Below are 53,796 nucleotides of genomic sequence, written 5' to 3'. Positions count from 1 at the left end.
ATGTGGCTCCTCCGTGGAAACAGTTACACAAATGATGCTGATGGTCTGGTTCCTGAATCTACACACCCACATGTTTTTTTCTTCCCTTCCAGGCTCATGGGGAGGGTGGTGGAGCCAGCTGCAGGGGAAGACAGGACACCTCTGGACGAGCGTCCAGCTTATCGCAGCGCCAGTGGAAACAGTTCAGGAGAGTATGTGTTGCAGCTTTGTAGAGTGACCCCATCTTTTCCCTCACGGTAGGATGGCTTGGGGCAAATAAGCGCAGTATATCTGAAACCTATATTACTGATTATCTTTCTGTGGAAATATACGCCATTTATATAAAAACTACATAACAACTATAACCCAAAAAGGTGCTGATAACAATCCCACTTTTGTGCGGCCTCTGATTATCTGACTGCATGTTGTGTGGGTCGTAAGAGTAGAGCAGTTCTCACTCATGCGGATGACGACTGTAATTTGGCTGGAATGAGAAATCGCTGAGATGGCAAATCCTGCCTGTCTTGGGAAGGTCAAAGCATTCCCGTGTCACTGACAAATGAGCTGTATTTCAGGTCGCCGCACTCTGGCGTTCTGCTCGGTTGTCTTTAAACATAAAAAAGAAGTGAGTGTATACACACACACACACACACACACACACACACACACACACACACACACACACACACACACACACACACAGAGTCAACCTAAAGTTTCAACACACTGAGGAGACTATATATACTCTGGAAAGAAATATGAATTAAAAACCCAGGATGTGTGTCACCGTAGATATATTCACAAAAATCACCAAATACAGTTGTTAATACATACTCATTTCAGTATACAAAGTGTTGGAAGATTAGATTTAAAAAAACTCAAATGTGATTGTCTCACACTTTAGTCTTTAAATTATTGCACTGATGTCTCACGTCTCCATTTCAGGTTCAGTAAACAGACCAAATGCCTGCTTGTAGTCGTGATGTTTTAAGCTATTTTTCTCTTTATTTGACATTAAAACGTTTTCAGTCAGCACGTTGTGCAATTTTTTTGCCATATTATTTGTATAGTTTGTTTTTAATTAAATTAAAAGAGAGTATTGTTTAATTATGCTATTTATAAAAATGCCACACTGCCATCTTGTGGTCATATTTTATACAAAGATAATTTAGTGTTATCTGCTTGCAATTTTTTTAGTTTTGGCATTTAATTATTATTATTAAGGAAGTGACTGTTCCTTTTTTGTGTGAGTATTACACAATACATCAGTAGTGAATCGAGGGGCTCTTGAATTACAAATGTTCAGCTGAGGAGGAAATTGAAGCCACTTGATGAAAAAAAGTTCTGTTGGAATAGAAAAACTTGGTGTTCATCTATAATGTATGAGTCCGTTTTACTCTGTGGAAACGAATTAAATGTCTTACTTCTCTCATTCCAAATCACTGGGGGGAAATGCATGTCTATATTAAATCTATATTAAACCTTTCAAATTTATTACAACTTGTTACCAAGCAGCATATTATCAATTGTTGCAGGTTAAATTTTATTTCTAGATGCAAAGACAACCAACAAACAAATTCTGCAGACATTTTGTCTGAAATGTAAAGTTAGAAAACACAAAAACTAGTTGGTCAGACCTCGAATCTACATTAGAATAATTAATTTTTATTAAAAAGTTGTTTTCAATGTTTTCAAAAAGCAACGCATCGGAAACTCAATTTCGTCGGTCCAGGGTAATGACTTGTGCTGTTCCCCGTGACTCATGGTTACACACACACACACACACACACACACACACACACACACACACACCACACACACACACACACACACACACACACACGCACGCACACGTAGAGAGAGAATCGGCCATCAGGGGGCGCTCTTCCACAGCTATTTAAATGAAGTCTCTATAACGTGCTTACGCTACGCTATAAGTTATTTAAGAGCACGGCTCTTTCATAATATAGTCGAATATAAAAATTATTGTATTCACTTTGGAAACCACAACTACGCAGCAAAGAAAGTACAATTTTGGCAACGTGACTTTCACAATAAAACGCGTTGGTGACAACGTTAGGTGACAACAACACATCCAGGAAGCTGCATCATCTGCATCCTTCACTTTCACCTAGTTGGAGCTGCTGACCGATGAGGAATATTTACTGAGCTCGAAAGAGGATGTGATTTAATCACATTACTGCCTGATCAGCCCGGTCTGAGTCATGCTGCTGGACTCCTCCTGGTCTATAAATGAATCACAGATCCACTAAATCGGTTGCTATTTGCGGGTCATTACGATGAAATTTTGAACAAACAACAGGTTGTGCACAGGCCATTCCTCTGAAAGTACTTTTATTCAGCCAAATGGCTGTTGGGAATTGTAGAGTTCTAAAAGGACTGGGACTTATTTATTTATGGAAACAAACCAGAAATGTAAAATAATATAAGCCTTATTTCCGGAATCTGATCCATCTTTTTCTGTTCAATGTAAGCAATCCATCTTATTGTTGTCAATAATGTTTATTTAGAAACCACTAATGCAGCTCCTTCTCCAAGTAAATGAAATGTCAATGTTTGTCCGGTTCACACGTTCCCTCCTCACTGGACAGAGGAGCTTTATTGTGCAGCTAATAGAAATCTTGTGATTTCATGGTTTCCAGGTCTCATGATTGTACAACATTAGATAAAACCCATGACATGGCTGAAAGCTCTCCTCTCCATTCCTCTCCATTCCTCTCCATTCCTCTCCATTCCTCTCCATTCCTCTCCTCTCCTCTCCTCTTAACAGGATTAAAAAAGGAATTAGACAGGAAACACTCCTCATGAATGAAAACATTATGTCACTTATTGTAATGTTGAATAAGCCTGTGTTAAAATGCAGTATAGTATCATATGTGTGTCATTCATATGACAAATATTTCCACGAGTATTTAATGAATATAACGAAAGTTCCACCATGATTGGTTCACCTTTCACTAACAAATTGCAGCTTTTTGGGTGAGATAAATATTTTGTTTTTCTTAACTGAACCTGATAAATGTGTTGAATCTTACGACGTGTGAATGAGAATAGGGAACCTACTCGATCTAAATCCGGCTATTACTAGATCAGGTGGTCTATCTTGAGTCGTGGGCGGGGCCTGGTTTATTATGGGAGGGGATTCGGTGACGTCACGGGAGCCAGCGCCCTTGCGCATCAAGTTGAACCTCGGGCTCGCTCACCGAGAAGGAGCTCGAGACGTCAGTCGAACATGGCGTTGGACGGTCTCGGTGTCGGCGGTCTCCATCGGAAAACTGCTGCGTCCGCGGCCACGGCACCCGTCTGAGTGGACGAGGCGCGACGTCCGAAGCTTGCTTGAATATTTTGCTGCGTTTCACCCTGTGTTTGAGTTTTAATATATGCCGAGGAAAGAGCAACCGTGACCAGCGGAGTTGACAGCCGGTGTTTTGTAGCGATCCATCTTGGACAATTTGGCCACAATATGCGCCAACCTGTTTAGCTAACAGCGCTTTTACTTACGCAGCCGGAACAATTTAGCTATCGATCTGTCACGAGCTGCTATTCCTGTTTACCCCGCGTGCACTTAAAGCTGTTAGACAATCCATACGCGCGCGACATGTGTCAGTGGATCGCTGTTTAACAAATCGACCCAGTTTAGCCAGCCTTCTTGGATCAACTCTTATGCTGAGTTAATATTGGTTCCTGGGGGGCTTTACAGCGTTAGTCAAAGCAGGACAATGTCAGATAACCAGAGCTGGAACTCCTCCGGTTCCGAGGAAGACATGGAGCCTCTGGAGGAGCCTGGACATCATGTTGGGATGGCGGACCTGAGCGGAGTCCTCAGTAAGGTAAGTCACCTTTGGCAGAATGGCCAATCTTTTCTGCCTACTCGACGGGGAAGAAACCTGTTTTCTCACCTGGGGCATATGAGGCAATCTGGCCTCATTTATGACAGATCGAAGCGTGCTGAATATGGGAGGCTCCATTTCCTCAAGCTAAGCTCGGTCATGGAAACGTTAAGGAATAAAAGGGAAGGAAATGCTGCATGTCCTGTGTCAGATATTCATATACGGTTATTTTATGCAGACTTCGCGAATGTGTCAAGATGAATGAAATGAAACTTAATGACTGTGTATTAATATTGCGCCTCTGCTGTGCCCTTATCTATAATGGCAGTTGTCCATGACAATATTTACACATTTATATCAGTAGGAAATAGCAGGCAGTCCTGTTATCAAGCATTTTTAGATCAGTTGGACACCAAAGGATTAAATTCGACATCCTCAACATTCACAATGTTACTTTTAGGGACAAATATCCCTTTGCACAGATATGACAGTGGAACAAAACAAATACTGTTTGTTGGCTTATTACAGTAACAACACTCAAGCTATTGTTGTTTGTTGTTCTGTTGTCAAACAGGCAACACTTTAGTCTGCTTTTAGAATTTGCCCCAGAAACCCATTTTGCCATATGCTTCGGCTCATTTGTGAAGGACTTTGTTTTGGTTGAAATGACGACTGTTTTAATGACTTAAGCTACTCGCAGGCTATTGTGGTATTAATCTCCAGGCCCGTTCTGTGAACAGATTGTGTGCTGACCTGCTAACGAAGCATTTTCCAAGACTAAGCAACTCCGTATTCACAAAAGCCCACACGCGTCATCATCTGCTGGAAGTTTAGGACAGAGATTTTCCAGATGAGGGTTTAATTCTCATAGTTTGCAGCAGGAGAATAAATAAAAACATGAATGTGTGTTAAAATGCCCTGTTTTCAAATGTTGAGTCTTGTACTACAACACTGACTTTTAAAAATGATTTTTCAGTGGACAAATTACATCCATGGATGGCAGGACCGTTGGGTTGTCTTGAAAAACAACACCCTGAGCTACTACAAGTCTCAGGATGAGACCGAATATGGCTGCCGTGGTTCCCTCTGTCTTACCAAAGCCGTTATTACTGTGAGTAAGACTGAAATTCTTTCATTCAGAACGACTCTCCCTGTATAACAATGTCTAATCGTGCTGTGCTAGTTTTAAATGGTTTTTAAATGTGGATTCATGCAAGATCTTGTGAGACTGAATGTTGTTGTATGTGTAACATGGCTGTGTTTGCTAATAGGATGTATTACTGTAATGTAACCTGCTTAAGCAACCTGCTACATTACTGTCAAAAACACCAAATGTACACTTCCACCTCCAAAAATGTTCCGATTTGACATTTAGAAATAGACTTAGAGGTGAGTAAAAAGTGATTTCCTGTTCAAAAGTCGGTGGAGGCTGGTGAACTGGTAGAAACTGTGAATTCATGATAAATGATCTCTATTTATATTACTACACAGTTCACTTTTTGCAAGCCAGCACTCATAAACTCTGCCTGCATAGTGGGTGACATCCATTTTCACACTCCAACAGAGGAGCTATCTGGAACAATTTGGTGTTTCATGAGGTTCCCAAGGACATTTGTAATAATTGCTGATAGGGTCCGGTGTCAAACCACAAGGTTTCCAAACAATGGAAGACCATTCTGCCATCCTGATGATCCAACTATGCACTTTACAACCCTCACTGAGGAAATCAACACCATTGTGAGAATCCTTCTATAGATCTATATTGCAAAGAGAGCAAAAGTCATGAAATGCAAAGGTAAAGATCTTCCTCTGCTTACATGAACCTACCCACCTCTTTTTCTCACTTTCTCCCGTGACCTCTTGCACAGTTTTGAGGAACTTGGCTTCTTATTCTGCATATTAAGATCTCTATGTGTTTCAGATGTCAGCCATCAGACATATGCTTCTTTTTAATTCTCAAAGCAAATATTTAACTGCCTGGATGCTGGAGAGTCCTTGAAGACCTTATACCATAAAGAAATAGAAACAACAACTTTTCAGATGTCTTGTTCAACTGTTTTTTTTTTATTTATTTATTTTGCTAAGAACTCCAGATTATATCCCAAGTTGTGCTTAAGGGAATCTGGCCTGTCAGGTGACTTTTCCAGCTTGTTGTGTCGTAACTGTTTACTTAACTCTGCTGTCATGAGACTTGTAATGCAGGGTTGTTGCCGAGGGCAGAACACAAAATGCAGCATGCAAGTCCGTAACAAGATTATATTTGCACATAGTCTCCCAGCAAACTTTAAACAATGTCCTCTTGAAAATTCAAAATGCTGCCAGACACTAAAGTGCAAAAATCTCAAGGCAACTGTTGGGTTTTTGACATTGTGTCCATGGGAGCAGTTCAGTCATTGACAGCAGGTCTGACTCTTTCTCCAACCAGTAGCAGGAGAATGAGAAAGTTAATGTTCACAGGTGGGATGGAGCTGGCTTTGCTATTGGCCGTATTTGTTCAGCTTCATCTCTTCACAGTCTGTGTAAATATTAACCTCCATGTGCTCCTCTGCTGTCATCACCTTTCATTCCAGTGGAAATATGCCGCAACAATTCAGGGCATAAACAACAAAGAGATAGAATTGGTGACGGATTCTTTTTCCAGACTGAACATCTCTTTCTGTCCTCTTATTTCTCTCCACATTGTTTATATTAGTGCTCAGATGCACCACAATACAAATCATTTTTTTATTGAATTATACATTGATTATTATAATATCTGCCACAGACTATAACTGCATTATGTGTTTACAAAGTCTGTTATGCTGTCAATGTTGATCATAGGGTCATTATGAAAGATTGGAAAACTTCAAGAAGCTTGTCATTCTGCTATAATCTGGTGGGCTTGTGGAAAGTCGCTATATTTATAATGATTTTGGCTACTAGTTTGTGTCATTGACACTGGTCATTAGAGCAGCCCAAATGTTGCACATTGTGGTATTTCATTCTTTTGAGTTTTTCAAGGTTGCAGCTTTTGATTCAGCACTTTTCCCCACCTTGGTATCATCATCAGAGTGAACCTCTCGTAGGGGGAAAAGGGCAGCAAAAGTGCCATAGTAGTTCAAATAAAGACCGTCTGACCTGGGTCACTGTCTGCAGGAAGGAAATGAGACTCTTCCTCAGAGAGTGTAACTTCCTTTAACCTGTGTAATGAGGCAACGTGTTAGAGAATTAATAGAATGTTAGAGAATCCTGTTAATGTTCCTGATGTCGCCATTTTATCCACCACTTATTCTTCTTGTTGCTATTTTCCTGGGACTTCTTACTTGCTTTCCACTGTGATGCTGGACCCAATAGATATTCCCGTGATCACATGATTGCAGTTTCCTTTTCACTTTCATGTATTCACAATCACTTTCTCTCCGTTCCGTGATTGCAGACACATCCCTCAGTTTAAAAGGGTTTGGAAGGGGAAACACCTGCAGGGTTCTTTTTGAAACCGAGCAGGAAGTTTGACTTTGAAGAGTGTTTTGCTTACCTTTTCAGATTAGAGATACATTTTATTTTAGTTTCATCCAGTTACTCCACAGAGGTGCTGATCCAGATTCTACTTCAGTTTTGTACTTTATCTTTTACCTCTATTCTGGACTGAGGTGGTCATGTCAGGCTGTGAAGTCCTAGGTTGCCATGACAACCTTCTTGTGATAGATGATTGTTTGCTGTAGCCTTGGAACAGAGCAACCCCCCTCAGCTCCAAGGCATCATTCTGTTTTTCTACACTCTCCTAGCAAACAATTTGCACATGTTTCTTGAACAGATTTTAGAGTTTGGATTCATTTGTCTATGGAAGAGTCATGGCTTCCCTGTTGTTCAGGTGTTGGATGACACACAGAGTGAAAACTCTGGATAGACTCAATATAAACCATTGTTTTACACTGCCAAGCCATCTTACTGGAGTACGTCCTTACTGCTTTAGCTCGGGCGGTCTCACACACAATTGTTTATGTTGGATTATGACGTTGGTGGTGCATATTTGCTTGTTTTATATATAATTTAGTATGCTGTTTTTCCCCCCTATTTAGCTATAAATACTTCTGACCCATAAACTCCTTCAATGAATACCAGAATGGTGATGATGCATTGTTGCATGTGCTGTTGTTCTGAGGAGATGATTGCACTTTCTGTGCATTGCAGATAAAGGGAGAAAGCTATGCGTTAATCGTAATATGGCCACCGCTGCAGAGACTTCTCCTTTGTGTGGCTTAGCTGTAGCCCTTTTTTTAAAATATTCATTTTCCGTTTCCGTTCCGGTAAGAGTTTAGCATTTATCTGACTTGTTGGTGAGTGGGTACAATCTCTGCCCTCTGGAGCATGTCTCTTTCAAACAGATCTGACTGAGTTACTCACGTGTGAGCCCGTGCTATTGCTTTGAATATCAGGCCTGTTGAAATCACAGGTCAAATAAGCTCCAGCTACAGGCACAGAGTCACTCACTCAGTCTATTTTAGGTGATGAGGTAACCAGTCCTTCTTAAGGCCATGTAGATGAGTTTTTAACAGGTTTACTGGTGGTTGGAGACGTGCAGGTCCTGATTTCTGACATTCAAACGCAGCTTTAGATACTTTGGAGAGCATATATGACCACACAGTCCTGTGAGTTGTCCTAAAAAGGCAAGTTGTCTGCTTTTTCTCCTCCTATGGGACAGTGTCTTAAAATGTAGCATGTGGTGCCTGCTACACTCCCATTTGTCCCTGGTGTCTGTGAGATGAATTCAGGAGATCAGTTTGAAGCAAAGAAAACCACAGGATAACCACGTTTGCAGCTGCTATCTCAAAAACAGATAGTTGCCCAGTAATGGAGGACAGGTTAATGGGTGGCTGCATCCCCACCATTTTATTTTGATGATTAGTACAGACATTGTTGCCCTCCTCTTAAATCAAAATGTTCAAATTATTTGCATAAAGTATTTACCCAATTTCAATTCCATTTTCATTTTTATTGCAATTAGTAACCATTTTCTTCATTATTTGGGTTTCTTCTTCATAGCCTCACGAGTTTGACGAGTGCCGAATGGACATCAGCGTAAACGACAGTGTGTGGTACCTCAGAGCGCAGGACCCAGATCACAGACAGCAGTGGATCGACGCCATTGAACTGCACAGGGTGAGTCGTGTACGCAGGATCTGGGAGGAAAACAGAGACAAAAGCCTTTTCCATGCAGAGAGACTTAGCTTGGCTGCTAGATGTGCTTTAAAAGCTATATCAGACAGCCAGTGAAGTGGCAACATTGCTTAATTGACTTTCTGTGAAGAGCGGTACCCATGTAATCCCGGTTTGTAGTCAAGAACTTCTTACTTTGTGCTGCTGCTGCTGCTGCAAAAAAAAATCACTTAAAGATTTAATTATAGACTCAGCCCACCAACACTATAGTATCAGCAAACAGATGTATTGATTGACAGAGATGATCTAAGGCAGAGCCACTCTGTAAAGCAGCCATAGCTGTGAGTCTATCACGGATGAGAGCCCCCCCTCTTTACATTCCTGCCAAAAGAGGATGGCTCAAGGTTTCACTTTGGGGAAATCCCCCTACTTGCTTATCCCAGAAGCATAGTGACTCAAACAGATCGACAGACTTCTGCTCATCCACACACGGCCGCTGCTCCACCCACAATGATTCATCACTGAATAGTTTTCTTCTTAGAGGGCCGTGCTTCCTTCCCTAACCCACGCCACCCATAGCATATAGCAGACCACCGTCTCCAGGGGAACAAAATATACCACAGTCAACATCTTGGTTTACCACAGCATCGTTATATGAAACCAACACTTGTTTCTAGGATACATAAAGTATCTAAGTGTTGCATCTGATGCATTGAAAATGTGATCTGACAACCATGTGAGTGGCACTAATGTAGCGGCTATCTTAAATTGTTGATAACTGCTGAGTTTATACCTGTATCTTCTGATGCTATCAAAGAGGGTCACTGCAGAAAAACCCTATTCTGAGTGGTCTTTTGTTTTGTCATCAGTTTTAGCAGCCATCACCCAGTCAGATAGGGCTATCTGTCAGCAGGGTAGCCGTAAGTTGGCTAAAGGGCAGGCAGCTCCGGCTGAAAAAACCATGTGAACACAGGCAGAGTAACTCCTGGTCGCTGACCGACAGTTACCCCCGCCGTCAGTCACGTGTGCGTCTGTTCAGGGCCCTCTACTGATGGAAAGCAGGAGTGGCTCTTAAAGGGAAACACGTTCTATTTGTGCGGGGCTCCAGCGCCTCTCAGTGTTGTGCTACCTTCTCCCAGCTGATTGGATTTATTTTGAGGGCTACGCAGCTACGTAAGAGGAGAAGGGATCCAGTTAGGATTACCAGAAGTAGGCTGATGATTCACTTGTGTTGCCATGGTGAAGGAACTTGTGTTGTCTTGTTTTTCTGTTTCTGAAGAAGAGTAAAAAAAAAAACCACCTCAGTTTGACCTCAGTTCTGCATGACAGAAAATAGTTTTGCTTTGCACTCATGTGTGGGTGTTTGTTTAGATCCAATCTTTGGCTATAATTGAATGCAATTTGTTATTTTGTGACCGCTCTGTCGATCTGTGTTTTTACAGGCTGATTCCGGATATGGCTCAGAATCCAGCCTGCGGAGACAAGGCTCCATGCTGTCCCTCACATCAGCCACCAGCGGCTATTCTGCCACCTCTACATCCTCCTTCAAGGTGAGCTTGCTCGTAAATTGTTACTGCGGCTGAGGTGGACATCAGCTTAAGTGGGTATTACTCACAGAGGGGCTCAGCGCTGTTCGCTGAACCACTTTTTTGCCACGTTGTTTCTCCAGAAAGGTCACAGCCTGAGAGAGAAGCTGGCTGAGATGGAGACCTTCAGAGACATCCTGTGCCGGCAGGTGGACACGCTGCAGAAATACTTTGATGGCTGTGCAGATGCTGTGTCAAAAGATGAACTGCAGAGGGACAAAAGTGAGACCTCCATTTTCATTCCATTCAATTTCTGTCATTGAAATGGTTCATGCATGAACGACCTCGTCTTTTAACTGTGCCATAATTGAAAACAATTGTGTTAAATGTGTTGGGCAGTCAGTTTTTGTGTGTGTTGTGACTCAGAACACAGTTATTCTAGCCTTGGCTCAGGCCGCCTGTGGATGAACCCCTGCTTTTGTCCTCCTCCTCTCTTCCCCCCTTTCCTCTCTGACCCTCTGCCCAATCTAAAGATGAAACCAGGCCATTGTGGTGCTGTGCACTTGTGTCAGTCTTGAGCGTGTGCCACGTTAGCTGTTTGTCTTCTCTGTTGTGAGACATTCTGTGTGGTTTCAGTCATGGAGGACGATGAAGAGGAGTTCCCCAACACCCGGACCGATGAGTTTCTGCATAACAATGGCAAAGAAAACGTAAGCAATTATAGATTTTCACATCATTTCATTGTTTTAGCTGTGCTTTCATCACCTTTTAATGTGGTTAAATAAACAGTAGATGGTAGTGTTGAATGAGGTTGGAGTCATTTTGGCTTGGATAGCCACTGGTGTGAATATAATGGAGAACATTGTTCTTTACAGCACAGGGGGCATTTGTGTTAATCAGCATCCTCCTCTTTTGTGCAGTGCTCCAGTCGCTGACTCCCAAAGGAATCAATGGCATAGACTTCAAGGGCGAGGCCATTACATTCAAGGCCACCACAGCCGGCATTTTGGCCACATTGTCTCACTGTATCGATCTCATGGTGAAGAGGGAAGACAGCTGGCAAAGGAGGCTGGAAAAGGTTTGTAGCATTTGGATCCATATGCAGCTCATTCCAAACTGTGCCTGCGGGATTGTTTCCTGACTTCTTGTCCGCCCTCGCGAGTGTTTATTGATTCTGAATTTTTGTGCGTGAAGGAAATGGAGAAGAGGCGGCGAATAGAGGAGGGCTATAAATCAGCGCTTAACGAGTTGAAGAAAAAGTCACACTTTGGTGGTCCGGATTATGAGGTAGTGTTTGTAAAGCTCGTCAATGGTACAACCCGTCAGAAGTTGTGTTCAAGTTTCAAGATGGAGCCTCTGTGTTACTGGCAGGAGGGTCCGAACAGCCTCATCAATGAGGATGAGTTTTTCGATGCAGTTGAAGCAGCGCTGGACAGACAGGACAAAATCGAGGAACAGGTAGGCAGATGGATCCGGTGATCAGAAGAGTAAAAGGATTTTACTCGGCTTCTTGATGAAACCCTGTTTGTTTCCAGTCTCAGTGTGAGAAGACGAGAATACAGAGATCCAGTCCGCCCCCGCATGGAGACGTTTATTCCAGCACTGGCACACACAGATTTTCCAACAAGGTTATTAAAACATTGACTACAAGCCGCCTACACAGTTCCACCAACTTTCACTCATCTTTCATTTTTACTTGGTGTCTTATTTTCATCTGTCATCTCTCCAATCGTCCCCCGTTCACACTGTCCCTTTAGCCTCATAATCAGCCCCCCCCTGCACAGGTAGTCATGGCTCCTCCTCATGACCGCCACAGATTCAGCGCAGAGGTAACTCACCGCTAAGGATTACCCCCCCACACACATATGCACCTAACCCCCCCCCCCCCCCCCCCTTGTTTAAACATCAGTTTTTAAGTAACTTCAGCTCACCACAGTAGCATGAAGTATTCATGTTGCTGTGACACCCCAGTGGGAATGAACACATGTGTTTAAACTTGGTGTGTTACCACATTAACGCCAGGGTTCAAAGTTTGCTCTGATGTGCTACAGGTCAACTTGGTGCGTCATCGCTCGGTTTAACGTAAAGACTTCAAGGTTCACTGGTTTTGTTTCTCTGAGCGTAAAGGTGGGAGAGTTCAGAGACGGTTGCATAAATCGCTTTCCGAGTTAGACCAACAGCAATGAAGCATCAGTTGACGATGTTGCTGAGAGAGAACAAAGTTCCCTAACACACCCGACACGTTGTTGTCACTCAACGTGTTCTAAACCAGTTACGCAACATCCCGCAGTGCCCCGTGTCCTCTAAATCGCCCATTGTACAAACGTGTGTGTCAATTGTGCATGTGTGCCCTGTGCATGACCAGCAATGCGCTCAGGCCTTTTTAACGACCATATAAACAATTAGCAAGTTCCCAGTTTCCCTTTCATCCATTCTTCACCCCATCTTTTAGTTGCTAAACTAAACCATGCAATTTTTGTGCGCTGTTTATTTCATTTTGCTGAGTCGATATCTTCACGTCGATGTCCCATAATCACTATCCGCATCTGGCCGTGTGTTGTTTAGGTGGAGGAGATGGTGCAGAATCACATGACCTACTCACTGCAGGATGTCGGTGGTGACGCCAACTGGCAGCTGGTGGTGGAGGAAGGAGAAATGAAGGTACGGGGAAGGCTTTCCGAACCCAGGCGGACTTTGCTGCCTTGGAAATGGGTTGTGAGCAGATTTGTGGTGTGTTCAGGTGTACAGAAGAGAGGTGGAAGAAAACGGGATTGTCCTGGACCCGCTGAAGGCGACTCATTCAGTGAAGGGGGTAACTGGTCATGAGCTGTGCCACTACTTTTGGGACACCACCTACCGCAACGATTGGGAAAGTAGGTTTTGCATTTTAAGGAAATGTTACATCCACGACATCTTGTAATTTCCGTTAATTCTCGCTCCCTTTCAGCTACCATTGAAAACTTCAACATTGTGGAAACGTTGTCAGACAACGCTGCGATTGTTTATCAAACGCACAAGGTGAGAGCCGCGAAACTGTGAACGTTTAGGTGACACTCGACCCGGCCGGTCTGGTTTCAAGTGTGTAACGATGAAACACTGTTGCAGCGGGTATGGCCTGCATCTCAGAGGGACGTGCTGTACCTGTCTGCCATGAGGAAGATCTTGGCCAACAACGAGAACGACCCAGACACCTGGCTGGTGTGCAATTTTTCTGTGGACCACGACAATGCACAGGTCAGCAGAGGCAGATGATTTTTCAATTTCTAAGTGGGTTATAAAGGCCCCCGCTCACCTCTTATCTCTCTACGCTAACAGCCGTCCAGCCGCTGTGTACGTGCCAAAATCAACATCGCCATGATCTGCCAGACCCTTGTCAGCCCACCAGAGGGCGATAAAGAGATCAGCAGAGACAACATCCTGTGTAAAATCACTTATGTCGCCAATGGTGCGTCTCCATCTCTGGCCGTTTGACTCACTAAAGAGCTTACACAGGATTTTTCAACATGTCTATTAAAACTAGTTACTGTTTATAGCCAACATGCTGCTTCAGATAGCTTTACTTGTTATTCTTCGTGTTAAGTCAATGTCGTGTCTGTGCAGTCAATCCTGGAGGATGGGCCCCAGCCTCTGTGCTCAGGGCAGTGGCAAAGAGGGAGTACCCCAAGTTCCTCAAGCGCTTCACCTCCTACGTCCAGGAAAAGACTGCTGACAAACCAATTTTATTCTGAGGCATTGCAGGTAACATGGTGTTTACATCTGAGACTCCTGAGTCAGTGTCCGTCAGTACAAACCCTATAGAATTACAATTCTCCCCCTTTCCAGTGTCGAGGTGTAAGGACAAGACCACACTGAGGCTTCGAGGCCCCTCGGACTGACTGCTGCTCTCACCAGATGTGTTCGTCAACACGATGTCCCTCAACCAGCCGTTAGATACCAAAAGGGACGGAAGTGTTACTTTGTCGCCCTCTGGCGTTGCATTTCAACATCTTCAAGATATTTATATGAAAGGGTTGACTTGAGTTTGCCACTCTGATCATTTCAAGACCACTTATTTCCTCTCTCATGTCTTTACATTGATTATGTTGCTGCTAATCAAGAGATTGTTTTGAGAATAAGAGCCTCACAGTGGATCTTTTCTGCTTAAATAGACTTATAAGAAATGCCAGCAAGTCTGACTGGGTCTCTTACAGATATATTAATATAAATGTATGTATGTTCCATAAGAGGGTTGTAAAAAGATTTTTGGTAATAGACTGTAATATTTTATTCTTTGCATTCAGTTTGTATTTTATGTTGGATTTTCACGTCGGCTTTCTTTAGAAGCTGCTCACGTTTGTTCGTAAAGCATTGATTAAGTCCAGAGGGCTGTCATGTGATCCTGACCCCTGTGATGTAAGACTTGACCTTCCTCACATGCATCGCTCTCATGACGCCGCCACTTGTGGGCGCTTGACGGAGCGACAAGTTGACACGAGTTTATCGCTCACTTGAATGACAAAGGTTTTTGTACATGATTTGCTCGGGTTTGTGCGCGTGTTTCTGGCTGCAGCACGCCGGCGCGTGATGCCACGTCTTTTGATTGCTGTAAATAGCATCGCCAACATTTCTTTAAAGGCTTGAAATGTTTTATATGACCGAGTTGAGCCAGGATGCCTTAGTGTAATATGAAAATAAAGCTATAAGCGCTAAAATGGGTGATGTTAGGTCTCCCATAAAATCTAGAGTGAAGTGCCTGATGGCTGAAATCTCCCTTAATGTCCTTTTTTTGTCATTTTGTTTCCTCCATTTAAAGATGGTAACTTCTGTTAAGGCACATGTCCCTGCGTAGCTTTGCTTCTGATGCTCCAACTCTGTATTTCTACAGTCAACATGTGTAATATTAGAGGAACCAACAGCCCCGTCGTCAACAGTCCTCATGTGGACAGCACAAATGTTTTGCTTGGTCAGGATTTGTAGCTTTACATTTTTTTTGGGCTCATCGCTGAATGTAGATGTGTAAATCAGCCTGATTTAAGTTAAAATAAAATAGACTTTTGCCTAAATCATATATTTCTAATACAAGCTGATGAAACAGAATGTAATCAAATACATTTTTGTAAATATAAACGGTCTGACTCTTCATTCTGGTCAAACATGGTGAGCTGAGTTTTCCACATTTGTTTATGCTGAAGTATAATAAAGCAGACATTGAGAGTGGACATCATTTATTTTAAATAAACAGTGCAGTCATCTGAAACGTACAGAAATTCAATTTAATATTCTAGCTAGAACGTGCTATGGCTCAACTTCTCCATGTAAGGCCACTGCTGAGCTTCCCTGCAGTCCATGATCTCACCTCCATCCAACAAACACTTCACGCACATAATACCACAAAAGTCTTAAATTACGTCATTAAATGGCTTTGGGTTTTTTCAATCTCCTGTAAGCCTGTCAAGATCATCTTGTGTGGTCTGTAAGACAACATTTACGTACAACCTACTGACGTGTTCCTTCTCTCCTACAGGAACAACAATGTCAGGTTAGTTTGGGTCCTGCAAGGCTGCTATAGTAACGGTAAAGTTGGCAGTCATCGGTGGAAGCTAAGCTTTGGCAAGGGAAAAAACTGAGCCCTGAAGGACTCAGACTTGCAACCGTAATGATCTCAGTTTATGCACTTAGGAAAAAGAGAATTAGGGCTCGGTTTGACACGAAAGCTGTATCCTAGGCTCCAGTCTTTGGCCTTAAATCACATTCGAACCAGTACAACTGTGGCCTGACCTCTGCCAGCTCACTGCTGTCTGAAGTACCAACAACAACGAACACTGCAGACAGACGGCACCTTTCAAGTAAACGCCTCGTAGCTCCACCCCCAAAAGTCTTTAAATGATCACAATGAAAACGTCCCTTCGGTGTGAGGAGACGATCCGGTCCTCGCAGTAAACATCACCTTGAGTCGGTCTGAAGTCAAAAAGGTGTCAAGAAGCAGCATCTGACAGGTTCAGTTTCGACCTGAGAAAAGGAAACAAAAGAAATCAGCCTCCTCGTGGAAAAATAAAGGTTTTTAGGTATAAACCGCGACGGAAACAACGGGCAATCCACCTATTGTGACTCATGTGGCTTTTAACAAGATGTCCCGCAGCCAGCGCCGCCATCAGCGACAGCTCCCCCGCCAGCACGGTGCCACAGACCACGCGGGCCAGCTGACGGGCGTTCTCCCCGGGCTGGTCGGAGCTGGTTCCCTGAACGCCGAGCATCTACAGGTGACGGACGAGACTTTAAATTGACGAGCGGAGGTCATCGTTACCAGACAGTCCTCGGTCGAGAGTTTCAGGTGACTGTACCTTTAGACAGGCCTGCTGTGGCGGCAGGTTGGTGCCACCTCCCACAGTTCCCAGTTCGATTGAAGGCATCGTGCAGCTGATGTACAGGTCCTCCCCGTCTGGACCAGCAGCTTCCATCTGGGTGATACAGTTGGAGCTCCCGACCGTCTGAGCTGGGTCCTGACGCCATCAATACACACACACTTGTAATTGCCTGGGGTTTTTCACCAAACCGGGAGCACCGACGACTTTACCTGTCCACAGGCGATGTAGATGGCTGCTACCAAGTTAGCTGCATGAGCATTAAATCCCCCGATGCTGCCGGCCATGGCCGAGCCCACCAAGTTTTTGTTGATGTTCAGCTCCACCAGATCAGCCGTCTGGCTCTTCAACACCTGCACACACACACACACACACATCGATATGTTGGTCTGTGTGTTTATGGCTCCACTTTAGGTCTTGAGCCTTTGTTTTTGTCTTTACCTCCCTGACCACCTTCGCGGGAACAGTCGCCTCGCAAACCACAGACTTTCCTCGGCCCACGATCCAGTTTATGGCGGCGGACTTCTTGTCGGTGCAGTAGTTGCCGCTGACCGCCAGCACCTGCGTGTCAGGGTGCTGCTGCTGGAGCCTGCGCAGAGCCTCCTCAGTCCCCTGAGAAAGACACCATTAACAGCACGGGGACACAAAATAACAGCATATCCACAGTCCAAGCAAACCACAACAAGGTACCTTTGACAGCATGTTCATGCCCATGGCATCTCCTGTCTGAGACTGGAAGCGGACGTACAAGTTCCTCCCAGCTAAGCTAACCAACAGCTTATCCAGACGGGCAAACCTACAACCAACCAGTTGTTCAGTTTTGATCCAGAAAAGATGTGCCAGTGAATGGATTTGGGCGCTCCTCAAAACGTCCCCTCACCTGCTGGTGCTGTCAAAAGCCTCTTTGATCGTTCTGAAGCCATCCAGAGTCTCCAGCCAGGCTTTGACCTCAGCGGCCCGGCAGGCCGAGGGCAGCCGCACCACCGGGCCCCTGGACATGCCGTCGGCCAGGATCCTGCTGCGGCAGCCCCCGCTCAGCTGCGTGGGAGAGCCAGTGGGTTCAGCGCCACTAAGGGCAGGTTAAAATCCTACCTGCTAAACCATCTATACGTACAGAGAGAGCTCTGCATCCTCTGTTGGTGCTCGCCACCAGGCAGCCTTCTGTGGTCGCTAGAGGAACGTGAAACTGCTTCTCGTCCAGCAGAAGAGGACCAGCCACTCCTACTGGCACCGGCATGTAGCCAATGACGTTCTCACAGCAGGAACCCATCACCTACAGTGAAGACATTGTTGTGTGCTCCATCATGCTGTATTTCCTGTACTTATCCTTCCTGGTTCGCGATAAAGCAGCAGGTTGTTTCCAATTCGGGGTCATTTAAAGGATCGCTCAAATGCCACCAATACCTTTGAATAGTCGTAGTCCTTGTAGGGCAGCAGAGCCAGGGCTGAATGATCGGGCAGTTTGGATGACAGCATTTCCCTCCTGATGGACACGCCCCTCTCCGGAGACTCCAGGACAGCTTCCAGTTTATAGTTGAGGATGTTACGAGAGGTCACCAAGGTCGTCACCTCTTCGTCAGTGAGAAAACGGGGGCCCCTCTGGAGGGAGACAAGCGTATCTATGAGTTCCTAAACCTTTAACCAAAAGGGACACCACCTCTCTGCTGCTCTGGCTGCCTACCTGAGGATCCCTCAGAATGGCCACACATTCCTCCAGCGTCCGCGCCTCAGAATTACAGCTAGTTTCAGGAGTCTGACCGTCCACAACACCTTTGACTGAGGCGGAAGAGTCTGGTCTGGTCTGAGTCTGGTCTGCTGTTAAAGAATAGTTTAAGGGACAGATAAGGTCATTAAAGAAATACTAAACTATTATGTGATAGCGGTTATCTTTTTTTCCGGTGTTTACTGTTGTCATAAATGTCCTGTAAGCAACTTCTGTCCGTCTTACCACGTTCTCTGACTGCGTTCGCCTCGGGAGAGCTTGAATGGATGGGGCTGGTTGCTAAGACACCGTTTACAATCTTCTGAGGTTTCGAAACTGGCAAGTCCCTCCTGCAGCACTCCCCTGACTCCCAGAGCATCTGAGTCGGTGGAGCGCTGATAATGGGGCTCTTGAGGGAGAAAGAAGATTCTGCCTCTGCTTGCTCAAAGAAGACGTATTTCACCGCCAGCAGCAGCGCAAGACCGAGAGTTATCACCTGCTCCAGGTCCATGCTGTACAGGGAAGGCCCAACACCCAAGGCTTAATCAACCATCTTTAGTAATAGACGCATTTATTTGGAAAATAAGGGATTGTTTTGGTTTACTGCATTTACCTGGAGAGCTTCAGAGGCAGCATGTTGCCATCAGAGTCCAGCCTCTTGGTAATTGGTCCCTCCATCGTGCGGTTCTGACTGGGATTTTCAGCCAGTCGCGAGTGTGCATGAACCAAAGCCAGACCGAGAGACTGAGGATTAAAAAAGAATGCCACGGCTCTTTGAGTAAAGTGTTTCAGCTTTGTTTTGCATGTTCGTGGATTTGTTTTGAGTGTTTTGGGCTTCTCACCATGATTATTTTTACCCTCTGGGTCACAGGGTTGGGCTTGTTGTCCTCCTCTTCTGCCAGCACATGGGCAAAGTGGCCGAGCTGCCAGATTGGGCGGCCCTCGCGACTCTCCCTGGAGAGCTTTACGTGCAGGCATGCATGAGGGCACACAAGGATCATTTGCACATCTTATTCAGGTCAGTAGTCTTTTGAAGGTTTCGTGTCGTTCTTACCTCCAGAACCAGAGAGACACATGCCGGGAAGAAGGTCATGAAGACAAAGTAATTGGCCAGTACCGACATACAGCCGAAACAACACATGATCTCTAACTGAGGAACACCTGCAGAATCAGAGGAAGTTACTTTAAATTCTTTTCCAGGCCTTTGCGTTTTCAGCAACGACCTAAAGGAAAAGACGTACCTGACATGGTGCCAACACCAATGACGAGGCACTCAACAAGGGCATCGAGAGTGAAGGTTGGGCCCAGGATGGCCATGCCCTTGGAGATGTTCTCCCTCACCTCCTCCTGCACAAGACTAACACTCAGGCTACCTCTTCTTTTGAAATGTAAAGCTTTATTTTCTATTGCTGTTCACCCAAACACATCAGCTGAGAGCAACCTTACCTGAGAGTTGGAGCTGAGGGCAAATTTAGCCAGTGCACAAGCTTTGGACAAGTCAATGAGCAGGAGGAAAAATGGCAGGGCCTCACTATGGAGAAGGGAAATGTTAAGTGCATAAGTGTTGGATTTTAATCTCAGCAACATTTATTTCAAACAATGGCTGGATGCACACCGGGCTCTTGACTTATAACGGCATATTTCTGAAGCCTGGATGAATTTGATATTTGAATTTATATATTGGGAACTTCATAATGTCAGTATTACTATTGAATTTTTTATTTTTTTTAATATTATTAATATGCGCCACTTCTTTCTGGTCAGGCGCAGCTCAGGCAGCTATCGTTGCTCAGGGCATTACAACCCTGCCCCACGTGTGTGAACCAAGTCGGGAGAAGTTGTGGTGCGCTCCGTTTGTTGCTGCCAAGTATTTGTTGCACTAAACCAGTGTGTATATATGGAAGTGCTGCTAGGTGTAATTTACGTTTTTGTGGTTATCTGTGCTATGTTAATGAAAAGATTTGCATCAATAAACTTAAAAACGTGAAATTTTCAACCCCTCTTGTCAAACATTACAACACTTACTTCAGTCCCGTCAGCTCTTTGCCAAAGAAGTGGATGACGACTGTGCTGAAAACAAAGCTGGAAAACACCGTAAATAATCCTGCAATACCTGGAAGATAAAAAAAAGATTTCCTATGCTGACACCAATGAAGCAAAACATTCCAGCAATGATCAGAAATCTTCAAGGCTCAGAATTAAATGGCAAATACTGACCCAAGATATATTTCGAGCCCAACTGTCGCAGATTCTTGAACTGGAAATAGATGTAAATAATAGCCATACAGCGCGTGACAGTGAGGATGATCAGGTCACTGCTGTGGGTTTTCTGTGAAACAAAGCAAACATCTAGTTATGGATTTTAAGTTCAGAACCACATGGAGGACACCTGTCAGACACTCACCTCCTCTACTTTGGGACACTCATTCCAGCTACACATCTGCCGGCTGCTTGATAGACTGTTCATAGACACCAGGCAGACGGTCAGAGCAATGGTGCCCACGATCACCTCCCACGGGTGGGAGGCCACCACCAGGCCATGGAGCCTAAACAAACGTGCCAGCATGGTCCAAGGAAACCGTGCTACACCCGATGGTCGCAGCCCCTCCTGAAGACAAAAGCAATGAGAACATCCATCCTTTATTCCTGGTTAAACAGATGTGTAGAAACAGATAAATAAAATGCTACTCATCCTCTACACTGTATAATATCCGGTTTGACACTTTAGCATAACCTAGCCTAGCATGTCCTATTGGCTAAGGTTACAAATACAATAACGGCCCAAGACCAAAAGAACCGACAGGCATTATTTTAACAAATCAAATTACATGTTAAGGTAAAATTAAAGCTAGCGATACCGTTTCTGATGTTATTAATTTCTGTGAGAGAACACTGTGTGTTGTTAGCATTAGCTACAGTACCCGTCACGCCCAGACTTAACAAACCTCCCACAACAAGGTCATTTAAAACCTCTGTGTCATAATTTAGACAGTTAGGGTCAACCACATTAAACGACATCTCTTACTTTAACACGAAAGGTCCAGTGTCATAGATTGGTTCCCATAATTACAAAGCCTTTAAAAAAAAACCTCTTTGCTAGCTAGTTCATCTTGATGTAACGCACAAACATGGCGACGCGGAAGTCGTCGACGTCATCGGCAGCAACGTCAAATGACGTCATGAGTCGACAGTCAGGCTTGGTGCGACATAAATCTGTTATTATATTATATATATATATGTTTGTGTGTGTGTGTATATGTATATGTATGTGTGTGTGTATATATGTATATATATGTGTGTGTGTATATATATATATATAAATATAATGATATATGATGTGATCTAAGCTAATACCCTCTAATAATAATACCCTCTCTTTAACATTGGTCATGTTCTAACAACCACTTTTAAATCAAATTAGCTCAATGTTTCTATTTTAAAAATTATTTTTAAATTTTTCTCCGTCGTGTACATGACAAAATATTCATCTGAATTTTGGTATGCAGCTATAAATCCTAACTTGATTTCTGTAGAAAAAGAATCCAAAAGGAAACCTCACTAGCTTTAAACTATAAAGTCTAGTCCCGCTCAGGGAGTCACCCATGATGGGGATGATATGTAGTCATGTTAATCCAGACTGTTTACGGTCCTCCTACCTCCGCAATTTTAGTTTCATGAGTCTTATTTGTGTGCTGGTGCGCGCGCGTGTGTCACAGAGAGAAAAACAGAGAGGGGGGAGGGAGAGAGCCGTGAATGAAACGCAAGTTTGGAAAGTTTAAAAGGGAGTGACAACTGTTTTTTTCCCTGTATCCGGTAAAATTGTTCCACAAAAAATAATAAAGTTGTGCTTGAGTAATGCAGAAACCCACTGAAAAGTGGACTCCCACTTGGAACACTGACTCAGGTGGCCCTTAACGGTCAACATTAGTAGTATGAGTTTATAAATATAGTTTAACTTTATGAGCTGCATATAGGCGCGTCTGGTCAAAGTCCACCCATCATTCAGCCCTCCTCCCCTCTTTCCTTTCTCTTCAGGTGACTCCAGCCACGAGGTTTGACTTTATGTCCAGTGATCACATGCGGTCTGGTTAAATCTGCCCCTTCCTTACAGCCGCGGCAAATCTAACATTTTCAGGGCTGCATCTTTGACAATTCATGGTAATAATAAAGTTTAGGGGTTGATATTTGCGCGTCAGAGCCGCTTCTCTAAGCTCCTCCTTCTTCCCGGGTTATTTGTCAGAGCGCAGAACTGTTCCAATCGAAAACACAGGAACGCGCGTCCAGGGTGAAAGTAGCCGTGAATGGATCCACACTTCCATCATGTTTGGACCATTTTGGTCTCGGGAGGAGCTTCATGGTGAGCCCGGTGCTACCAGCAGCCTAGCCTCCGTGCGTCAAAACCAGTTTTACGCATTTTAGTTCGGATGCTCGTTGCCAGCTTTTGTTTCACTACCAGAGAAGTTTCACAGCCAAAAAAGCAGAAACAGGTGGCTTGAAGCTGCATTTGAGTGCGTGACCCTATCTATGGAGCAAGGTGAGTGGGAGAACATGTTGGCTGGCTTTCAACCATTCATTTTAAATGAATCATAAAATAACAAAGTTAAACAAGAAGAGGGCAGAGTTTATGGAACCTCTGGGGTCCGTTAGAACACTGGACATTCATGAAAACTGAAAACATCCGAACTCCCAAAGCTGGATGGAGAAACAGCTATAAACCCTTTCTTTCTGGTTTACAATGCTGTCATGTATATTTCATTGCTGAAGCGTGACAGAATGGAAATCAGCTTCAGTGCATGAAGCGTGAATGTTCAACAGTGGGTTTCCTCCTCAGCTGACAGAGATGTAGAAATGGTTTTGACGTGCCTGAAAGCCTTCCAGGCCACACCTGTAAGCTGTTCGGTTGGTCTGACGTTTAAACTCAACGACATCTCTGAGCTCCAGCGAACAGACTCCTGACATCGATATCCTGGACTGTTATCTGCTACACGTTCAGGCAGACACCCGCCTGTCTCACGCGAACCACCCTAGCAGCAAAAAACGACTTTATTTCCCAGTCGCATCCACTGGTGCCAGTCCCATCAGCCAGTTGTGCAGAGAGGAAGGTAAACATCTAGCTATGGCACTGTTCTCTTTGTTTAATTAATCACTGTTTCCAAGATAAGAGTGTGTTTGCGCTTCCTGGCACTTAATATGACATCTGACCAACTGACGTGCACTTCTGTAACCCCAAAGAGCTAAAATGGTTTGTTTAGCTAAAGCGCTGCGTAGTTCCTGTGGAGCCAGTTCTGCAGGAAGGGGGAATTTCTGTAAATAGATCTCAAGTTAAAGAGCACTTCATGGCCTAATGGTTGAAACCCTTTTGTCTCGTGGTTTCCGCGTCTTTACAGCCGAGTTTAAAGGTATATGCTCTTCTTAGCCATAACTGCTAATTAAACGCTAAGCTTTGGGTAATTCCTCTGCAGGCTGTAATCTGATCCACAAACGACGCACAGGTCTGCACCTCTGGTCTGACCACATATTTAAGGGTTAAGCCAATGATAACACCTCGGTTTTCCTCATTGTATTTTCTCTTCCCACCGCAGGATGAAAACGGGATTCCTGGGTCTGAAGAGGAAGTTTTTTACTTCGCTCCTCTTGCTGCTCCCTCTGTGTGTCTACCTGTTGATCTGCGTGAGGAACAGCTACCTGTCTGAGCCCTCCCTCATCCCCGTGGTTTTAAATGGCATTCAGGCCTACAGCACGTACAACCTTGACTGTTCGGCGATATACGACATGGACCCGATGGAGGTGGGGAAGTCCTTGGTGGTCAGGAGGACACATCTGCCGCAGGAGTCGGACGAAAGTCTGATCAAACTCACCTCTGACTGTCAGGCCTTTGTCAGGGTCAGAGGTTATGACAGCAGGTGTGTCTCCGAGGTGGAGAAGGATTTCCCCCTGGCCTATTCAATGGTTGTGCACAAATCTGCTTGGATGGTGGAGAGGGTCCTCAGGGCCGTGTACTCCCCCAACAATATCGTCTGCATCCACTACGACCTGAAGTCCTCCTTCCAGTTCATCTCAGCCATGGAGGGCCTGGCCCGGTGTCTGCCCAACGTCTTCATCGCCTCTCAACGAGAGGCGGTCTATTACGCGAGCTTCAGCCGGCTGAAAGCCGACCTCAACTGCCTGTCAGACCTGCTGAGGTCAGAGGTCAAGTGGAAGTACGTCATCAATCTCTGCGGGCAGGATTTCCCCCTCAGGTCCAACATCGAGCTGGTGTCAGAGCTGAAGAACTTAAACGGGTCTAATATGTTAGAAACCAGCCGCCCCTCCGAGTATAAGAAGGGGAGATTTACCTTTCACTACGAGCTGAAGGATTCCAACAATGAATACCACAAAGTGCCGGTGAAGACGGATCAGAAGAAGAAGCCCCCACCTAACGGAATCCAGATGTTCACCGGCAACGCCTACTTCGTCCTGTCGCGGGAGCTGGTGGACTACATCCACCGCTCTGAGGTGGTGAAGGAGTTCCTCGCCTGGTCGGAGGACACCTACTCACCGGACGAGCACTTCTGGGCCACACTGGTACGAATGCCAGGCGTGCCCGGGGAGGTGGCCAGATCGGCCCCCGACATCACCGACCTGATGAGTAAGACCAGACTGGTGAAGTGGGAATACCTGGAGGAGAGTCTGTACCCGCGATGCACGGGCACGCACGTCCGCAGCGTGTGCATTTACGGCACAGCCGAACTGCGCTGGCTGCTCAATTACGGCCACTGGTTCGCCAATAAGTTCGATACCAAAGTGGACCCCATTCTTGTTCAGTGCCTGGAGCAGAAGCTGGAGGAGAAACGAAAGGCGTTCCAGGCAGTAACGACCGACTGTCAGGGTTTAAACTCCAGCGGAAATCTTTAGCCCCGAAATTCACGTGCCGGTTCCTGAAAATGAAGTTTTTAGGGTTAGGGTTAGGGTTAGGGTTAGGGTTAGGGTTAGGGTTAGGGTGACATCAGGCAGTTAGCATCTCTGCACCAGTTAGCTAATCTGCGGGGTTCATGGTTGGGGTGCTGTGCTTCCCTGTCCAAATCCCAGTTCCACGTTACGTATATTTAAGGATCAGGTTGGGAGAAGAAAATATTCTTGTCGACTGCATCAGCTGTTGATGCGAAGTCCAGGAGGCAAAAACATCTTGGATGTTGTCCTGGGATGGATATTAAAAGTGTTGTGAAAGTCTTAGCATTAGCGTTAGCCTACCTAAGCCAGGAAACCTTTGCTGAAATATTGTTATTAACATAGTCAGGTAAAATAAGAGTGTGCACGTAGGCTTATTGCACAGTAATAATGAATGAACCAAAAACCTGGCTAGAGTGCAGGTTATTGTGCAATGTGCATTTTATTTCCACTCTATATGCACTTCGCCAGCACATAAGGAACAATATCAGGGATACATATTTAAAGAGTGCTTGGAATGTAATGTCAATAAAACTTTATATTAAATTATTTTTGAATCCACAGTCATGGGGGATTCCCAGTGTGCTTTATTTGAGAGTTTGAGTTAAAGAGCATTGCTGACCAGCAGCACAAACATCCCTGTAATATGTTTGTCTGCAGTCCTCAGTGGTGATAGTTACACTTTCGGTTGTTTTTAAGTCATATCCACTGAGTTAGCGTTATGATGCTGCTGAGTATGAAGAACTATTTTTTGGTTGGTTAAAAAAATTGATATAGATGGTCAATAAACTGTGGATTTAAAGAAACCTGCGCACGTGTGTTGCGTGGGCTGTTTTAAGCCCATAAACCATGAAATAACCAGAAATTTTACTTCTGTTTTAGTCTTTTTAGTCGCTTGCTCCCAGAAATCAGCACTACAAAAATATCACAGTGATGTATAGAATTCAAATGTGTCCTGGGCCTCACATGGTTAAATAACTGTTTGCAGGGTGATAAAGTAATTCAGGCCTACAGGCTGTGAGGTCACCAGTGCACAACGCTGCTCTTTCTGCTGATAAAGAATGCTGACCCAGTGCACCGTAAACTAACACTGGTTATTATTGCATTTCAGGCTGTGTGAAAAAACATGTTTTAGAGACGCTGCTTGCATGACTTTGCACTGAGGGAACCAGAGGCTCACTTAATAATAAGTGTGTATCATCAGGCTTTAAGAACCTGTCTGGGCTTGTTTTGAGGGTAGAGACGGCCTTAGAGAGTCAACGCCAAACATCAAGAGGAAATCTTGAGGTTTGTCTGAGTGTATGAGGTTTGTGTAGTGTGTGTATGTATGTGGGTGTGGGGGGGTACTTATCTAACAGATCTAATCTTATAAAAGCAGTTTCTAAAATGAGTGAGAGTGAGCTGAGCATCGTGACAGGAAGTCATGTGACTCCAGTTATTTTTTAGAGGAAATGGCGTCGGGGGATAAATCGAAAGGTTGAGTGGAGCTCGCTCACAGAGTGGAATCTGGACTTTTACGCCTCAGTAAAACAAATATCTGTGTGACATTTACAGTGCTGCTGTGTTTAGGGTGCTTATCTGTGGTCTGGGTTCCACACCGATGTCAGCCTCAACATTTTGCCACCTTAGAGCCACTATTACGTTTCACACTTGGGACTGTTTTTTTTTTACAACCCCTACAGATCACATTCAGCGCAGCGGCACTGACACCTCATTTAGCAGCAGAGCGTGTGCTGCTGTTCATCCTGCAAATGATTATGTTACAGTAACCTTATATTGTGATTACTGCTTCATCACAGGTGCCTCAGGACCCGCAGAGGTGACTTGTCAATGGTCCTGTGGCTTAACACAACCTGAATTCGGGTTGGACGCAGAAGCGTAGAATTCAGTATTACAGTATTATGCAATAATATCAATAGTTCCAAACAGACACAAGGTGCCATGTTGTGTGTTTTGTCATGGAAAAACAGGCAGTAAACTCTGGTTCCAGATATGAGAAGGCATCAGCTCAGCACTCCTGCAGACTGAGGGACAGTTAAACAATTGCTGTTTGTATCTGTTCTGTGCAGCTCCAGTCTTGTCCACCGCGTTCCTCTCAATCCGGGGGGGGGGGGGGGGTGAGGGCGTCGCACCCACATCCGCTCTAATCGTTCCGAGAAGCGTCTTTTTTCAGCAATTCATGTCGCTCGGAAATCTTCCCGGTTTGAAACGTCACTTTTATGTGACATTATGTAGTGAATCCTGGTTAACCGTCGCGAATTAAACTACTGAGAGGAGAGACTCTGAAATGCAAAACAGGAAAGGTGCACTTCCCTTCGGCTGTATCCTTCCAATATCTGCCAACGTGGTGGGAGTTCATATCAAGTTGAAGCTAGGCTATTGTTACACAACAGTTATAAAGAAAGTATTCTAACATATCATGTTGCTTAAAGCAGCACTCATTTGGCCATGAGCTGGTTCAAAGATCACACAAAGAGGAGGAACGCAATGTCCAAAATGAACAAAAGAGGGAGAGAGAGAAGAAGGGAAGGAGGGGGAGATTTTGAAAATCCTTTTAGGGAAGTTAACGTTGTTGCGACTTATGAAACATTTTATAATCTGTTTTAAATGCAATAATTTTGCCAAACTTATACTTTCCTGGTGCATTTATTCAAATAATTCAATCATTTACTGTTGGCTCTTTCCTATGCTGTGACACTTCATACATCCAACTGCAGCTTTGTTTGCTCTTTGTTGCAGTGCTGCGCTGGATCCACTTGGTGGCGCTGTGGCTGTGTGGCGCTGCATGTGTTCTAAAGCTCTTTGGTCTTTTCAACCTTTTATCGAGTAGTCCTGGACTCATCTGCTGTTTGTTAAACTTCTTAGATTGTGATCAAACCTTTATAAATATCTGATTTTGAGTAATGTTGATGCATTAATCTAAGTGAAATACTTATAGCAGTATAAATCACTGATGTCACATGATCTTTTAAGGTAGTAATGGTCTTAAATGTGTGTATTGTGTATAAAAATGTAGATCTGTTGTGTCTGTTTTGTTTAAATTCACTTTAACAAATGTGCTTCTTTTTTTTCCCATCTTCCACAAAAGGTTGATTGTGTCCAAAAGATGCCACCTGGGTGCAGGAACAGTCCCACCGACAGGCTGGTTATGCATGGCCTGTTCCTCCTCTTCGTTTTATAGCGTGCATGTATCACTCCATGGCATCCATCTATCTAGTAAACCTTGAACAGGCCGTTGAGGCTCAGGATAAATCTGAGGGTGACACTCTGACAGGCCCCGATCTGTCCGTCCGTGTCCCCTGAAATCTCTCTCCACCATCGCATCTTTGCTCACTCAAGCATTCTGACAGGCCCTCGCTGAGGCAAAGGTCTCGGTGTGTGTGTGTGTGTGTGTGTGTGTACACACGTGCATGTATGTGCGTGCGCATCAGATTAAACACCTCGCTGCAACTGACAGGTGCAGCTGACAGAGACATATGCCAAAATATAACAGCGCAGCAGCATGATGCAGCTTAAAATAAAGAGTTTTCTACATGACTGTGTGTGTGTGTGTGTGTGTCTGTCTGTCTGTGTGTGTGTGGGTGGATTAAGCCTGGCAAGTAAGTGTTTGTGTGTGTAAAGGAGTATGTGATTGTAATTAATGATGTGTTCCCCCTCTTCATAGGGTAATAGGATTTCCCCACCCCAGGCGGTAAAAAGAGTGGGAGGGGGAGAAAGCAGCAGGGTGTGTGTGTGTGTGTGTGTGTGTGTGTGTGTGTGTGTGTGTTAGCGAGAGAAAGAGTTTGCAGAGTTATTGAATGGAAGATGCGTGTAGTTATGCCAATAGATTGTGTGTATGTGTGCATGTGCGTGTTTGTATGGGTGTGTTGTGCTGGGGGGAGGGGGGAACAAGCGAGTGATTTATAACAACTACACCAGTTCTCTCCTCTCTCCCACAGCAGCTTCACAAACACATCCATTACAAAAGTACTGATGCTAATGGGACTGGTGTGTGCATGCGAACGTGCACGTGTGACACCAAGGCTGCAGCAGTGCGTCTCTGTGTATGAGCATTTCAAATGTGTGTGTGTGTGTGTGTGTGTGTGTAAGAGGGAGTGATAACCAGATGCTTTAGGGTGAAAGGAAGGTGAAGGTTACTGCGGGTGTTAGAGGAGGTGTACTAGTTCTCAAGTTCAACTGCAAGTTTGTGTGTGTGTGTGTGTGTGTGTGTGTGTGTGTGTGTGTGTGTGTGTGTGTTGTGAGGTAATAAACACTGGAGTTGTGGGAAATAGAAGAGTGTAAACAGAGGGAGCAAAGAAGAATGGACCAGTGGGAGCTGACCAGCGTCTCAGCGTGTGTGTGTGTATGTGTGTGTGTTGGGGAAGGGGGGTGGGGGGGTTTCATATACACCCCCCTCCCCACATTAGCCTTTACACTAAAAGCGGTCAGGAGGAAAATTACCACCGACCTGTGCCACTGTCTCCACACCTGGCCCCTCACAGAGAGGTTGGTGATGTGGGATCAGGGGAGGGGATAAAGAGGAGGATGGGGGGGGGATGGAGCTACTCAGAGGTTCTGGTCCCGACTCCTGCAGGGAACTCATGTGGCAGCGTGCAGGCTGAGAAAAGGCCTGAATCCACCTCTGTTAGCTACGTTAAAGTGAGAGGTTACTTCCACTGAAATTTGACACATTTTAATTAAGTGGAATTAATTTTTACAAATGAGTTTTTGGGTGCTAAATTGTGCTATATTCTCCTCCCCTCCCCCCTCTTTTATTTAAAATCTTGTGTGAATGTTGCGAGTTTATTCGGAGAATTGACTCTGACAGACATATTATTACAGACATATATTAATGAATCTACCATAGCAACATGTTTAGAATAATTATAATGGTTCAGTTAAAGTTTAGTGCCTCCACATTCAGCATCTTATTCTTGTCTCCATTTAAAGGGAACAAGGCTTGATCGACCTGTTTTATGCTTCAATGTTTACATTTTTGTTCATGTCCTAAAATATCAGATCTAAAAATGATATCATAATTCTATTTCAGCTATTTTTATGGGTATTATAATCTGTGAATAAATAAATGAATAAATGAGAGTTACATTTAGTTGCCTATGTAAACCTTTGGCACTTCAGAACAGTCCCTTCACTGCTCGCCTGGATTAATAATTAAGTCATATCTTGATAACATTATGGGGTCGGCTGGTGTGTTTTGCTGTTGCCACAGAACTGAACTGAAAGAATTCAATTTCCTTTGAACAACAACATCAAATGTCATCAGGTAAAAGAGAAGAAAGACAATGAGAATAATAATAACAATTCTGATTAAATCCACGGTTTAACTTTTAAGAGAAGGTTTTATTACCAGTGCTATTTACACAGAAATAATACATTCTGTTCTCTCTCCCCTGCACGCACGCACGCACGCACACACACACACACACACACACACACACACACACACATACACGCACACAAATATAGGACACACTCTCTTTCAACTCAGTGTTTGATGAAAAATATCTGCAAAACAATATTTCATGCAAACCCGTGGTGGACGAGTGTGTTTTGTGGAACTAAACGAGTGTGTTTTGTGGAACTAAACGAGTGTGTTTTGTGGAACTAAAACGAACTTGAAAGAGGACACAGTTTATATTAAGACGTGAACATTTTGGTTTGTCTCCTCTTCGCAATGTAGTCGCCAATGCTTCTGGTTCTCATTCCTCTCCCAAGGGCTGATTTTTGAAACGGGAGCCCTGATAACACTCGGCCATGAAACATCTAAATGATCTGTTTGTGTTATTTTTTTTTAAAAAAGCAAACAAAGCATCAGATCTTCTGAAGAGGAATGTTCATGTACACGCAGCCCAAATGTGCTGCTACTGCTGCTGCGGATTTTTATTTTACTTTCTTTTTTCTGCCCTTTAAAATTTTGAATTCAGTGTATTTTAAGGCCACTAGATGGCAATGAGTGCTTCGGGGTAGACTGTGGTAATGTCACAGATGTTGCCTGCCCCCTCTTTTGTTTTCTCCCTTTAGAGGAAGGAGACCTCAGCTGTTGAAGGAGATTCTCCATTATGGGTTCAATGTTCTTTTGAAAATGATTTCCATTAAAACATGTTTTTTAATAGGGACAGTAACAAAAGGAAGGTCAGGTGAAGCGGAGCAGAACTGAGGCCGTGTGTGCGCGTGTGCTTGCGTGTGCGTGTAAGAGTGAGTACAAGTGTCTGTATAATTGTGTACATGTAGAGAATAATGCTATACACATCCTTCTATAGAAGTACAATTAAGAACACTGTTCACATGTTATGGGACTTTAGGCTCAGACCACTTTGTGTGCGTGTGTATGCGTGTTTGTGTGTGTGCGAGCGTGTGTTTGTGTGTGTGTGCGAGCGTGTGTTTGTGTGTGTGCGTGTGCAGGGAGCAGCAGCCTTGAATTCGACATATTGTCTTTCAGAGGTGCGTTCATGGTGCATTCTAAAAGGCTCATTTCTGATGAAACATATAGTGATTAATGCTAATGGGCAATAAATCAGCTACTCGGTTGAATAAAAATGCATGTCAAAGTCTTTCCGAGCAAAAATGTCAAGGGTTTGCTGGTTTTACCTTCTGAAATATCGGCGTGCATCATTTATGAGGACACTATAAGAACAAAGAGTGGATGTCTGAACATTTGGGGAATTTTCTGGAGCGCATTTCAAATTTCTTTGACGCCGTTGTGACTAAAAAATGGATCAAAGACGGAGGGAACAGCCGGCAGACTGATAAGTCGCAGCCGTATTGCTGAACAGATGTGGTACATGAATATCAAAGTGTGCGTTAAAGCATTTTTACTTTTGTGTCGCGACCGATGAGAGCAGATGTAGAGCGAAAGAATGGCAAAAACTAAAGCAAAACTTGCTTTGACACAGCAGTTTTAATCATGTCTTCAGAAAGGAAGAGAACTAAAGATGTTCTGGCTAATGTGTTATCGGGTAGTATTTTTGTTGGGTGGGGTTAAAATGCTGTTTCAAATTTCAACCAAAAACCAGTAAAGTCCAGTAATCCAGGATGGGATGTGCTTTGGACTGACTAATGGGCTGCGGTTATTACTTCTTCTGCTTGATGCCAGCTCAGGTCCATCACTTGTGAAAATGAGTCTGTGGTTTGAAAACCGTCCTCTGTGGGAGCTGCAGGAGCTCCTCTCGATCCGGCTCTTCCTCCATTTGTCTCCTGAATGAAGTAGGCCGACGCTGAGGGCGGGTGGGCGGGCGGGCGGGAGGGGCCCCTGGGCTTTGTCCTTCACCAGGCGGCGCTCTCTCCCATCTCCTGGCCTTGGTGGGACATCGGAGCGCTATAACTGGAGTTACTAGCCAAGGAGAAAGGAGGACTAGGTCCACCTCCGTAAGCTTCTCCGGGGACGGGCTGCAGGGAGCCCGGTAAGCCCGGGTCTGGGCTGGGGGTCTCTGCGTGGGAAATCATGTCCGTGAACCTCTGGTCCTCCGAAGGGTGGTGGCCTGATCCCTCCATGCCTCCAGGTCCTGAGCCAAGCATGTAGGGGGACTCAGCTGGAGACTGAGCCTGTGAAGATGGAGGGCCGTGGGGGAAGAAGTCGTAGTTACTCCCAGGTCCGTAATAATCCCCCTGGTATTCTGCAGGGGAAAAGGCACAAGGTTAGCTTTACTTCCAAAGACTTTGAATGGGCATGAAAACCATTGCAGTCCTCCACGGCAGATTTTAAACGCGGCTCCACCTCTACCTAAGTGGTGAAATTGATCATGTTCAATTTCCAACCAACCGCTCTCCAGCAGCCTCATTTGAGTGTATAAACAACTCTCCACCTCTCCACCTCGGTTCTCTCGCCTTTTACACACTGCATTCATCTCCCTCACTCATTCAGCTCGCAGCCATGCGTGCGCCGCAATGAATTCCCCCGCCGAAACTTCAAGACTCGGATGAGAAACTCCGAAATGAGATTTCCCGCAGCCCTGCCGGGTTTGCGGCGGCTTCCAGCGGCATGGCTCGCCGGCCCTTCCTGAGCTGCACACATCACGCGCCATTATTCTCAGCGTGTGATCCAGTTAGAGCCGCGGCTAAAGATTATCAATTAATGTGACAATTGCTTTGCCAATCAATCAATGATTAAGTGTTTGGACTTCCTAAGTAAATAGTGTGTCTTCTTCAAGTCCTCGATGTAGCATTGGGTTGCAACGTGTACCGTAAAGCCTTGAAATGTACCCTAAATCTGGGCTGTATCCCGGAGGGTGTAGCTTGTTTAATGATTGATAGGTGTCTACTGCAGCACATCACACAGGGTTAAAACTTCCACAGGGAACCAATAATGCTTGTGAGGGATATAAACCAACAGTTACATAACAGACAGTAGGCATTAGCGTCAGTGCACCTGTGTGTTATTCACGCCGCTGCAGCATAAGCCGGCGTTTTAATGACAGAACACAACACAAATTCCGTCCTGTCACACAAAATCTGCTGCACACAGCAGGATTTACAACTGCTCCTGCATTAAACGTGCGTTATTCGCACACCCCGGCGTGAGCAGAGAGATCTCTCGCTGGCACCGACGGCAGGGCCGCGTTCTCCACCAGATTGTGTGATTGGTTTTGTCTGTCTTTTGATTTGTTTGCACAAAATCCCCCTCTTGCGAGTACAGCAGAGGCTCGCTTCATATCCACCGCAGCTCTTCTGCTCCTTCTCTGCTAGGCTGAGTTTGAATTCAAGCCTTTCAAACGTGACGGTTCTCACGCTGGTCCGGTGCCGATTGCAGATAACAACCAAAAAGACGATGCCCGAGACAAAGCTTGACCGCTACCCATGATCCTTTGCGTTGAGTCCCAACAAAAATCCCCACTCGAGGAGCAAATTGATATATGTGTTCATTTAAAGTGGAATTTCATGACGTGAACGAATACACACAAAACATCTGATCAATATTACACTTTGTCTGGCTTTCTCTAACGTATTCAGGAATGTTCAAGTACAAAAAGATGGGGGAAAAAAGGAAACGTGTTGAATGTTCTATATTTTTAGTGGTTGGTTCAACGCACATTTGGCCACCAGAGTCTGGCACTGCTGAACGTTAAAAGAACAGCTCCGATCAATTCCACTCTGCAAAGGAGAAATCCAGTAAAAGTGTGTTGATGGCAAAATATTCCTTTAATCCTACGACGGGGACGAATGCTTCCACATCAATCCCTCGCTATGATTCTGTCTCTCTCTCCACTTTAATGTGGAACCCGACAGGTTTGCATATCAGGAAATGTCTCTGCCAAATGATATCGGCTGCTTTTATTCAATCTTCCATACGGCTTTTCGTCGAGAGGCGCGACAGGAGCTGATGTGTTTTTACAAACAAGTTAATTATTTGATCCCAAAGAAATGCCCCTGTTAGATTACCTGACCTTGAAATTAAGCAACAAGGTCTCGTTGTAGCCTTGTGTTTGTGTGTATGCGAGTGCGTGTGTGTCTTTGTGTGTGTGAACCACACAGACATTAGCAGGCACATCACAATGCTCGCAGCGCCGCTCTTAGCAGCATATGGAAGCACATAAAGGGGGGCGAGCGTCCTGCTGCCGCCACATAGAGGCGTGTGAAATATAGGAAGCAAAGAAAGCAAACCAGATAAGAGCGAGGGATGGAGGTTTTGCCCCCCCCCCCCCCCCCCCCCCCCCCCCCCACACACACACACACACACACTCTGCGTGCAGGCTCTTAACAAGTGAATCTGACTCTTCTGCTATTCCTGCTATTGAGTTAAGCACATTTATGTTAATGATCTGGAACTATAAACATCAACCAGGGATCCACTTGCTTAGAAGTCCCATCCCTTCCCACCCCCTCCTAGTACTGAAAATTAACAACAAATGAATACGAACTTGTCAAAGAGCAAAACAAATCTGCGTGTTTTTTTCCCGACACACTTTCCGCACTTTTTTTTTTTTGGAGCGTCTGGGAATTTAATTGTCTCTGGTTTTAAACAGATTTGTTGATCACAACCAGCATGTCAGTTAATTTGCCTGCGACCTGAGTTAAAAAGGGTGTTCCTTTCAAAGTCCGGGATTCATTATTCCAAATCCTGTTTTCTATAATAAAACCAATCAAGGCAGCTTCTTTGTAAAAAAAAAAAAAAAGAATGAAAGAAAGAGGAATCCTTTCTTGCTTTTACAATTTGTTGACATCGCAGGTGTATTTCGAAGGAGAAAAATTGGCGAATGTTCCTGCAGAGCCACAAATTAAGGTTTTTGTCTTGATTTTAACCTCAGAAACATGAGAATCCTTTTCAAGACAGGAATCAAGCCAAACGGACCGGGATTTCTGATTCCTGGGGCTTTTCTTGCGCTACAGTTGGTTTTGTTCCTGTCAAAGCTCCCTTCTACTGAAAAAGAGTAGATGAATGGGTTTGATAAAATCTGTTCTGCACAGCTGGATAGGGTGACGTGCTGTGAAACTTTACAGTGTGCCCCCCCCCAATTCCTCGAATCCTTCAATCAGTGACTCCCATGGGAGGGTCTGGAATACTGAAGGTGTGGATCAGGCTGTAGTTCACAGAGCAGCTGCTGTATCTGCGCTCACAGGCTGCAGCCATCTTACCTCCGTAGTAACCGTAAGCACCAGGTCCCAGAATGTCGGGATCCTCCAGTCGCCCCCCGAGGGCCCTCATCCTCCTTGGACCCCTGAAGAAGGCGTGCCGCCGGGCCCCGAGGGCGCTCAGCTGTTTCATTCGTCGCTCTTTGGATCTTCTGTTCTGGAACCAGACCTGCATCGGAGCACAGTGATGGTGTCAAACGTGTCAGCTGACCCCAGGCCCCCGCTCAAACTGCAGCCTCATCCTGCACATTCAGTCCTTCCTCAGTCACACCGGACCCCTCCAGTATCATGCTAAAAGCACTATAAAAAATGGCTTTGTAGCTTCTGGCATGCAAAAATATAGCAGTGAATGCGCGTGCTTTGTCAGAATAACAGATTAGTCTTCCCTCCGACTCCTCGTCATCGTTTTCACAGGCTGAAACCACAATTTACAAAGAAATCTTAAATAAAAACTTGCTTTTGCGATAATTTCCTCACAATTTGCAGTGCCTATTTGCTTAACAGCCCAGTTCTACTTATTCAGAACCAGATTGTGCTGCGAACGGGCTGCATCATTATTGCCTCTGATTTAATCGTGGTTTAATTCCTTGGATAGTCAAAGTGGCCCATTTAACACATCTGGAAAAGTCAAACTGTTGGATAAAGATGGTTGATCGTAAATTAAGAGTCTCTGAGGACAGTGCGTTCTTGCTGTGCAGGATTTAAGGCCTACATGTCAAAATAAACGGTTACAACTGCAATTTGGCGTATCAGAAGGATTATCTCAAGCGTTAAATAAACGCTCTTTGAGGAGGAACAAAGGGGGGGTTTGAAAACGACAGAACGAGGTGCCATATGGAAGAATGTCTGCATTATAAACACACAACACATCTTGTTTTGCCTTTGCATCACTGCTGCATAATGATGTATGTTCACCAAGGCTAAGCTACACCACAGGCAGAATCCCACTGTGCTGGAGATTAACAAAACACACACTCACACGCACACGCACGCATGCACACACACACCTAAAACCACTTAGACTGTGTTCTATGTGCTTCAGCAGCAAAGGCGACACCTGCTTATTGAGAACAATCATCTAACTGTAGGGTACATTTTTATGGAAATGCTCTCGCTCTCCTTGAGAGAGCGTTGCTTAGGGATTACACACACATGCTGGAGGAGCAGCATGGCTCCCCAGGTTGAGAGCAATGGTATTTAACGTGAGGCGTACAAGGGGGATGATGATGACGGGAAAAAAATAAACGGAGCCTCCATTTTGGCCCCCATACGACACACACAAAGACGTGAAAGGGGGAGGCTGGCCCGGGTGATTGATTATCTGATCGGATATCTGAGTGGCTTTTTTCAGCTGTGATGAGGCTCTTTGGGCTCTCCCCTGGCATCTATAGGGTATGATATGGATGGGCCAGTGGCGGGTCTCGCTCTAATAAACAACAAGAACAGGCTGAAAGTGAGTAAGAGCAGAGAGGTGGGGAAGGGGAGGGTGGTATGTAAATCTGTGAAATCAGCGATAATTACAGCGCGTGCACAAAAAGCCACATCACAGTTGGCAGAGATGGTGCTAATCATCCTGACACAGTCTGAACCCAGACTCTGGTGTGTGTGTGTGTGTGTGTGTGTGTGTGTGTGTGTGTGTGTGTGTGTGTGTGTGTGTGTTTCCTTGTCCTTGGCAAAAACAAAACTAACCTCTTATGTCTGCAGCAAGCTTGCTTAAATAAACTGCCCACAAAAAAGAAAACTAAAAACATGTTTGTTTGTTTGTTTTGCAGGATATTAATCTCGTGCTGCAAAAATTTTGATTATGCAGCGATGTGATTTTTTTTTTACAGAACACATCCTGCAAATTATTACAAATAGATGGCCTTAAATATCTGAGAAATAAAAATAGTAGCTACTACATGGAATAAAATCAAGAAAGTCAATGTAATAAATAAATAAATAAATACATAAATACATAAATAAATAAATAAATAAATGTGTTCTAATTACTGTTACATTAATTTTTTTGCGTTCATGCTGCAGATCAGGACTCTGTATTTCGGCATTAAACACTTTAATACTTTAATAAAAATGGTTAAAATCGGTGCAGGTCTTAAAGTCTTTCCATTCTTACCAGAACCACATTGGAACGAGCACCGGTCCACCCTAACGGTGTAGCTGATGCTTTGACATCTCGGCGATCAGGACGTGACCTTCCCGGTTTCTCTCTCATTTGTCTGATCCCCCTGCCCCCACCACCGCCCTCCCCCAGCGCCTCCGGCTGCGGACACGCAACACGACGCTCATCCTACCTGGATCACCCGCATATTCAGTCCCGTCTCCTGGGCCAGCTGCTCCCGGATGTGTCGGGTCGGTTTCGGCGTGGCCACAAACGCGGCCTTTAACGTCTCCAGCTGCTTGGCCTTGATGGTGGTCCGCGGCCCCCGCCTTTTTGTCCCCGAGTTCTGCTCCTCGTTCTCAATATTGTTCGTTTCCTTATCGGACGACGTGGAATTGTCCGTCTCCTTTATGTCGTCCTGTGTTGGGTCCTGCAGATCCGGCGATAAACTCCGATCCGTGCACGACGACACTGGGGATGGAAACAACCGAGGGGAGTCATGATCTGAAATGTCAAAGGGAAGGAGGAGGAGGAGGAGGAGGAGGAGGAGCGGAAGGTCTCCTTGTACTAAGTTTGATGATTCTGTCTGCCTGCACAACGCTGTAAATGCTTTCCTACATTTAATTTTCTACATTAAATTTGGAGGGAAAATGTGTGGTTTTTAAAAATATACGTGGGAAAAATGACTCAAGCTCATTTATTTTGTCATTTATGTTTTGAGATGGAAACATGGCGCAGGAATTCACTTAAAAACCAGAGTGTGTTTTCTAAGCAGTGCAGCAACGGAGCCCTTCCGCGCGTCTCCATCGCACAATTGTCTTCTTACCTGAGTTCAAGTTGGCTTCTTTGGTGGCTCCAGAGCTCAGAAAATCTTCTTTGCACACAAATTTGTTTTCGTCTATCACGTAGAGTTCCTCCCCCGTTGACAGCTGCTTGTTGCACACCATACAGGTGAAGCAGTTCAGGTGGAACACTTTGCTGCGGGCTTTGCGGACCAGGTCGCTCGGAGAGATTCCCTGCAGGCAGCCCGCGCATTTAGTGCCAAAACGCCTGGAAATACAACCGAAATAACCCAAGGAGAAATTTAGATTTCCACCAGACTGGGAGCACAAACTGCTGGCCACAGATGGGGGAGCAGGATTATTAATTTGTTCAAGCAAACCTAATTATGTTTTTTGAAATTAAAATGCAACATAATGCATTTGACCGATTTAAACTGGTTACGCACAAACGCCATAATAATAATAATAATAATAATAATAACAACAACAACAATAATAATAATAATAACAACAACAACAACAATAATAATAATATAATAATAATAATAATAATAATAATAATAATAATAATAATAATTTTTGTGGGTTTTGATTTCCAGAGATAAGAAAAGCCTTTTTGAAGAAGGTGCCTTGGCAAACACCCCACGCAAAAAACGTATTAGTGACAATCAACACATTGTGGCGCGGGATATATTATGGGATTAAACAGAGAAGCAGCATCTTAGCGTGGAAATCATCTTTTAATCCATATTCACCCGCTTAAATTCCGGCTGAGGAGAATTATCAATTTGATACACAAAGCAGTCCAAAAATAAATTCCGCTCCTCCTCGTTTTTGAAGATTCTTATTCTTATTTCTATTTATGTTATTTTAAAATTATGAATGGTATAATTAAATATTAATGCTTCAGCACATTTGCGGCTCCTTCGGCCTGGACTGTACCCGGGGTTTCAGTCGGCCTGTCAGGGGGTACCAGCGCTTTTGTGCAGCTTTGTTTTTGCACTAACGTCGCCTTGTCTCTCCATTTGCAACGCTATCTGTCCTTTTTATATGCATGCACAAAGCTCCCCCCCCCCGCCCCCCCGCCAACGAAGGGCCACAACACTACTTACACAACAAATGGACATATTAGGGTGATTACTGTTTCGCCCGGCTAATGGCTGACCATTTAAATGCGCTGCTTGATGGGACCTGCGGTAACATGACGGCCAAGGCCGCGAGAGGCCAATAATAGCCCCCGTCCCGACAAAAGCCTAATGGGTCTGACATGTCATTAGACAATTTGGGGGAAAATAGCCGACACATACAGATGAAAATGATGCTAAGAGTGGCACGGGACAAACAAGGGCTCCACTTATCACTCAATTACCTGAAACACTTTTTGGGAATTGCGCACCGGTTAATAGCCTAATGGCTGTTTGGAAAAGGTGTTTCCCGATTTAGAAAATAACCAAATGCTTGAATACACACGGGCAGAAATGCTGGTTTTGATCTCCTTTCTTTGTTTTCACGGGTTCCCTTGAGCTGGACTGACCAATGGATTTTTTTTAACCAATTCAGAATTTTAAAAAATGGAATTTAGCTGAAAGCAAATTCCAGGTGGGACAATTTTGTCCCATGTTATGCGCATTATTTTGCGCAGATTTATTTAAATTGGAATGAGTAGAATCCTGCTTTTACTTCCCTTATTTCTCTCTCTATTTTGCTCTAAAACATTTTGGTCTGAGACAATCGGGCAGCTCGTGTTTTCAGAATTTTCCATCCGCACTCCGCGTTACCTGAAAAAGTCCATTTTGCAATAGAGCTTCCCGTCCCTGGAAAAGCACTTCTCGGTGAGGTTGCAGTTGCATTCGCAGCACTGGACGCACTTGGCGTGCCAGGCTCTGTCCAACACGTTGAGGAGGAACCGGTCCAAGATGGGCCGTTCGCACCCGGCACAGTGGACCATCATGTCTCCGACCTGCAGGATGCCGAGTGCCGACCTTCCCAACCGGACTGCGCTTCTCGGACTGGGACAGCCGCGGAACAACGTTTTGGCTCCGGTTGATGCGCTGTCAGGCGAAAACTGAAAGTAGTTCCCGTTCAAGGGTGCCGGAGTGACAGTCCTGTGGGGAATCTTGTAGTCCTGCTCCCGTTTATCCCGCCAATGGTCACAATCCACAATCCAGAGGAGAGAAGGGGAGAATTCAGCCGCGCTAGCTGACTGGCTTCGGAATAGACAAACCTGACATGTTCTCCCTGCAACACACTCTCAAAACACCATTGTCAGCTTCTGGTAATTTACCTCCTGTTGGTATTTTGCTTCAAGTCCACTCATTTCCTTCGGGTTCACCTTACGTTGCCACTTTCAGCATCACTGTGCTTGTGTTATCGCAGGTTTTGCCTTGCGCGACGCGCGTCCTGCGTTCAGATTGGACGACGCCCCTCTTAATTCCCGTTGCCGGAGAGCCAATCCCGGCACAGTTGTTATGGTTACACATCCAAAGCTGTAGCCTCCCGAGCGAGCCTGAATCACACGGCGTGCAGAAACACCAGGGCCGCGGACACGGTGTGTTTCTAGAAGCCAGATTGCGCGTTTCAAGATGTTTCTTGGATTTAAAAAAAATACAAGAAACCAAAGTGATGGTTCGAAATGAGTAGCCTCCGCGAGAGAGATCAGTGTTGGATTTCAAAGTTTAACTCTCCCCAAAAACTGTGATGAGGTTAGGAAATACCTGCAGGACAGGCAGGGGAGGAATGTGTTCAAACCGAATGAATGTGAATAGACCTACTGAAAGTGGGAGTAGCCGAACAAGAGCTTATGCTACACAAGCCCGTATAATGGCCTTGTGACAAAACGCTCCTGCATCACAGTGCGGCTGTGCACGGCGAAGGAAAGGAGGGGGCCGCGGGCCTTTTCTCATGCACGAAGCTATTTACAGGGAAATGAGATGGATTAGCCGGAGCTCATCAATAGGGAGAGCCCGGTCACCTGGTGCTTTAACAGAGTTGCAACCAATCGAAGGAAATTTCAATATTTACCAACAGGCCGGTTTTGTTAGTTGCACTTAAGCAAACACGCATGGCGATGCCTTCATTCTTGCGGGGGCACATTTCCTTAATGGGGGAGCATTTGAATGGCATTAGGTGTGAATTTTGGCTCATTTTATGAAGTCATCAGAGTCAACATTTACGTCAAAACCAATAAACACTTTCTTTCTTTCTTTCTTTCTTTCTTTCTTTCTTTCTTTCTTTCTTTCTTTCTTTCTTTCTTTCTTTCTTAGCAACTCAGATGTTGAAATTCTCATTTAACATTTGCAGAGATTTACCTTTTAAAATGAAACCAAAGATTTCAGGTGAAGATTTGTCACCAAAGTGTTGCAGTGCGCTATAACTATAACTATGCGTGAATCAGTTTCTCCCAATACTGACAGCGCTGCGTTTGTCTGAACCTGACAAGAGAATGTCCAGAGAAAATGCTCCGTTGCGCGCAGCTGAAAGCCTCTGAAAGGGCGCGAGGCTCACCTGAGGGAGCTGTCCGCGGTGCTGAAGGACAGAAACCGCCAAGGACAGCAACAGGCTCCTCTTTCCAACCACACAGTCCTTCTTACTTCGTCTCGACTGTATTTACATAATAAAAAGATTCCGACATCATGTTCCGCTGCATTCATAAACGTCTGAACTCTGACCTCAGCCAACCTAACATGGCATTTCATCCTTCCGCGGGAACAAAAATCTATTTTTTCCACGTTTGCAAAACACTTTTGAAGCATTTTCTCTCAAGGACTCTATCATGTTCCTGTCCTTTGATGCGCCCTGTGTTGTACAGGTCTTGCAAGTCTGCGGTGGTTTGTAAAGATGGGTTTCATGGACCTTCAGAAAGAGAGAGTTTCTGAGGTCAAGCAACACACAAAATCCGCTAAAATATATCAAATTTATAACAACACTGTTCGGACAAGCAGGGTAGCCTGGAAATGACAATCTCTAAGTAATTACACATTGGAATATTAGGTTAGGGAGTCACTTTCTCACTTCTGCAAATGTAAATTATATTAAAATAAAACAAAATGTTCACCAAAACACAAATAATGATAAAATGTGTTTGCCAAATGCTTTTATTTTCCATGTATTCAGACATCAGAAGCATTCTGCTTATTCGAAAAACATTTCATAGATGCCTCACATTTTCATTTATTTTTGGAAAAAAAGACCAAGAAACATAACCTTTGAAGGGACTACAATTCGTGGAAGTTGCAAAATAAAAGATTTCTAACTGTATTTTTTCAGTATCAAAGCTTTTTTTGGAGGGGAAAGAATAATTCTATCTCAGATTTATTTATTTGACATTGTGGAGGTTTTATGGCTTCATAGAGGTTGTATGTTTCAAGGTCTTACATCAGAAGTGAGCATCAATCCTCTTTCTTGGCTCTGAGACATTCATGAAGTACTCTGAATCTCCATCAATCCCTGCCTCACTCTTTATAGTTGGCAAAGTGTATAAAACAAGGTAAAAAATTCCACAGCATCTTTTCCCGTAATAACTCCTGTGCAATCGGAGACTTCTGGCGGCTATAAAAGGTCCAAAAAGCACTTCTCCTGGTTGTTGTTTGATGCCTTTGTTAAAATAAAGATATAGAATATGGGTGGGGGCAAGGCCCGGATGAAAATATCAGTCTTAAAAACATGCATAGATGAATGTGAGTCGTGGTGAAAACAAATCCAGCCAAAGGATCCCAGCCTCACTCCCATCCACTCTACCGTGACAGCCAGGACACCTGAGCAGGCCAGCTCCTCCCCTCTCCTCCCCCCTCCCCCGCTGCACTCCACGCACGCGGTGTCACCCCAGCCCCATACGCTTACGCCACACATGCACGCGCTCAGGACCACCTCCGGGGCCTCTCCCTGGCAGGGTCAGTCCCGAGGGAGAGGTTAGTATGATGGATGTCTGATTGGTAGCCCTCCCTTAGGGCCTCCTTCTCCGTCACCTCTCCGCGCTCTGAATTAAAAGGCCGTTTGTCTCCTCCGAGTCCTCAGCTGTAGCGCCGGCCTGCAATTTCACAGCAGTCAGAGAGCGAGAGAGACCATTACAGAGGAGGTTGTCAGGGGAGCCATCAGGGCCTGGACACGCCTGAGGGACTCTCTCTTTCCCCTCCATCTTTCTCTGCTCCACTCTCCTCCTCCTCCTCCTCTTCGGCTCAGCAACACCTCCATCCCACAGGACGCAGCCAACCTCACAAACATAAATATTCAAGGCTTCTGTTACACTCAAGCATGCATGCAACTATGCGTGCATCTAGGCATGCAAAAATGCACAAATCGTGCAGATGTCACGTAGAAGTTTCGAAATCAATTTCCCTTATTGTTGCTGCTAAAATGCATCACAATTAAAACAAGTCCAAGTGGACTCAAGACGGTCTAAAGGAAGAAATGACACTTCTTTGCAGCCTGAGGAAGGAGGGAGAACATTCAAAAAACTCTACATCCTGCAAGTATCACCCTCTCCTGTACAAAGTCTATTGTCTGAGTAATCAGCTGATATATTCTGATTTGTTTTCATGAAGTCTGTGTATCGGCCCTGACCTTGACCTTTAACCCCAACACAAAAAAAGTGAGATGGTTGTTGAAAAATATAGTAAATCTCAAGTGTGGCACAAATGAACAAAATCTGTTCTTTCTCTCTATCATATATAAGAAAGAACCTGAGCACAGTTCAGGTTGATGTTTCTGATCAAGGATCACGTTACACCTCTGTATCTTGATACGGTTTATTACAGGAAAGTTATAGAAATAAATAATATATGAGATTGTCTTGATACGTGTTATTTTAAGCTGCTACTCTGTACAACAAAGTGTAGCAGCAGGATGACATGCATGGATGTATTTATTGTATTGCATGCAGGAACATCCCAGAGTGTGAGGGCTAATGTTAACCAATCTGGACATTATACAACTGTTTATCCCACTTGTGGCCACAGGGGTCGCTCATGGACCCACTTCAAAAGATGATAACATCCATCCATACATACATACATACATGAAAGTGAAGTACGAGGAGAGAACCCATACAAGCACAGGGAGAGCATGTCAACTCCAGTGTGAATGTTAGAGACATCTACATGAGACTGGAGACCAGTGGTGTGAATGTGTGTGGGCGTGCTTTGACGGATTGTGACCTGTCCAGGGTGTACTCCTGCCTCTCACCCAGTGACTGCTGGGATGGATGCCAGCGCTGCTGTACCCCCATGACCTTGATTATGAATAAATGGCAGGTAACAGAAGATGGATGGATGGATGGATGGATGGATGGATGGATGGATGGATGGATGGATGGATGGATGGATGGATGGATGGATGGATGGATGGACGGATAAGTACTGCAACAATGCGCTGTTGCCATTGTTCAGAGCCAGAACCTGTCCAGTCGTGTCAAAAATAATATTCCAGCTGATTTATGGTATTGTGAATTATGAAAAGGGACAATACTTAAGTCAACTACATCTTTATGCCTTAATACTGTGAGGAAGGACATTCAGAACAGTACGCTATCATGAAGAAAACAAACATGGCGTGGATGGTAAATTGCAAATATACCCCCCTCAATTACCCATAATAAAGGTCTCATTCAAACAAGCTCAAGCTCACCTTCTGAACCCTGAGCACTAAATCACACACAGTTCTGAGCGGAAACAAACACACTTGTCTGACACTTGTCTGTATTAGCTTCAGGTGAACAGAGTCACAGTCCACCATGTTGGGTTCAATTTCCACGCTGCAGTCAACTACAAAGTAGAGCTGTGTTGCTTTACATGCAACAGCCTTCAAAGACGGGTGGATGAGGGCTACAGTAGACAGTTAAAGAGGTTGAGAGCCTGAATGGAAACCTCACAACGTGTGGAGTCCAGCTCTTGTCATTGAGATATAATGAGGCAGATCACCTTTCACTGTGGACCATCCTAATGATGTAATGAATGGGGGGGAGCAGTGCCCCTTTGCCCTCACCTACTCTATTAATCAAAGTAGGGTCACACACACAGCCGCCAGGACCCAGCCTTCCCCATCTGGCAGCACTAATGGACCGAGCGATGGATTGAAGGTGCTTTTAGTTAAAGAGCACTGGTTGGTAATGAGGAAAGGAGAGGAGAGGAGAGGAGAGGAGAGGAGAGGAGAGGAGAGGAGAGGAGAGGAGAGGAGAGGAGAGGAGAGGAAGGAACACGGGGATCAGCCTGGGTATCTCGACTGCTCAGGAGGGAATCAGCTGTTTACAGGCATTTCTGTTGCTTTCCCATTTGAAGCCCACTCAGTTTGCTTTGACTGCTTGCTTTTTTCCAGTTTTTCATCAGGGAAATTACATGGTACAAGTCCTCTTTACTGGTTAGTTGCACTTCCAAGCAAATTGTACTGATTCTAAAGGGTGTGTAGCAGACCAGTTTGTAAGTCGTTAATCTGAAAACACAAGCATAGTAACTGTTTATAGCCTAATGTTAAAATAGCTTCACATCTAAGCTATGCTATAAAGTTTCCCACACTCTCCAGCAGTCCGCTTTGCCTCTGCAAATATAGTTTGGATTGCTGATATAAACTAGAAAACCCATCAGCAACATCCATCCATGCATTTCTTGTCATTGATGGTTCTACCTAAACCGGGTCTCAGAGGGGGCTGCAGTGCATCCCAGCGGCCCCTAAGGAAGAGGCAGGACTTTACCTCTGACTGGTCGCAGGACACACTCCTCTCACTCACACTCCTACACACTCACACCTCATGTAATTTACAGACACCAACGATTCCCTACCAGGTTGCTCTATACTTATTACACTGGCAGTTATAATTTACAATGGGAAAAAACTATAAAACTTTTTTAAGCATCTCCATGAGCTCCAGAGATTCGCCACACAGCTCCTTCATTAGTGTGTACATTAATAATTCTGCACTAATGTCAGAGATGTGCTGACCTTTGTGGATGCTGCCCATCACCAATGACCACAACTGGAACCAACAGGTAATGAACCATACAGAAGGTGTTAGTTCTGCTCATACGGCGTTTCTCTTTTTAATGTAATAACCACTGATGGGCAGTTTCATTAATAACATCCCCGAGTTCAAAGCAGGGTAGGAGGAAAAAGTTAACTCTCCAACCTACTTCACATTAAATGCACAAGCTCCTCAGTTAATATCTAACTTTTGACATTTCTCCAATTTGATCCACAACAATGCAAATTGAGTGTGATTATTTTTAAAAATGATTATGTAACACCATGTGACCGCATCACCTGATTATAGAATGATGCCATCGTATCTCTTTACACTATGTAAACAAACTTAAATGCAATTACTTGCTCAAACGGACGGCGATCAATTATTCAGATGTGCTAACTATGTTCGCCTTGTGTGTCCAACCTCCTCCGGTGGGTCGGCTGTGTGTAGATGTCGCGGATCTGCAGCCGAAAATGTCCCAGAGTCAGCATCAACCCCCCCTAAAATTAGGCAGTGGGGGTTGGACTGGTGGTGATGGTGGTGGTGGGGATAATCTCGCCTGTGTATGTGTTCTCAGCATCCCGTCCTCCCTTGGCTAACCACACCAGCGGCCACTTGAATTAGCAGCAGAGGATTATGGGCAGAGAGCCTCATTAATCTGGGCAACAAACAGTGGCCAGTGTGAATATTTGCACCCAGAAATTGAAAAGATTAAGTCCTATTTGACAATGACTGGCAGGCTTGTGCTGCAAGAGGCTACTGTTAAATATTCATATCCTGGACGCCTTCCTGTTCGCTGGCTGTTTCCTGCCTTGTGTGTGTTTGTGTCTGCTAAATGGGTTTAAGGTGCCAAGACAACGAGTGGTCTTGGAGGGAAAATCTACGGCAGAAGCTACGAAACCTAACCTTTAGCGGCAAATAGCGCGCAGATGTGCAGAAAAGCCCCTCCTTCCAAATTTAAAAACCCCTCTGCAGCAACATACTAATGATTTGAAGGGGTGGGGGTCTGCTGTGACGCCCCGTCGTTCCGACAGGCCTCGCCAGCCTGGCAGGAGATTTCGCTCAGCAAATACACCTGCTATTCATTTCCTCCGAAGCGAAGAAGGCTCGGCAGACCTGACAAAGCTATTTACCCACCTCCAGCCCGGCCTGTGCAGACGCTATCACTAATGTTTTCCCTTCTGCAGGAGATCAATATGTTTGGAGGCAGACAAACAACCCGTCTCCGCCGGGCGTCCTCCTCCCGTTTAGCAGGCCACCACTGGGGGCCCTGACGGCAGATGTACGCAAGCGAATCAACAAGCAGTGCTTCTCCTGAGTCAACACTCGACACAATCAACTGTGGAGAATCTACACGCGCTAAGGATGATCAGCGCGGCCCATATGTGCTGTAGCAGGGATCGACACTCATCCTCAGCCTTGTGCCAAGTTAGGTCTGCATTCACACAACAAAAGACAGAAGGAGTGATGATTTAACCGTCAGCCTAGAGAATTATGAATGGGATAAGCATAAAAGTTCATTTTTGACTAAGCTGGGGCTTCGGGTACAGTGTGACAGTCTGGCAAAGTTGAATCCGGCAAAAGTCAACTAATTCAGACAGATTCAGAGCAGCAGATAATCTAAGCTTTAGTAAACAACAAACAGAACCATGCAAACCAGACCAAAAGATTCCAACAATCTCAGAAGCGCTTTTGAATAAGTTCCTGGCTGTCCAAGGCCTCGACTCCTCTCCACTCGCTTCCCGAGTCGCTCGAGGGAAATCACGCCTCGGGTTGATCGTCACGGCTAAATTTGAGTTGCCTGGAAAAAAGACTGAACGGTCGGAGGAAGCAGCTTGTTTGTGTGCGCTCAAGGCTCCTGCAAGTGGAGAAAGTGCATACAGATGGTCAAAACACGATCAACTCGTGCAAACAACCACATCAAGTCAACATCTGCGCTGCAAACTCCACATCACAAAGCCTGGCAGAAAATACAGCAACAGTCTCCATATAAGTATGGTGCCGACGGATTTTGTCCTCTGAATTTATATTAACTTTGTGATGGAATTAGTCAGGTAAAAGCTGGATGGATACCTGGATATCCTTTTCTTGTTGCTTAATAGGGGGCCAACGTTTCACAATGAAATCAAAGAATAATCAAAGAACAATGGGAAGGTTTTCATTTTGGATCATTTTAAAATACACAAATGTTTTTAGAGCAACATTTTCCATTTTGTTTTCAAGGTTTCCCCTCGAATGTCGCAGAGTTTCTCTGCTTGGATCCGATTTTGCAGCATCGGCAAGAGGTTTTTTCCCCCCTCCGCTTTTGTCTGTGTTTTTCCTCCTAATAGCACATGTGAATGTTTCTTTTCACGTGAGACAGCCGTGCACAAATGTGCACGTATGACAGTGGTGGTGTGTGTGGCGGGGAGGTGGGGTGGGGTTGTGGTGGCTGCAGCAGGAAGCAGCAGGGTGAGTGTGTTAAATTGTCCTGCGTTGCTGAGATAACACCAGGTCCCTATCAGCTACATCGGGGGGGCTTAAGACCCCGATGGGCGTGAGGGAAGAATGAATTTTCCTCACTACTCTGCATATTACAGGATTACACTGCACCTTTAGATATGCTCGGGCTAAACCCACCTCTGCCTTGTGGCTACACACATGTAGATTATTTAAACAGACGGGCGGTGGGTGAAGTGAAGCAACGTCGATGGCGCCTCGGTCCTGAAAGGAAATTCACCGAAGAGATAACGGCGATATTATTTTCTGTGTTTTTGTCAGTGCAATACTAACGGGACGCTAGCGGACGATCTGGAAATGGTTTGACACCAGGAAAAGAAGGAAAGGAAAGGAATGGCCCTTGAGATGCTAAAGTTCAGAGTTCCAGCCCAGGGATGGTGCCCCAGGGGCATGCTCATGGATCCCTCTCAGATCCAGTGGGAAAATTTGACATTTTTCCCATATTTGCTCACTAGTGCCATTTTGCCAAGGACTTGACTACACAGAGCGAGGAGGGGCCTTCTCCTTCCTCCTTTTTCCCTTAGATGCCTTCTTCTCTCAGCCCCGTCTCCCCCCTCCTCAAAGCCTCTGGCTAATTACTCCCTTTTTCAAATGTAAAGCAGCAGCAGAAAGTGAGATGATTTCTCTGCGGCCGCCTCGGGGAGGAAGGCGAGGGGAGCGGAGAGAAAGAAAGACAGTGCGAGAAAAGAGGAGCGAAAAGAGACGGGAGAGGCTGAATGGAAGAAAGAGGTGACTTTCTTTCCTCCGCTGGCGAGGACCTTTGAAGTCGGGCAAGACGGGGAAGGGAGGGGTCTCTCTGTGAGGGGAAGGGGGTAAGAAGAAAGCAAAGGGAAGATCGTGTTAACGAGATGGCCTCTAAAGATGAATTAAATGGTGGGAGAAAAGAAACACGATCAGGCCGGGTCCTACTTATAGACTCCTCACAGACTCACTCTTTTGAGCACCGCAGAGGTGTTCCAAAGCCCAAATTCCTGAGCTCAGCTCTTTAAAAGGCCTGGAGTGTGGGCTGTGTGAGCAAGGGGCTACGTCAGGGGGTGATGGGGTGTGTGCATGAGTGCAAATGTGTGTGGGAGGGTCACCCATCCTTTAGTCACACATCCCAGCCCTTCAATAGGGAGGTCAGGGACTTACACACCGTTGGAGGGTCAGAAGTGGCGGGGATTACACGTCTGCTATAAGCCCCCGAGATCCTGGTGTTTTCAGTCCCTCGCACTGTTTGTTGTTTTGTGGTGGAGCAGACGAAGGAAAGAAAAGGAGACGGTCGGGGAATTAGTGTAAAGCTTGGAAGATGAATGGGCATCTTATTCGCACCTCTTGTTGGCTGTTTTTCAGCCCCACAAAACAGCCCTCCCTTTTCTTGTCACAGTGAAAGCGCGTTAGGGTTGCCTTTGTGTGGACAAAAGGAGACTCCCCTCCTGGCTTTCATGCTCCTGGTGGAGCAACAAGAGGATTTGGCCCGCCGCGCAGCACCCAAAGCTGCTCCGGCTTTGATTGTACACCGGCAGGAGAGAGCTCTGTCTCTCTTTCTTGATTAATCAAGTGATTTCAGCTCTCTCAATAACACCTTCTCTTTTTAAACACACTCTTTCTCCATCTCAATAACCCCCCCCTCAAATCCCCCTTCTCCCCACGCCTGACGTCCCACGTCTTCCCCTGGCTGAATGTTCCACAGATTTTATGATCTGATTCTTTCGTTTCCTTCCCGTGAGGTGGATCAACGTGGACATTATTAAAACAAAGAGGGACCAGCAGGTAAAGTAGAGTTTGTTCCCCAATGAAGGAACCAGGCAAAGTCCATGAAATGAGATGTTCGAGCATTCCAAATCCACGTCTGCTGCTGCACATAAGTATTCTGCTTTAAAATACTTGAAGGCAGTTCCATTATTTCTGATGCAGCAATAGGATGCACAAAGCATCTATTTCAACATTTTAATTTACTTCATTTTCGATTTGCACAGGGAAGGCCAAGCACATGAAGTTAGGGTGAACTATTTGTATTGTGATTATTGTTATTATTATTGCCATTATTGTCAAGTGGGAGACTGGTCATTGTGCTTGATCCACACGAGCGACGGCTTCAAGGATAAATGCACACGGTGTTAAATGAACATGTATAGAGATGTGTTAAATGCACTGCACTGTGAATAACAGTGATATTATTGAGAGACACATTTCTGGAGCGGGCGAAGCTGTGAGTGGGAATCATTTGAAAAGATGAGCTGAAATGGATGGTTTTAAATGTTGTCAAGGAGCTGGAGCCACAGTGCTCTTTAATGGAATTGTCATATTTATATTCAGTGTGTCGGGGGAAGGGGATAACTCAAATGTATCTAATGCATTTCTCTTTTGTGCTTATTTGGATCGTTTACTGTCTGTTGTCTTGGAGCCACCTTGCATGTTATTACGCGTGTGTATTATTACTCCTTGTTCAGACCTTCAAATGAACAAACTTCCTTTTATGCAGTAGTTTAGCCACACCAAGCACCAGTTTCCCAATTACCTGCTCCCATGTTTCCACCTCAAAACTGTTTCTAAATGTATTAGTTTAATCAGCCCAGTAGCCTTTAGATCCATAATAAATACAGTTCCAGAGAGAAGAAGTGTGGCTGCTACAGATGCTACAAAGACAGGAGAAAAACACTGAGCGAGGATGGGGGGGTGTGAGAGGTGGTGATAAACAGAGTTGGGTGGGGGTGGGGGGCAATAATAAATCAAGTTCCAGACTAATCTATTTAGCATGCTTTCACCATTATCCCGTCAGTGAAACAGCTAATTAATTAACTGAGTCTACAATGAAGAGGTTTTGAATGAGCCCATTTAGATAATGACTACAAGGAGCCGATCGGGCCAGGCATTTACAACTGTCATGCAGGTTCCAGCTTTGGCAGCTGCCCTTCACTGTGGCCGCAGCCTTCACCATCACAAACACTCAACAAACCACAGCCTGATGTTGGTTTAATGAATGCTGCCATTTCATCATATAGTCCAGATGCAACAGGGCATATGTTCAAATTCAATTTTGCTCCAAGGCTAAACGCCTTCCATGGCTGAATGAATCCCAACAAAGTTATTCAGGCAAGAAAATCCTTTCATGGCAAGTCGGTCTTGAATTGCTTGACCCTTGAGCTGTACGCGTAAAGTTTGGATGTGCATTGACATACAGCATGCACTGTTCATCCTTTGCAAATATCTAAATTTGCTTCATTGACACTCTGGAAATGAATACAGGCTTAGAATATTCTTTTTCAGATTCTCTCTCTTTTCCCAAAATCTGAATGTTGAAGCAGCTGAAACATCGCTGCTTTCATAGTTAACATAGCAGGATTTATAGGAAAAGTTGGTAGAGGAAAAGTAAAAGTGATCAGTTTTACCTAAAAATGTCATGATTAAAATGGGGATATAGACAGGGATTTGGTAATTTTGAGCAAAGGATCGTATCCAGATGACCTTCCAGATGAAGGTCGCGTTGTAGTTAGCACAGTTGCTTCATAGCTAGAAGGTTCCTAGTTTGATTCCAGCTCAGGTCAGGTGCAGTGTGCATCTTTCAAGGTCCTCACCTGGTGAAAAGGAATAAGTGACCTTCTAAATACAAATAACAAACAAGAAATGGATGAATGGGCATATAGATTGAAAAGTTAACCAAGAGTTCTCCTGTTTTGTCCATATCCCTTTAAAGACTGAATGTACAGAACAGTTCCTGGTGACAAACAGGAAGAAGCCACCAACATCCGCAAGGTCAAGGGGGGATTTGAGGACTACCTGGATCATATCTTTCCAGCTCAGGTCTTTACACAACACAGCAACTGTAAAGTGCACGTTTCAGCCATGAAGGACTTCCACATAAAAACTGCGATTCACGTGTTAGACCATCATGGTTCCGTGACAACAAGGTTATTGTTGAGCATCTCTTCTCATCATTGTGTTATTTATCCAGCAAACCTGCTTTGAGTCAACTGTGTGTAGAACTATGTATAAACTTATAATTCAGACAGAGAGGTTTTTAATTGATAGCTTGAAGGGATTATTTTCATGATTTAGGAGGTTTGACAAATAAGTGAACCAGGCAACAGGAAGTGACAAATCTAAGCAAAAACAGTATTTAAATGTCACAACTCTCTGTGGATAAAGAGCTCCCTGAAAAGTGTTTCACCATTTCATACCAAGCTGACAGGTAGAGAAGGTGAGCGCAGTTTAGTGCCCATCATGAGCACAAGCCATAGAATGTCGACTTTATGAACAACAATATTATAGATAGTGTATTTAAAGTGCACACAAGGCTGTTTAAGAGGTTTCCACCCCTTAACCTGCAATATTTGGTACAGCTGTCCTGCAGGTCGGGTGGTTCTGATGGTCCACTCCAAGAAGTCCTTTCTGGTGCAGTTTCCCGTCCAGGGGGTGACGCTCCTGCACATGATCTTCTTGATGGTGCAGGTGT

At 44.8% G+C, this 53,796-nt stretch overlaps 4 protein-coding genes and 2 long non-coding RNA genes across 11 annotated transcripts; 3 read left to right on the top strand and 3 right to left on the bottom strand.

Annotated features, from left to right (window-relative positions):
* Positions 1-3,191: 3,191 nt before the first annotated feature.
* Positions 3,192-15,685, top strand: LOC130516959 (ceramide transfer protein-like). The gene is made up of 18 exons (XM_057018418.1): positions 3,192-3,830; positions 4,807-4,941; positions 8,853-8,969; positions 10,409-10,516; positions 10,636-10,774; positions 11,129-11,206; positions 11,413-11,570; positions 11,687-11,779; positions 11,864-11,950; positions 12,028-12,120; positions 12,250-12,321; positions 13,058-13,153; positions 13,233-13,365; positions 13,440-13,510; positions 13,598-13,726; positions 13,808-13,937; positions 14,093-14,230; positions 14,315-15,685. Exons 1-17 carry the CDS (start codon positions 3,720-3,722, stop codon positions 14,218-14,220), a joined length of 1,878 nt encoding a protein of 625 aa, XP_056874398.1. The 5' UTR covers positions 3,192-3,719; the 3' UTR covers positions 14,221-14,230; positions 14,315-15,685.
* Positions 8,852-10,712, bottom strand: LOC130516961 (uncharacterized). Its single transcript, XR_008947609.1, has 3 exons — positions 10,582-10,712; positions 9,126-9,173; positions 8,852-8,989 (listed from the first exon to the last, which is right to left on the bottom strand). It is a non-coding gene; the product is annotated as an uncharacterized LOC130516961 (long non-coding RNA).
* Positions 15,680-21,714, bottom strand: LOC130516957 (3-hydroxy-3-methylglutaryl-coenzyme A reductase-like). Of its 3 annotated transcripts, XM_057018412.1 has the most exons (21): positions 21,561-21,714; positions 20,940-21,143; positions 20,753-20,864; positions 20,561-20,648; positions 19,982-20,066; positions 19,777-19,882; positions 19,590-19,696; positions 19,378-19,497; positions 19,149-19,279; positions 19,032-19,047; positions 18,782-18,944; positions 18,515-18,648; positions 18,238-18,432; positions 17,948-18,106; positions 17,714-17,871; positions 17,524-17,629; positions 17,275-17,445; positions 17,046-17,186; positions 16,813-16,971; positions 16,571-16,725; positions 15,680-16,480 (listed from the first exon to the last, which is right to left on the bottom strand). In XM_057018412.1, exons 2-21 carry the CDS (start codon positions 21,099-21,101, stop codon positions 16,447-16,449), a joined length of 2,502 nt encoding a protein of 833 aa, XP_056874392.1. In that variant the 5' UTR covers positions 21,102-21,143; positions 21,561-21,714; the 3' UTR covers positions 15,680-16,446. The 3 variants fall into 3 exon arrangements, with proteins under 3 accessions (XP_056874392.1, XP_056874390.1, XP_056874391.1); XM_057018410.1 differs by having other exon boundaries at positions 18,782-19,047; XM_057018411.1 differs by having other exon boundaries at positions 18,515-18,645; positions 18,782-19,047.
* Positions 21,715-22,762: 1,048 nt separating this feature from the next.
* LOC130516958 (beta-1,3-galactosyl-O-glycosyl-glycoprotein beta-1,6-N-acetylglucosaminyltransferase 4-like) lies at positions 22,763-26,029 on the top strand. Of its 4 annotated transcripts, none has more exons than XM_057018414.1 (3): positions 22,764-23,069; positions 23,367-23,637; positions 24,118-26,029. In XM_057018414.1, the coding sequence occupies exon 3, from the start codon at positions 24,119-24,121 to the stop codon at positions 25,427-25,429; it is 1,311 nt and encodes a 436-aa protein (XP_056874394.1). In that variant the 5' UTR covers positions 22,764-23,069; positions 23,367-23,637; position 24,118; the 3' UTR covers positions 25,430-26,029. The 4 variants fall into 4 exon arrangements, with proteins under 4 accessions (XP_056874395.1, XP_056874394.1, XP_056874393.1 ...); XM_057018417.1 differs by having other exon boundaries at positions 22,809-22,892; XM_057018415.1 differs by lacking the exon at positions 23,367-23,637 and having other exon boundaries at positions 22,763-23,069.
* A 597-nt stretch (positions 26,030-26,626) lies between these two features.
* LOC130516960 (uncharacterized) lies at positions 26,627-28,999 on the top strand. Its single transcript, XR_008947608.1, has 2 exons — positions 26,627-26,749; positions 28,202-28,999. It is a non-coding gene; the product is annotated as an uncharacterized LOC130516960 (long non-coding RNA).
* A 1,782-nt stretch (positions 29,000-30,781) lies between these two features.
* On the bottom strand, positions 30,782-41,650 carry lhx5 (LIM homeobox 5). The gene is made up of 5 exons (XM_057019352.1): positions 40,690-41,650; positions 38,956-39,179; positions 38,323-38,600; positions 36,032-36,197; positions 30,782-33,075 (listed from the first exon to the last, which is right to left on the bottom strand). The coding sequence occupies exons 1-5, from the start codon at positions 40,860-40,862 to the stop codon at positions 32,726-32,728; spliced, it is 1,191 nt and encodes a 396-aa protein (XP_056875332.1). The 5' UTR covers positions 40,863-41,650; the 3' UTR covers positions 30,782-32,725.
* Between the last annotated feature and the right edge of the window lie 12,146 nt (positions 41,651-53,796).

This window comes from Takifugu flavidus, chromosome 20 (genome assembly GCF_003711565.1).
Source record: "Takifugu flavidus isolate HTHZ2018 chromosome 20, ASM371156v2, whole genome shotgun sequence".
NCBI classification, from domain to species: Eukaryota; Metazoa; Chordata; class Actinopteri; order Tetraodontiformes; family Tetraodontidae; genus Takifugu; species Takifugu flavidus.
This window is presented reverse-complemented; position numbering and strand designations above follow the sequence as displayed.

Bases quoted from the DNA above. Each gene is read 5' to 3' on its own strand.
- LOC130516957 (XM_057018410.1), bottom strand. From the start codon at position 21,101: ATGCTGGCACGTTTGTTTAGGCTCCATGGCCTGGTGGTGGCCTCCCAC. The intron at 19,697-19,776 runs GTACGTCTTTTC...CTGATTCTGCAG, and splicing joins TGGTGTTGGCACCATGTCAG to GTGTTCCTCAGTTAGAGATC. The intron at 17,630-17,713 runs GTGAGGGGACGT...GGTTGGTTGTAG, and splicing joins GCTTTTGACAGCACCAGCAG to GTTTGCCCGTCTGGATAAGC.
- lhx5 (XM_057019352.1), bottom strand. From the start codon at position 40,862: ATGATGGTCCACTGTGCCGGGTGCGAACGGCCCATCTTGGACCGGTTC. The intron at 36,198-38,322 runs GTAGGATGAGCG...GCTCCGATGCAG, and splicing joins TGAATATGCGGGTGATCCAG to GTCTGGTTCCAGAACAGAAG. The intron at 33,076-36,031 runs GTAAGATGGCTG...TTTCCCCTGCAG, and splicing joins TGCTTACGGTTACTACGGAG to AATACCAGGGGGATTATTAC.
- LOC130516958 (XM_057018413.1), top strand. From the start codon at position 22,837: ATGGATCCACACTTCCATCATGTTTGGACCATTTTGGTCTCGGGAGGA. The intron at 22,893-24,117 runs GTGAGCCCGGTG...TTCCCACCGCAG, and splicing joins GTCTCGGGAGGAGCTTCATG to GATGAAAACGGGATTCCTGG.
- LOC130516959 (XM_057018418.1), top strand. From the start codon at position 3,720: ATGTCAGATAACCAGAGCTGGAACTCCTCCGGTTCCGAGGAAGACATG. The intron at 11,951-12,027 runs GTAGGCAGATGG...GTTTGTTTCCAG, and splicing joins AGGACAAAATCGAGGAACAG to TCTCAGTGTGAGAAGACGAG. The intron at 13,727-13,807 runs GTCAGCAGAGGC...CTACGCTAACAG, and splicing joins TGGACCACGACAATGCACAG to CCGTCCAGCCGCTGTGTACG.